This window comes from the organism of the source record quoted next, unplaced genomic scaffold (genome assembly GCF_019419815.1).
Source record: "Pyrus x bretschneideri cultivar Hongxiangsu unplaced genomic scaffold, Pyrus_bretschneideri_v1 Contig15, whole genome shotgun sequence".
Taxonomy (NCBI): Eukaryota; Viridiplantae; Streptophyta; class Magnoliopsida; order Rosales; family Rosaceae; genus Pyrus; species Pyrus x bretschneideri.
In genome coordinates, this window is record NW_025999446.1 from 8,190,366 (window position 1) to 8,262,454 (window position 72,089).

General features: G+C 36.6%; 1 protein-coding gene and 2 long non-coding RNA genes across 3 annotated transcripts; 2 read left to right on the top strand and 1 right to left on the bottom strand.

Annotated features, from left to right (window-relative positions):
* Positions 1-20,534: 20,534 nt before the first annotated feature.
* On the bottom strand, positions 20,535-22,852 carry LOC125475594 (amino acid permease 3-like). Its single transcript, XM_048580567.1, has 6 exons — positions 22,729-22,852; positions 22,398-22,625; positions 22,176-22,269; positions 21,726-21,940; positions 21,276-21,415; positions 20,535-21,188 (listed from the first exon to the last, which is right to left on the bottom strand). Exons 1-6 carry the CDS (start codon positions 22,850-22,852, stop codon positions 20,535-20,537), a joined length of 1,455 nt encoding a protein of 484 aa, XP_048436524.1.
* A 23,877-nt stretch (positions 22,853-46,729) lies between these two features.
* On the top strand, positions 46,730-47,695 carry LOC125475615. The gene is made up of 4 exons (XR_007256940.1): positions 46,730-46,814; positions 47,189-47,252; positions 47,369-47,518; positions 47,597-47,695. It is a non-coding gene; the product is annotated as an uncharacterized LOC125475615 (long non-coding RNA).
* A 9,932-nt stretch (positions 47,696-57,627) lies between these two features.
* Positions 57,628-58,595, top strand: LOC125475616. Its single transcript, XR_007256941.1, has 3 exons — positions 57,628-57,717; positions 57,957-58,005; positions 58,500-58,595. It is a non-coding gene; the product is annotated as an uncharacterized LOC125475616 (long non-coding RNA).
* The last annotated feature ends 13,494 nt before the right edge of the window (positions 58,596-72,089 follow it).

A 72,089-nucleotide genomic window follows, 5' to 3' on the forward strand; every position in this document is an offset into this window, starting at 1 on the left:
GGTACAAAGGGCCTCCTTTGGTCTTCAATTTCGTCCATCTACTTGGCTTCAAGTATATCCAATCCATTTAACGCCCCAAACTACTCCAAAATGCACCAAAATGCACCATTTTGCATACTTTGCCCTTAGAACCTGAAAACACACAAAAGAAGCATAAAGGACTAAAATAACTAAAGAAACATAACGTAAATGCACGAGAACAAGCCATTTAAGTCGCATGAATATGCTCCTATCACAAAGAGGACTTAATTCCACATTAGAACACTTAAATATATGGTTCTAGAAGACCTTATCTGATCCTAAATACATGCCGCACCCTTTATCCCTTCTAGAAGTCCAATTTCTGCCACAAAACACACTGGTTCTAGAATCCCTACAAAGGTGGCGCCTCTCCTTCTTCTAGAAGAAGGAGAGGCGCCACCATCCATTCACTCATTCAATCATTCAATCATTCATACATTCAGTGTTGAAGGTCGACACTTAATTGGCATGCATGAATTTGATGCTAGAGTATAAGGGAGTTTCACGTAATAGTTATTTGTTTATATTCACAAGTAGTGGAGGTTGCTAGCCACAATCGTGTTAAGTGAATCCTTGGCAGGAGTCTCATACGTTTCATAGTGATGAATGCCTTGTCAATGTTTATGATTTTCTTAAAACTTAATGACTTTTGATATGTATCTCTATCATGCGCTTCATATACAGAACTTGAGAAAGATAATTTGGTTGTGATGTGTATTCATTCAATTCAATGAAATAAGGAAAATCTAATGGTTAGTTGTGCAATGCAATTAATTTGGGGTGTTGTCATTCATAGTCTAAAGGAATAATAACTGGAAATTGGTTTATATGCATATGTCATGTGTGGAGAAGGACCTTCTAACTAGCCTTTCACCCTTTAATTCACCTTAATTTGAAGTCTTTTACGTTATTTTGCAATCTGTTAAGTTGAGGTTTAAATTCGTCCAAATAAATCCCCCTTTACATTGAGCTGTCTCCTTTATTTAGAACTAGTTTAAATATGTCTCCATTGTTTATTTTAAGTCTAAGTTAGTTAAATTTCATCTAAGTATCCCCATAGAGTCAATTTTGTGTCTATTTGATAGTATTGAGTTGTTTAGAGTTAGTTTAGCTTGTTTTGAGTCTGTTTGGTCTAGTTTAGTGTTTTTAGAGTTTAATTTGTGTTTTTAAGTTTAGTTAAGTCTAAATTAGCATCCCTAGTTAATCCCCGGCCTAGAACAATCCCTACTTACATATATACTACAATTGTCACAAATAGGGTTTAATTTGTGTGTGAAGTTAATTTTCACATCAAATAGAAACTAAGTAAATGCAAGGAAATAGGCTAACAAAGTTGCATAAATATGCTCCTATCAATCACCCTAGCAAACAAAACTAGTTACTAACAACCATAAAACAAAATATTATTAAGAATATGGATAGAAAACACCTTGAAAATAAACTTGAATCGTTAAAAGCTCTCCAAAGCCAAAGTATTGCGTTCTCCCCCCAATGGCTAAAAAGTCTTATTTATACTACTAGAAAATAAAACCCTAGCTTGAAAAGGTCTTAGAATAAAACTAGGAAACATAATTAAATGATAAAACAGAAAATAAAAGGTTTCCTATTTGAACTGGAATTCGAAGTTCTTAGAAAATTAGTCTTTTGACCGGCCAAATCAACTCATATTTGGTCCCAAAAGGTCTCTTTTGAAAGCTGAAGACGTCCCCTACAAATTCTTATAAGGAATATTCCTCAAAATATGCCATCTTGACCTCCAAAATATCCAAAATGACCAGAAACGTCAATCTGGGAAAGCTGCGCGCTGGGCCTTCATTTCATCGCCATGGTCAAAAGGCTTGGTAGAAAAATATAGATTTTTGATACAATCATCTTGAAAGGAACACAAAAACCTTCCAATTGGAATCACTCCAAAATTCATCTATTTGAATACTTTTTGCTCCAGAGGAAGTCGAATGTCCTACATTGAAAATACATAACAAAGTATCAAAATTCTACCAAAATAACCAATAAATTAATACTAAGATTAGGGTAAAATATATGGTATAATATCGCCTCATCAAGAAGGTTTGTGCAGGACAATTTGTGTGTTGAATTAGAGGAGCCTTGAATGATGCACTCCCTTCTCTATTAATAGTAGCAAACCCCCTCATAGCCGAGCTAGAATCATACTCGGATTACAACTCCTCAACTTAATCTAATTAGGTCTCGGCCAATCCTAATTTCAATAGGACTCTGAACCAAGCTCTTTAATAAACCACATTCACCCCTTAATTCTCAACATCCTCAGCCTTAGCCTTAAGACTCCTTGTTGCACTAGGTTTCGAGTACCTTACCTTATCTAAACCATCGCAATATGATTCCCTGACTAGACGGCCCATGATGATTGGATGACCCATAACAGGATTCTAAATGGTTACTGGGCCGAAAGTTACTTTAAACTCGGCCCAAATTATCATTTTGGGCCCATACACACCGTAGACGGAGTAGCTGATTGGGTGAGTTCATGGACACTGTAGGTCATTGTGCCCAGATACTACTTTAGAAAGATCCCACGACCGTTGAAATGAATGTGAAAATATCTGTTTGCTTGCTTTTACAACTACAAGGCCATGGAGTTGAACACTTTGTAGCTTCAAGGGCTGCTAATGTTCATTTAGACGATGCAGTTGACTAAACAACTTCCGTTAATTGAATCATCACAGCATCATTTTTCAACTTTGTTCTTTATACTTGCAGAACTGTCACTATGTTAGAAAGTTACAGAGGCAGACATCTATTAACATTTCTGTGATGCAACTCCTGGTATAAAGAGACAACTTGGTTCTCTAATCCGAACTAGAACTGCACACCCTAGAAAAGTGAAGTGAACATAGACTTAACGAGAATATGGTTAGTATTTTATCTTACTCGTTTAGAAATAGACCATCGAGCCGATAACATTCATCAGGATATAGACAAACAAAAGAATTGCAGGAAATGCAAGAACTATGGAAGAAGAAATGTAGAGAGAGAATCAAGAGAATATAGACTTTGGTATTTTCCTAGAGATGGAAAAGATGATTACAATATGGTTCAATACAAGCTATGTAGTAGCTGAGAAAAGCTTAACAACGTAACTAACTATTACACCTGATGTGGCATTCCTAACTAACATTGGTGATGTGTCAAATGATGTGGCACTAGCCATATATATTCAACATCTCCCCTCAATCTCAGCTGGGATTCTACAACTTGAGATTGTAACAATATTTGACAAAAGAGGGAATGTCAAGCCCTTTAGTTAAAACATCTGCAATCTGTTCTTCAGTTGGAATGTATAAAACCTCCAAATCACCTTGCTGCACTCTCTCCCTAACAAAATGATAATTTGTGTCTATATGTTTTATCCTGGAGTGAAACACCGGACTTGCACTTAATGCAATAGCAGACATATTGTCACAATGTATTATTGGTCGAGTGGATAAAAACACACCCAAATCCTTCAATATGTTTCTTACCCAAGCTATATCAACTGCAGTATGTGCTAAGGCTTTATATTCTGCCTTAGTGGGACTTCTTGACACTAAATTTTGTTTCTTAGACTGCCATGAAATGGGGTTATTTCCTAAATAAACCACATAACCAATGATTGATCTTCGAGTATTAAATTTGCAACCCAATCAGAATCTGAAAATGCATTAAGTTGTGTAACTGTGTTTACAAAAAAAGCAATACCAGTGTTTATAGTTCATTTAAGATATCTGATAATCCTTTTGACAACTCCAAAATGTATATCAGTTGGTAAAGTCATGAATTGACACATTGTATTGACTGCAAAGGCAATATCTGGCCTAGTAAAGGTCAAATACTGCAACGAGCCAACAATGCCTCGGTAAGTAGTTGGATCTGTCAAAAACTGTCCTTTTGTATGGGGCATTTGATGATGAGGTTTACAAGGATTGTTTGCAAGTTTACATGAGTCCATTCCTGCTTTGTGAACCAAATCTTTGATGTATTTGGACTGATTGACAAAGATATCTCAATTCTCCTTATATTAGACTTGTAAACCCGAAAAATAGGTAAGATGCCCCATGTCTTTTCATTCAAATACCTTAGAGAGTTCTTGAACCACCTTTTGTATCTTCACAGAGTTGGAACCAATTAACATTATATCATCAACATATAATAACAGTATGATGATATCTGATTCATCTCTCTTCACAAAGAGACTTGTATTTAAAACTGATGTATAAAACCCCAAAACTGCTAAATAGCTTGTGAATTTTGAATTCCAAGCCCTTGAAGTCTATTTCAGTCCATATAGTGACTTTATCTTCATGTAAACCTCTTCCTATAAATCTCCATGTAAAATGCATTCTTAATGTCAAATCGTCTAAGATTCCAGCGATTAATGGTAGCTAAGGCTAGAATTATCCTCATAGTGGTATGCCTTAAACAGGAGTAAAAGTATCCAAAAAATCAATCCCACTTTCTTGAGAGAAACCCTGAGTTACAAGCCTTGCTTTATATCTTGAAGCACTACCATTTGGATTTTTCTTCACTTTGTACACCCATTTGCTTCCTACAATTACTCTATTTTCAAAGGTGGAACCAATACCCAAGTTCCTTGAGCTCAAAGTGAATCATAGTACTCCTTTTGCATTGTTATTTGCCACTGTGGTATGGATGCTGCTTTTTAAAATGTAGCAGGTTCTGATGCATCAATTATCTCATATATGAATGAATACCCTCTAATGAAAGTTTTTTCTTCAGTGATTTGAAGTGAATGTAGCTAACTTTTAGCAACCTAACTAACTATTACAGTTGATGTGGCATTCCTAACTATCATTGGTGATGTGTTAAATGATGTGGTAGTAGCCACCACATTTGACAAACCAAACAACCACCAAAAGATTGAGAATTATTAGCCCTATGAAAACAATTAGGTGTTGTATGACCTATTCTAGAGCAAATTTGGCACTGACGAGAAATAACACTCTTGTATTTGGTATTCCCATTCCAAGTATTTCCTTGTTTATTTCCATTTCCAGAAAAATAATTCTAAGATCCTCCATTTTGAACACCTTTTCCATTGTTTTCAAAGTTGAATATGATTTGTAGTTATTGTTTCCTCTATTATATCCACCAGAGAACCTTCTATTATTGTTAAAACTGTACCTTCTGTTGTTTCCACCATTGTAATTATTTCCTCTTGAGATCTCTATGTGTTGGAACTCTCCAATTGTTCATAGCCTTGGTCACCTCCCTGCGATCCTTGTGAGTTTGAATTATTCCCCTGAACATACATAGCTAACATTGAATTCGACAAAGTTGTGATCCTGTACTAAATACTCCTTTCAGCACCTAGAAGTTGAACTCTAAAATCCTTCATTGAAATTGGGGTTTCTATGGCTAAGATCACTGTTTTAATCATCTAAATTTTTATAGGTAACCCAGATAAAGCTCCAATCACCAAATCATTTTTAGTTATTTTCTCTCTTACATCAACCAATTGATCTTCGATACCCTTTAGCTTGAGCAAGTACTTATCAATAGAGTCAACATATTTCTGTGCAATATAAAACTCAGCCTTGAGTTGATTGACTCTGACAACTGAGACAGATGCATATCTTTCTTGTAAACACTTCTAAGCTTCTTGAAAAGTCTGACAGCCAATGACATAATCCATAACATCATCACAAAATGTAGCTATAAGAAAGCTTAATAAAGACACCCACCCAATCTTTATATGTCGTGGTTACTTCTTTAGTCACTCCAATCTCAGTATTGATGACATACTTTTCAGTAACGATATTTTAATCACAACAGCTTTAATAAAAATGGCTTCTCTAAATTGTTCCTGAAAGCATGTTCAACAACTCCATTTCCTTGTACTCAAACTCATTGGTGATTTGCTAGAGATGAATGATCTCATTGGCATAAAAGATGAGTTCTTGATCCTTGGTGAAGTTATAAGAAAAAAGGTTTGAGTTGACACGTTCAAGATCCTGGATCTTCAGCTGGTTAACATAAATAACATTAGTGCATCTTCCAGCAGCACCTTAGACGCAGCAAGCTTGAACTTTAAATCTTCAACTTCCTGGATAACTTTTTCCAACTGCACAGAAGTGGGGGCATAAAATTAGACCCATTAAACTGACAAGCTCAAACTTCAATATTTCAATCTTTTTTTGCTACTGAGCGAGCTTTGACCGCCATCACCTCCTTAGCCTCTTTCTCAGTAGAATTGCATCCTGGATAATAGGCATAGCCTCAACAGCCAAAATCAAAGTCTTCTGCATGGTGACAAAGAAGGAAACTCTTCTTCTATTTGGCAGGATACTTCGCGAATGAACCAAAATGCCTACTTTCCCAACACTCTCAACAAACTTGGTGCAAACATAAGGTCCTCGAGTAGGTCAGCCTTAAGAAGCTCTTTGGATTTTTTACAACTTCCCTCAGAAGCAGTTTCCTCCCTTCCAGCAGATGGAACATGCGTAACAACATAATGAAAAACAGGCCTAGACGCCTCTTTAACAAATGAATCCACATTTCCCCTTATCATACAGGTAACCTCTTGGAAGCCGAACCAGGCTTAACTTCATATGGACATTCCAACATAAACTAGACGATAGGGCCAGCATAAAACTTCTACGCTAGGCGATCTTCTCATTTTATGTTTTAGCCTTCTTTGGGATAGTAGGCTGCGCATGCGCAAAATCAATAGCCTCATTGTTTCCTTTGGGAGAAGATAGAACGATGGCAAGCTTTTAAGCAGTGGAAGCCGGCTTTTGAGTAAGCGATGAATACTTCTTGTTTTTGTCGTCATTGGCAGTCGGCATAATAGAAGGGCAAACCCTTGATCGATGGTGGGTATATCAAACAAGCAAGCACTTGATCCTTTTAACTGAGCATCTTACCTTTCTCCAGGCAAAGATAACTGAACGGCCAGCACCACTGACGATTGTCAACATGAATGCCTAGGGTGACATACACTTTCTTTATGTCTGACAAAGTTTTTTGGGCTTGAGCCAGATTTCAAATCTGCACAAAGAAAGGAAGATATTCAATAACTTGAAGTCTAGAATAGCTTAATGAAAATACAAAGCAGGCGAAGAACGAACTAGTTAACTTACCATCAATAAAGGCAATTCGGATGCACAACTTAGGCAAATAGTTGGATTCCCACTCTCTAAAAGTCTCTAAGGTGTCCTTAGCCCAATCATGATCTCATTTTCTCAAAAGATGGAAAAGCTTATGGCGGGTTCTCAGCTGTTTTACCCTATCAATATGGCAATAGAAAAGAAGTGCCAGAACTCGTTGATGGTTAAAAGCCCTTCTAGTGTGTAAAGGCCCCCTTTGCAATAAGCAATTCAATCCCATCAAGTGAATAGTAACCATCTTTAATGAACAGTAATTTCCTATTGTGTAATAACCCGTCCTTAATTCTACGGTTTTTATCATTTTAAAGGTGTAAGTTGACCAAAATACCCCTAGAGGTGAAATGGTTTTTTTACCTTGGTTGACTTTTGTGTCGTGAATTGTTTAATCTATTCTAGTAGCATATTCTTGTAGTACTTATCGTTATGAACACGTAAGCACAAGCAAAATTGAATTTGGAGCTATAACGAGGATTTTACGAAACTCATAACGTCGATGACATTTCGGTAATTTCACATTTGGGAGATATTTTTATTTTTTTCCTTATTGGCCTTAAATTGTAAGCCACTGAGGCCCACAACTTTTCTCTCTCCCATCTCCCTCATCTCTCCCACTCTCTCTTCTCACCCTCACTTCTCTCTTTTCTCCCGCTCTCTCTCTTTCTACCTTTGTCCCGATGTACACAAGGTGCACAAATTTCAAACCACCATCATCCAAACCAAGGACACCACGAGTTTCATTTCGTCCTCACGAGCCCAGAACACCCAACCTCACCTTGAACTTTCTTCCGGATCGTCAAGATTGATTTTTACGCCATTTCCCGGCCAATCCACGACAAGTTAGCCGTCAAGAAAGGTACCATTTTCTTCATCTCATCAAAGGTATGATTTTTGTTTTTGAATCACCCAATTTCGTTAAGTATCGAAGAAGTTATACCCATTTGAACTTTCCGTCATCTCTTGCATGCCTCCTTTGCACCACGTCCACTTTTTCCGAATTCCAAAAATATTTAGAATCTGGAGACATTGTTTCTATGGGCGTCTTCATAATTTCACAATCTTGTTGAGCCCTCGTTTCTTCTCTAAGCATCTCCCTTTCTTGCCTAAATAGCTCTATTTCTCTTTCATTAGTGTGAAATAATCTCTGAGTAGCCCCAACTTTTGTCTAATCTTTAGCTTTATCAGCCTTAAATTTAGGTACTTCCTGTGCCAAAGTCAATTCACCTTGGGGAACAAGTTCCTCCATACATTTTGCAAAATCATTCCTAGAAGAACTACCTTTTTTCTTTGAAGCCTTCTTACCTTGAGGCCCGAGTGAATGACAGGTTGGCACCAACACTTCTTCAGGGCTCACTCCCTGCACTTGTTCTATGTCGCCTTCATTAGCATGTGAGTCGTGATCTGGCATAAAGTGCACATGGGTGCTGTTCATGACAACTTCTGGATCGACAAGCGCAATTTTGTATTTGGGGCAATCTTTGATAATATTCTAACATTCCCACTTATTGAATGAGTTTTTGTTTGTTTTTGGCATTGTACCAAGCTTGTGCTTGAAGTTTCTGCAAAATGCGGGAGAAGAAAAAATTATAATAGAAGTATTTCATGTCAATATGGGTATAATACAAACAAATAAATAATATATTGTCTACCTGATCCACTAAATTTTCGCCACCTAAGAGTATTAATCCTAGCTTGAGCCATGGCATCTCTCCAACAAGTAAGTGATTGGTTGAGTATTCTCCAATGACTTGTGAGAGATTGTTTCGTTCCTTTGCCACCAAGCTTCTCGCAAAACATGGAATGAACACTCTAACACAATTCTTGTAATCGGATCATGAGTAGTTTGAACCTAGCAAGAACACAATGTAACATCTTCAATCATCGACTAATTCGCAACTGCATCATTAGCCCTTTTTTTTTGGCAAACAAAAGTATATGAAAATTTTGAGAGAAAGATTGGTGGAAAGTATTTAAAGATATTGAAATGTGGTGTAAGGTGGATGATAATGGTAAAGTATTTATAGAAAAATAAAATAGCAATTTTTAAATTTTTAATTTTTTTTTAACTTTTAATATTTTTAAAAGTTTTTTTATTAACTTGATTAATCTAGACCATTGGATTAAAATAAATTGAAATCCAACAATCCATGTGATATCCCACATCGCCCAGGGGAGTGATCCTTGTATGTATATTCCCATCTCTACCTAGCACGAGGCCTTTTGGGAGCTCACTGGCTTTGGGTTCTGTAAGAACTCCGAAGTTAAGCAAGTAGCGCGCAAGAGCATTCCCAGGATGGGTGACCTATCGGGAAGTTCTCGTGTGAGTTCCCAAAAACAAAACCGTGAGGCCGTGGTCGGGGCCTAAAGCGAACAATATCGTGCTACGGTGGTGGAGCGGGCCCGAGAAGTGGTCCTGCCCGGGCTGGGATGTGACAATTTGGTATCAAAGCCTAACCCTGGTCGTGGTGTGCCGACGAGGACGTCAAGCCCCTAAGGGGGGTGGATTGTGATATCCCACATCGCCTAGGGGAGTGATCCTTATATGTATATTCCCATCTCTACCTAGCACGAGGCCTTTTGGGAGCTCACTGGCTTCGGGTTCCGTAGGAACTCCGAAGTTAAGCGAGTAGCGCGCGAGAGCATTCTGAAGATGGGTGACCCATCGGGAAGTTCTCGTGTGAGTTCCTAAAAAAAAACCATGAGGGCGTGGTCGGGGCCCAAAGCGGAAAATATCGTGCTACGGTGGTGGAGCGGGAGCGGGAAATGGTCCCACCGGGGCCAGGATATGACAGTCCAAATTTTGACACGTGGCCCAACGATAACATTCTGATTTTTCTCTCTTTTTTTAATTTATATAGCCGAAAAATATGGACCGTTGATCTGGAAATCAACATTCCAAAATGTGCCACGTCATCTAGCCGTTGGGGGAGGGTTCAAAATTTTTTTAATCATTGGAAATCCAACGGCCCAGAAAAAAAATAGATGTTGGAAATCCAATGGCCTGGAAGAAGCTAATGTGCATTTAAACCAACCTAGATAATAGATTAATCTAAATTGAATTAAACTCACAAGCACACAAATCAATTGTAGTAATATATGCAAATACGAGGTCGATCCCATAAGGATTGCCTTAACATCAATTTAACCGATTAATCACGCTAGACTTTATTAAACAAAGAAATGATAGATTGAATTGAATAATGAGTAATTAATTAAGACTAAAATTAAGAAAGAAAAGGAGAAGATAATTAATTAAAATAAACACACGACACAAGAAAACCTAAGCTTATGAATCCACCAACAACAATCCTATTTACTTTTCCTAGAGCCAACTACTATCCAATTACCATGCCAATGTTAAAGGTTGTTCTTTCTAAGGTATGAATCAATCCGTGGTCATGCATCAACTCTTGTATCTCTACATGATAATTCTATCCCACTGGTTAGGCATACAATTAAACACATAAAAACCCATTACGAGTAGAAGAATCATGTCAACCAAGAAGGACTAGCATGATATTGGTCATCCTCACTAGTTTGTCTACTCTTCTTAATCTTAGTTCCAATAAACCTAATTGATTGGTCATCCATATAGATTTATCTATCTATCTAGATGTAAAATTCCTAAAGGTGATTAGTCATTAGAAATCCAAATCTAGAATAAAATACCCACAAAGATTAAGATGTTATGGCTTCACCATTAACAAAGTACTTAGCAAATATTCATGTCATGGCTTCACCATAAACCTTACAAAAAACTTAGTTATACATAGAAATAAAAATAAAAGAAAGATAGAACACGGAGTCCATGGAAAAGCACGTCGATCCCAAGCTCTTCTTCATAAATTGCGGAGATGGTGAATGGTGTAGTAGTGTGGTTGATATCAGGGAATGCAGAGGTGATGTCGAGATCTTAGGGCACCTCATATATACTAGAAAAACCCTAAAAGCTCTAGGAGAAACTCTCCTAAATAAAACAAACTCCTAAACAATTAATCACACAAACTAGGAAAAGATCTTTCTTGGCTTGGGAAACATGTCATTTGTCTTGCATGCCACATTTGGGGTCGATTTATCTTCTGGAAAATTCTATAAAATACAAGAAACGTAGCTTTATCTCTTATTTATCCAAGCATATATTGCACGCTACTGGTAAAATCGAGAAAGCCTTCAAATCTTCATTCTTCCACAGCTGCGCAATTCTGATGGAAAACAACTTATGGGGGATTGATTTGTAAAACTAGAATGAATGATTTCATGGAAAATTATGAAATTTGGACAGAACAACGTTCAACCTCTTAGCGTCCTTCTCCAATTAACCTTGCATCAAAACTCTTCCGGAAAGTCAAATTATCACCAAAAACATTCTAAGTGTGCAGATTGGCTGAAATTAAGGAAAAGAAAGCAATAAGGCTCTTTTATTATCAATTTCTTAACAAAACTTAGGGATAATTAACATGAAAATATGATAAATAATGCACCTATCATAAACCATAACAAAGTTAATTGAGTTGGTCGCCATATAGGTTGCCAGTCTCTAAAACGCTGTCAATGAATCGCCCTTACGCGCGAATGATGTACACGCGCTTGACACAAAAAATTTTAAGACGTGGCTGACGTCACATCCATTTAGGCTCTCAGGCCTTGGATTTTTGCCTGATTTTTTGCTTGGGCTCCCCTTAGCCCCAATTGCCCGAGGTGGGCTGGAGTGATTGGGAGGGGAAAGGGGTTTGGAATTAAATTAGAGCCTATCCATAAGGCTATTACCCACAGTTGAAGTGCTTTAAGTCCAGATTGAAGAATTTACTTAGATTCAAGAATCTCACCATCACACGAACCTTATCGAAGAACATTAAGTATAAGCACATTTCATGGATCAGATCACCTTCTAAAAGAACAGAGGTTCGAGTTGACACGTTCAAGATCCTGGATCTTCAGCAGGTTAATGCAAATATCCTTCCGTGCAGCTTTCAGTAGCCTCTTAGATGCAGCTAGCTTGAACTTCAAATCTTCAACTTCCTAGATAACTTCTTCCAACTGAACATAAATAAGGGCATAAACATTAGACCCTATCAAACTGGCAAGCTCAGACTTCAACTTTTCAATATTTTTTGTACAGCAAGCTATGACCAGCATCACCGCTTTAACCTCTTTCGTAGCATAAACTACAGCTAGGTTAAGAGGCATAGCCATAACAACCAAGATCAAAGTCTTATGCATGGTGGCAAGGAGAGAGACGCATGACGCTTCACAAATGAACCCAAAATGACTACTTTCCCAACACTCTCAACAAACTTGGCATAAGCATAGGGTCCTTGAGCAGGTCAGCCTCAAGCAGCGTACAAATTTTAGGTAACTCTTTAGGAGTAGACCTTTTGGATTCTTTACAACTTCCCTCAGAAACAGTTTCTTCCTTCTCAGTAGGTGGAACCGATATCACAACATAAGGAGAGGCAGGCCTATGTGTTTTCTTAACAAACGAATCCATCTTTCCACTCATCATACAGGTGACCTTTTGGAAGCCAATCTAGGCTTAGCTCCAAACAAACGTTCCAACACAAACCCAGACGCTGGGGCTAGCACAACTTCTACATTGAGCGATCTTCTCATCTCACGTTTTAGCCTTCTTGGGAGTAGTGATGCGAGAATTATACGCACACAAATTAACCCTCTTGTTGTCAAATTGTAGTAAGGATGCAAGTAGGGATCGTTCTAGACCGGGGATTAGGAGGGCTTGCTAAAACCTCTAAATTGACTCAAAAACATAAAAACAAAGTTAAAAACGTTCACAAAGACTCAAAGGACTCAAAACAGGTTCAAAAGACTCAAAACTGCCTAAAAACACTAACTAGGCAGTTTCTGACCTTAAACACAAATTTGGACGAATTTAAGATTATAGGTTGATTCAAGACACTTTAAAACACAAATTAAGACACTTTAACACTAAACTAGACTCAAAGAATGCAAAACTAAACACTTAAAACACTAAAACAAACCAAAAGACTCAAACAGCACCAAAACACTCAAAACTGCCTTAAAAACACTTTCTGGGCAGTTTTGAGCACTTTGAGTACTTTGGACGAATTTAGGTAATAACTTGAATCAAAACACTTAGAAACACAAACTAAGACACTTTCTAACTATATTGGACACTAAAGTAAAGGGGGATTGAGTTTTTGATGAAATTAACTAAAATGCACAGATTGTAATTAAAAACAGATTGTAAAGATGAATGTGATGGAATTGAATGGATGGGATGGCTAGCTAAGGGGTTCATCTCCACACATGTTACACTTGCATAATAAAACGATTTCCAATTGCTTTTCAATAAACCATGATGCTCAACACCCCGGGTTAATTAGGTCCGCTTAAATTAACCTTCAAATCTTCCTAACGTTATTGAATTGGATGATTGCATACGACAACCCAAAACATTCCCCACAAGTCCCCTACATGATTGCATAATAGAGATACAAGCAAGAATCATTACGCTCTATGAAGATTATAAGTGCTGACGAGGCATTCGTTACTATGATTGCATGAAACTTATGCCAAGAATTCGTTTAACGCGATTGTTTATAAGCAACCTCCACTACTTGTGAATATAAGTTCGTAACTATTAGGTGAAACTCACTTATATTCTAGCGTCATATTCATGCATGAAAATTAAGTGTGCACTCTCAATAAACATACATAAATAAGTTATCAATCAAATAGTTAAACAAATTGAATCCACAACTTATGAAACGCAATTAGAAGTAATCAAATCAAAATGCAAGCATAAACATATATTTCGAATCCCCCCCTAGCTAAGGGGGGGTTTAGTTCCTCATGATACAAAACAAAGAGAATCAAAGAAACACCTAAACATTCCAACAACTCAAACTTGAATTGTATGAACGTTTAGGTCCTCTTCTCTTCCATTCCTCATTCGTACAAAACAAAGAGTATTGAAATTAAACAAAGAGAATCAAAGAAACACCTAAACATTCCAACAACTCAAACTTGAATTGTATGAACGTTTAGGCCCTCTTATCTTCCTCTTCGTTGTAGCACAAGGTCTAAGGATAGTTTGATGGTGTGAATGGTTTGGGGGAGTGGTGAAAATGGAAGGAGGAGGCCACAGCACAAGGGAATGGTTGGTGTTTGTGACTGAAATCTGTATGGAAGAATGAATGAATTGAATGCAATGCAATGCATGGTTTTATAGGGAGAGAAGGGATGGGAGAACATGTGAATGGCAGCTAGGAATGATTAAAGAAGGGAATGCATGTGTAATGACAACTAGATTGGTTGGTGGAAATCTGAAAATGGATGGGAGAGGGAACATGACAGCTAGGTAAAGTGAATGTGGCTGCATGTTTGAATGATTAAATGATGCATGTGGGTTGGAAATGCATGTGCAATGATTCTTTGGTGCTGAAAATGCATGTGTAAGCATGTGTTGGCTGAATTAAAGAATGTGAGGGAATGATGAAAGGGGAAACATGACAGCTAGGTTAAATTATGAAGAGTGAATGCATGTGGCTGATTTATGTGAATGATTATGGGTGATTATGATAAGTGATAAGTGGTGATGATAAGTGTATGATATGTGATTATGATAAGTGATAAGTGGTGATGATAAGTAATGATTTATGATAAGTGATAAGTGGTGATGATAAGTAATGATATGTGATTATGATAAGTGATAAGTGGTGATGATAAGTAATGATATGTGGGAGTGTGGCTGAAATGAAGGAGTGGAATGTTGGAATGTTATGCACGGCTAAGGATATAGGAAAGGTTTAAATGTCCTAAAACTAAAGGGAACAAGGTTCCAACACTTTGGTCTTCAATTAGGTCTTCAATTTCGTCCAACACTTTGGCTCCAAGCATAGGCTATCCATCCTTAGCCCAAAAGTGCTCCAAAAGTCTCCAAAATGCATCTTTTTGCTCCTTTAGCCCTTTGGACCTACAAACACACGAAAATAGCTTAAAGTACTAAAATAACTAAAGAAACATAACGTAAATGCACGAGAACAAGCCATTTAAGTCGCATGAATATGCTCCTATCAAGTAGCAAGCTTCGTATACACAGACTTAGTAACCTTTTTGTTTCCTTTGGGAGAAGATAGGTCGATGATATGTTTTTCAGTAGTGGCCGAACTCCTACGGGCAACGAAAAAAGTCATTGGCTTCTTCTTAACTGGTGACTTTCGGCCAAGTGGCTTAGACCTCGTTTTTCCACCCTCACTGGCAGCCGACTCAATAGAGGCGATCAGACAGGCAAGCACATGATCCTTCTTGATCTCTTCTTTCAGAAGTAGCCCACCTTTCTCCTAGCGAAGAAGACTAAGTAGCCGGTGACACTGACAATACTCAGCATGAATGCCTAGGGCGATATGCACTTTCTTTATGTCTGACATAGTCTTTGGACTTGAGCCAGATTTCGAATCTGTACAAAGAAAGGAAGACATTCAATAACTTGAAGTCAAGAGCAACTCAACAAAAATACAAAGGCAGGTCAAGAACGAAGCAGCTAATCAACCATAAAAAAAGAAGTCGGGATAGCATTTGGAAAGCATTGAGCAGAAGGGCACTTTATGGTTCAAATCACCTCCTTAAAGAAGCACGACATGGGAAAGGTGAACCCCAGCACAAAGTAGTAAAAGTTGAACTCAATGGCTCTCTTTTCTACTCTACCAGCCTCACTACATGGTTTATGGATGTCCCTTCCTTCACTTGCTTCACACAGACTCGAGGTTGGACCGCATGTTTTTATGTCTCAAAGAACTCTCAAAATGGCTCATTGAATCAAATCTTAACACAAGTGGCCTTAGAGTAGCGAACGGTACTAAAAAACCCTATTGGCGGTACAAGGACGGATGATATTTGTACGGTTAGACAGAGGTATATTGATGAACTCATGCATGAAAAAGCACAAGAACAATATTCAGAAGACGATTCAAATAAGAGAAGAAACAAAAAACATGGACAACAAGGAGCAAGAGGCACCAGACCACAATCCAGCACCCTACTGTCGAGGCGAGGGGTTTAGCTTGTAGCTCTTCGCGCCTTAGCCCAAATTAGTAGAAGCCCTGCCGGACCTCCATTCTCCTTCTCTCTTTCGGCCTAAGTTAATAAAATACCTGCAATCTCTTTTTCCATTTCCAATGGTTAAGCCCCCGATCTATTATTCCTCTCTCCTCCTAGCGAGACAAGCCCTACAACCCACTTCCTCTAATATGGTCGAGCCTAATGCTAGGCCCAGCCCACTCCAGTCAACCGAGAGGCAGAGCCTCAGTCTCTCTCTTTCACTATTTTTTAGTCAAGTCAACAAACCCAACTTGCCTCAACCAGGTCTAACACCGCGCCAAGCCTAGCACATCAACCTGCAGTCCTCGGGCTGATTTAGCCTAGCAATTGTCCCAATCCAGCCACACACCGAGCCCAACTTGCCTTGTCTTCATCTTCAGTGCCAGTCGAGCCATTTTCTTTAAGCATCGTGGCTTATAGCCACGCCACCCATCTCCTCAGCTCCGTGCCAAGACACGCTAGCAGCCCGTGTCTCTAGATTTCTTATCTTTGGTGTAAAATGGAGAAGAAGATGACAACAATCAACTATTTAAGATGGCAAGTAAAGAAGAAAACTAAGGGAGGGCTACAATTTCCTTTTGTTTTCTCTCTTTCTTCTGAGGAGAACAATTGTTCTTTGAATTAATTTAATCCTCCACTTAAGGTACACTTAAATAAGTTCTAGATGCAATTGGTTTCCCTTTCCTTAAAGACTTTAAATTCAAGTCAAAGATCAAAATCTGAAGCCAATCAGGAAACAACTTTTGGCTCATCCACTCAACTTGGGATTTCCACACCTTTTGCCGTTTTCTGCGAGCAACCCAATAGGTGTTGGGGCATTTGTGGAGAAAAAAATAATTCGAAAAACATTGAAGCTAACTTATGGGTTTTTTTTCACAAAGAAGACAAGATTGCCTTTACTAATTTGACGAAGTCCACAAGATTTTCCATGTGTAGTCCAACATCCTTGAAGGCCTGAGCAGCCGATTACAACATCATCAAGCTCCCTTGCCCATGGTAAGGAGAAAAGTCAAAGGCATTAAAGATAGGATTAATTACTGAGTTCTATCTTTAATACTCTCCTAATTGAAGATCAACTCAAACAGGTAAGGAATCACAATCATATCCAATTAATGATATTTCCAACATAATCCCCTGATGTCAATGCAAAACCCTACACATGTGGTCGACTCATCCTAGGGCCCGCCTACATCTCCTTATGGGCGCGTGTGGTTTGATTAAAGGTGTTTATTTGTTTTGTAGGTACAATTTCGTAGACCTGGCATTCATGTCGTGTTTCTCGCGTTCGTGTCATTTTCGTGTCATAACCGATAGCTTAACGGGTCATGTCGCGTACGACCCATTAAAATAAACAGGTAATATGACCTGACCCGAAATCGACCCATTAATATTATCAAGTAATATGACCCGACCCGTTACCCGTTAAGAAAAAATATATTTAAATCAATAAATAATGAAAGTGAAAAACATAATTTGACCCAAAAAAATGTAAATTATAATATTAAATTAGTATATACATACCACATTGTTGCATAAATATCACTTCAAAACATAAAATAAAATAAAATAAACATTTGTCTTTCAAGTTTACATTCCCCAAAATTAGAGCCTAATGAAAAACCATTAGTGCATACTACAAAATACAAATATTCAAAGATATGCAAAACGAAGAGAGTTGCGTTTCAAGGTTGAGGAACATTGCACGTTTTTTTACAATAAAACCCTTCAATTTTCATCAATCACCAAGGGAAATGGTATTGGAACTTTAGCTTGATATATTATCTTCAAGAGTTATATTGATGATGTTTTCCCTAAAGGTTTTCCATAATCCATAAACTAAAGATCTAAATTTAACCATTGATTGTCGTTTATATTTACGCTCCATTCTTCTCACCAAATTTTTTTTTTTTTTTTTTGGATTTTCTTGTTTGAAAACACGATCTCTTAGAGGATGCAGGAAGATGAACAGTTCAAATTGTTGATATTATGTTCAAAGTTTTACCATTAGTGAAAATATAGTTTGAAGTTTATAAAGTCTCTAGAAACTATATAACATCAACTCATGTTTTAGTTAACCGTAAATATCGAAATATCATATTAACAATCCGAACCATTCATTTTTCTACCTCCGCTAAAAGATCACTTTCCAAAAAAGAAAATCTAAAAAATGAAATTCGGTGAGTAGAATAAAATGTAAATGATAATGGATAGTTAAATTTAAATCTAAGGTTTAGATTTAGGAGTTGACTCCTTCACGAAAGTTGTAAAGCTTGTCATTACGAGTGATTGTATACGTTTTTTTTTATTTTTTTGTTTTTTTTTACTCCTTCACAAAAGTTGTAAAGCTTGTCATTACGAGTGATTGTATATTTTTTTTTGTTTTTTTTTTTTTTTGTTTTTTTACATTTTCACACTTCTACAATAATTATTATTAATTTTGCACTCAAATAAAAAAATAAAAAAAAAACTATTCATGATATGTGGAGGGTTTTAAAAATATAAACGACCATGTAACTATCGCCTAAGCGTAGAGGATGCAATCACGAGCGTTTATATATGCTTTCCCATTTTTCGGACTTATACATTAATGATTATGAATTTTATTTATTTTTGTCACATCCTGGCCCAGGACCCTACCACATCCCGGGCTCGACTCCACCGTAGCACAATATTGTCCACTTTGGGCCCCTACCACACCCTCACGGTTTTGTTTCTGGGAACTCACACAAGAACTTCCTAATGGGTCACCCATCATGGGATTGCTCTCGCGCAAACTCGCTTAACTTCAGAGTTTTGATGGAACCCGAAACCAAGGCCTCATGCTAGGTAGAAATGGGAACATACATATAAGGCTTATAGGATCCACTCCCCTGGGCAATGTGGGAAGTTACAATCCACCCCCCTTAGGCGCCTGACATCCTCGTCGGCACACTTCCGGCCAGGGATTGGCTCTAATACCAAATTGTCACATCCCGGCTTGGGCCCCCACCACATCCAGAGCTTGACTTCACCATAGCACAATATTGTCCGTTTTGGGCCCCTACCACACCCTTACAGTTTTGTTTTTGGGAACTCACACGAGAACTTCCCAATGGGTCACCCATCATGGGATTGCTCTCACGTGAACTCGCTTAACTTTGGAGTTCCGATGGAACCCAAAGCTAGTGAACTCCCAAAAGGCCTCATGCTAGGTAGAGATGGGAATATACATATAAGGCTTATAGGATTTACTCCCCTAGGCGATGTGGAATGTTACAATTTTGAACTCCCTTACAAAAACTATTCATGAGGGTTTGTATGGTTTTAAAAATTCAAGTGACAATATATCCATCCTCAAAGTGTAGAGGATGCAATTACGAGTATTTGCATATTTTTTTCACATTTTTCGCACTTGTAAATTAATTATAATAACTTTTTAATGTGTTTGGTATTTTTATATTACTTGATATTTTTATTTTTAATGTGTTTTATAATTTCTTATTCTCACCCTTTGCCTTTTCCTATAGTATACTATAAAAATAAATAAATAAATAACACTTAAATTTAAAAAGTTTATATACAATAATAATTAATAAACAATATATACATATCCACTCTATCTATTGTATTCTATAGTAAGTTTTTATAGTAGTTTAAAAAATTAAAATCATCAAAATAACATTTTTCTTATCGTGTTGAAACAGATTACTCACATGTCACTTCGTGTAAACCTGTTAAAGATCTTTTATTAACGGATTCTTATCGTGTGACCTGATAATGACCCAATTAGTTATCATGTTGACCCGAAACCTGTTATTTTCGTGTCGTGTTAACGGATGATGTAAGAAATTGCCAGGTCTACAATTTCGTCAAGATTGAAGATAGCTGAACTGTGCCACCACACGTATCAAAACAGTTTACAGGCGAGTGATCTAGAACTCAACTGTACAATCACGTAACACAAAAACAACTTCATTTGAATGCAAAAAACTTCTGGTAGAATGCAAAAACTTTGCAGCTATGATGAATGGCTGTTCCGCAAATGATACATTTTTCTTTAAAACTGAAAGATGCAACGTACCTTTGCTTCTTAACAACACACATTACAAAATAGAAGCATAAGAAATCACACCGTTACGCATTAGCTGCTTATGTTTTAAGGACATGTACAAGAAGGCAACATGATTGATGACACTGAATTCAGCTGGACCTAGAAATGTTGCACCAAGAAATTAGGGTTCTACAAGCTGTCTTTTGAATTGGAAAATACTTGACGGTGACAGTACGAGTAAATTAAAATTTGCTGATCCTAAATTAACTACTGGTTTTGAAGGGCTTGTAGACCTTGAGATCATGAACCACACCAGTAACTGAACCACCTGCAGCACATAGGGCGATTACAAGGACACAAAAACTGAGGATTTCGAGGCAAATCCATCTCATGCTCCACTTTTGTATCTTCTTTTGAGCAATGTACATCTCCACGGGGAAATAAACTGTGAGTGGCCAATACCCCAAAGCCCCGAGAAATCCAACCACATTGTTGAAGAATGGGAGGATCATGGAGATCACAGTGGTTAGAATCACAAATAATGTTCTCCAAACCAAACTGAAGAGGTTAAGGTTGTAGGAACCTAAATGCGGGATTGTTATTTTGATGTCTTTTGTGATGAACTGGCTGGCTGGAAAAATTTTTGCTGCTGTTTTTTCGACCAATGCGAAAATGGGTTGGGCGAAAACTTGGTATGCACCAACAAGGTGGATCACAATGGCGGCGTTGGCTATGTCGATGAGCCAAAATGGGCTGGATAAGCCTTTGTCAGTAAGGAGGTTTCCCGGAGCTAAGTCTCCAAAAGCAGCGTAGCCCATGCAGCCGCATAGAATGTAGAAAATGGATGTCACTGCCAAACTAAGTTGAGTGGCCTTCTTCATTGTTTTGGTTTCAGATGGTGGGGATTTAACTGTGTCCTGTTACATTTATATGGTTGATTAAGTACATAAAATTGTTGCGAAAAGTATAAACATTGTTAATTTTAACTTGAAGAAGATATAAACCTGAATTTCAATGAGGATGATTGAGTAAGAGAAGGCAAAAGCTATGTCACCAAGTGCTTGGAAGGTCCTCCACATCTTTTGGGCTGGAGTCACAACCCCAATGCTCATTCCGAACATGCTTCCCTTGATTTTTCCATTTTCTGGTATATCCACACAAAAAAAGATAGAACTAAATTAGTTTACCAGAACCATTTTAATCTTGAAAACCAAATTCAAATTTTAATGCATCATTTGACATTTGATTCTTGTTCTTTTAATCATTTGGTGATCCAGAATTTATGGTAACCTACCTTTGAATTTGAGATCAGGCGTGCAGAATAAATAAATGTGACTTTAATTAATGTATTAATCTCCATTATTGATATCAATTATAATAGCGAGTGACCATGCATTCTTGGTCATCGGAGAAAACATTTCTCCATTCAACATAGCAGTAATAGATATGTGTACCAGCAACTTTTGCAATTCCAAGGGCTAGTCCAATTCCTGAGTAAGTGAAGGACATGAATGCAGCAACAATGGAGAGCCAAGACAACTTATCAAAGTTCGGAATTTGAGACAATATAATTTCTGAGATTCCAAAAGCCAGCATATAGGGATTGCTGCTGGTAAGGCATGGATCTTTTCCACCACTATTGTGGATGCAAGTAGACCTTTTTATTGCCCTGTTAATCAACACAAAAAATATAATGTAATCAAATATTTGCACGTGGTCCAATATCTTAGTGGATAAGGTGTTGAATTTTTACATATGCAACCGAGGTTCAAAACTCTCTCTCCTAAATTAATGTGACAATTTCAAATCCTTCCTCTCTCCCTAATAATAATAATAAAATTAAAAAAAAAAATGTGATCAAACATCACCAATTTCTTAATTGAGTTTAAACACTCAAGACTTACACCATGCTTATAGCTGCTGTTACAGTATAGCCAATAGTAGTTCCAAAAAGGTTCAATTGCTGAATAAATCCACACATTTTGACCTGAACTTTACCTGAGAAATTCAAATTAACACAAAAAAAAAAAAAAAAAATTGGGTTATATACCTTTGGAAAAAAAAAAAACAAAAAATATCCTTATTTCTTATGTCAAAAAAAATTAAAAGTATTAGGCAAAATTCACCAAGGTGGGATCGAACAGCATCCGAGTAAGTGCGGCTTCTCTTTCCAGTGACGGGATCACGATAGCAGGAAACAAGAAGAGTTGAAGCGTAGTACGTGATGAAGGAGAACATGACCATCACAACAGGACCAGCAATCCATCCAAGCTGAGCTATGGCCCAAGTCAAGGACAGAACTCCAGACCCAATCACAGCAGTAATTATGTGTGAACTTGCCGTCCAGAGAGTTCCTTGTACCACAAACAACACAAAAAAAAATGAATAACAAATGAACGTGCAAGTCAAAGTGCATGCATTTTACTTAGCATTTTCAAGAAGAGAAGTATAACTTACCGGTTCTTTTGGGGCCGCCATCTTCATCGACGATTTTGGAGCCTCCTTGCACGTCGAGTGAGACATCAAAAGCTGGGCTGTGGTGAAGCTGCAGCTGGTTCCTTGTGGCAATGTTTTCACCCATAAAATTAAAATGCAATTATGCTGCAACTCTCACTCAGTTCCAAACAATTCTTTAGTGTTCTTCTGTTCTAACAAATAATCCCAAAGTTTGTTCAATACAATCTATGAAAAATGAGGGGAGAGAAACAGATGGATCTTCTTCTTTAATGCATCTAAATGGTATTAGTATTACTGACATAAACACAAATTGTTTAATATTTTATTAAGTTGATAAATACTAACCAATGCACTATTTATTCGCCTAAAAAAGATATGCTGTTTATTGACTACATTATCCCTTACATGCAAAAAAATTTGGCATGTCTATTGTACTGCCACGTCTATTTATCTAGACTTATATCTATTTATCTAGTTTAACTTCATGAATATACACACAGATATACATATGGTGTTTCTGAATTACATCATATTATCCATTGATGTCGGGATAGTGCTTACCTCCTAAATCGCCTTATCCTTGTAAATAGGTCAAATGGTTGACTGAGTGTGTGTTCCACTACTAATTAACACAAGCTATTATATATAAAAGCTTAATAAATTATCGCCATTAAAATAATATATTGACAATCAAGCGCATTTGATACCTGTTTTTTTTACTGGCCCAAAGGACTTACAAAATAATATTCGTGTTTAGGTTAGATTAATTGCAATTGCAGATGCATATTTACATACGCAATACTAGTACGCTACTAGTAATCGAACAGTAGTCTGTACAATCATACAACACTAAATAACTTCATCAGATTGCAGAACGCGTTCAGTAGAATGTCAAAACTATGTAGCAATGATCAACGGAAGTTCAGTAATCCAACACCAATGCTTTAAAACCGAAAGATGCAAAAGAGAATGCTCTTTGGAAAGTATTGTATCTCTATTCATCTGTCAAGGAGGAATTTATAAGATGATACAATCATAACAATAAGGAAATAATTAATTTACATGAAATTACATTAAACTAAGAATTCCGAGATCACAAGAATATATACAAAAGTTAACACTCTCCTACAAGTTGGTGCATATATGTTGCACATGCTCAACTTGTCTAAGAAACTTAAAAACTTATGACTTGAAATAGCCTTTTTGAGAATATTTTCCAACTGATCTTCTGTCTTATTGCAGCTCTCAATTATTTTCCCTTTCAATTTTTCCTTGATGAATAATCAATCAACTTCAATAGGATTTGTTTTGTGTGTATTGACTTGAAATGCATGTCTTGACTTACTACACTCAAGCCATAAGTAAGGTCTGGTCTCTTTATCATTTCTCGTTTGTTAATAAATTTCCATGAGAATGTGTAGCGGGCATCGTAATTCAAAATATGACTCCCAAATAGTTAACGAATTTATATTTCAGAAATTTGCTTGCTTCCAGTTCCAGCTATAAATGTCATCCAAACAAATCAGAGACAGAACGCTGTAAACTGCTAAACAGAGAAAAGCCTATCCAAACGGCTATGCAACTAATAGATCATTTAAAATATTAATTCAACACATACATTTCTAATTGAAACAAAGACCTCTCGCGCGTGACTTTGCTCAAGTCAAACACACAAACAACACATTGATTAAGATGAGGGAGCGCCAAAAGCGGATGAAACAGTTAAAACCCAACTAGGGTGGCTATTCATATTATTTTTGCTTTCCAAGTGTATGTTTTATCTTCAGTGCGAATATTTAAGGGAAAAAAGATGAACAAATAAAAAAGAGAGTAAATAAACAATTTTTAACCAACAGTAGAGAACTGTTAGACCAATTATTGAATTAACAATATATAATTGTGTAGCAAATTAAAGCTCCAAAAAATAACCCATGAAGATTAAAAGGTTTTGAAAAAATTATAGCAATCCTTCCTCAATTTTAACCCAAATGGAGCAATGGTCATTCAACTAAATCCTTGATCATTGGTTTCTTAACTCATAAAAAACGTGCAGTTATGATCATTTTTGTCCACTTCATCAGAACTCAAACAAAATGAGTTATGTTGGAATGACCATTACTACAATTTAGTTAAAGTTGAGGAACAATGCTCCAATTGGGTTAAAATTGAGGGACCATTTCTCCAATTTGGTTAAAGTTGAGGGACCTTTGCTACAATTTTTTCTAATTAGGTTTTTCATATTAACCCCTTTATTCAGCCTCACGTGTATGGTACGTGACTCATTTTGACAGAAGTTCTAACGGAATTGACAAAAAGGATCATAGCTGCATGTTTTGATTAGTTAAGGGATCAATAGTCATAGATTTTTAGTTGCGGAACCATTACTCCAATTGGATTAAAGTTGAGAAACCATTACTACAATTACCTCAAAATTTCGTTTTGAGAGAGAAAGCAGAGAACAAGTGATACTTCGGTCAATTTCGTTTTGTTTAAAAAAAAAAAAAAAAAAAAGAGTTTTGTATATTTGCTATAGTATTGGATACGGACTCAAAAGTATAGAGGAATGGGGAGGCACAAAATTGTGCAAACTTGTTTACAAAGCTCTTGTGTTTCTAGTTTTTACCATTGAGAGTGCTATCAGACCTCCAGTTTTTATTCTAGTGAAGTCATTTCAGGCTATGTAATAAATGAATTCAACGTAAGATGATTGTTGATAATCTTGTACTTCTTCTTCTTTTTAAAAAGTAGACCAAATGTTGACTTTGTTATGGTAGTCCACCGTTTTGAGGGACTAGGAAGACTCACAAATGGTATGTAAGTTGAACTTTTTATAGCTAATTTAATTAATTGTGCACCCACCATCGTTGTATGAGTTGTGAGTCTTGTGACTCACTGTGGGCAACAAATTAAAATTCTTTTTCGATTTTTGTGTCTAGAACAAATGGATCTGGAAATCCAGACCGTTTAAAGAAAGAGATTCGGGCCGTTCAATGGTTTGGTTTTGTGTGAGGCGGGTCATTGGAATGGGTTAACACTAAGCGCAACAAAATATAGTTCGTTGCGCAAAGAAAAAAAATGTCGCCAAGCATGACGAAACCTTCATCGCGCAAAGCCCGTTGCACAAAGATCGTGAAAGAAGGGCTTGCGCGACGACACCATAAGTTACGTTGTGCAAAAGCGCTTTGCGCACCAACAATAATTGTGTTGCACGAAATGTGTTATGTGACATAGCTTACTCTCATTGTCGCACAAAGATAGGTGTGTGATATAGGTTATTGTTGTCGCGCAAAGCCCTTTTGCGCAACATAGCTTGTGCCGTCGTCATACAAAGTTATTGTTATTTTTAATTTTTTTTTTTACAATATATTTTTTTATTTAATTTTATAAATATTTTAATTAATTTATAAACAATAATTAATAAACCAAGAAAAGTATTTAATTATTAAATATGTGAAAATGTACATACAAGCTGTCCGAATAGAAAAAAAAACTACAACAAATAGTTGTCCAGGCTTAATGCATCAGGCTACTGGGTATCAGCTGGGTGAAGCGGCTGGGAGGTTGAAAGTGGAGCAAGATAAGGTGTTGGCATCAAGATTTTAAGGCCAGACAGCTGGAAGGCCTGTAAGATCATGCTCATCTTCTTGTCCTGGGTTGCAATCTGGGTTTCTTGAGCTGTAATCTGGGCTTTTTGGGCCATAATCTTATTTTTCAGGGTTGCCACTTCCTCCGTCAAGGCAATGACCTGTCTCACGGTCGGTCTGAAAAAGGAGGCACCCGTCTCCCGAACTAGCACCTTCCCCATCCCCGAACAACCTTGCCATGACGATGACCAAGCGTCTGATCCAGGGTCTCAGTCAGGATTTGAAGACCTGTGTCCTAGGGTACAGTGACGTCCTCGATCGGGGTCTCCAGGGGAAGCTGCGATGCTGCTTGTTGGAGAAGAGCTTGTAATAATAAGAAAAACATTTAATATTAATAAAAAATGTAATTAATATTTGAACGATTCATAAATATAAGAATAATAACAATTACATACGCATACATGGAGCTGCTTAACGATCTCTTCATCAGGTTGAACATAAACTTCCTTGAACATGTCGAGCTCTAGGAGCTTAGAACCCTCTTGAAGAAAAAAAAAATGTTATTAATCATAATAAAAAGTAAATTGAATAAAATTGAGAATCAGCATACTTTTACCTGACATCGCGCCTCAACCCTATTAGAGAAAGGCATCGAACCAAAATGGTGGAGAAGTGTCTTTGACTCTCGAGCTTTCTTGCTAGCAACATATTTCTTCTATTAAACACATAATATACATGTGAATGCAACCAGAAATCCCAATAATGATTCCGTCCATTGTGCGGGGAGGAGAAAAGAGAGACTAAGAGAGGTTACGAGAAAAATAGACGGTGGGAGAGAGGGCTATGGGAAGAATAAATGGCGAGAAAGGAGTTACAAGAAAGATAAAAGGGTTCTAGAATATTAGGGCTTTTGTTTTGACCTAATAGTGGAATTGGGAAAATATTGGAAAAGAAAAGGGTTTTTTTGTCCAGAAGAGAAGAGAGAGATTGAAATTGAGAGTGAAACCATAACTTAGATTCAGGGGAAAGAGCGACAAGGAAGAGAGACTGAGTGAGAGAAAGGACGAGAAAGGGAAGGGATGCTAATGATAAAAAAAGACCCTGTTTTTCCAATTGGACCACCAAAATTTTAACAAATTGCTCGATTTCTATACACATTATGACATCGCTATGGGTGTTTGTGCGACAAGCCCTATATGTAGTCACACAATGGGCTTTTGCGCAAAGATCGATTATGTGTAGCTCTATTGGTTTTTGCACAACGATCCCTTCATGGCGTCGTGTGATTAGTTTTTTCACAACGACTCCATTGTGGCGGCGCACAATTTATATTTAAAAAAAATATTTATTATACATACAAATTAAATAAAATTTAAAGATACTTAATAAATATATATAACATTCAATTTAACAAGTTTACATTAATCCTCATCTGAACTACAATAATAATTATCGTTATCCTCACTACTATTATTTTCGGATTCCCATTTGTACTCATCTTCGTTTGCCTCTTCCGATGCATTGTATCATGGCAAATCACCCAGGTCAACTGTAATTGACTTTATTGGTATTTCAATATCGGGAACTCCAACATTAGTATCTTGGAGTCTTTTTCACCAATTTCTATCCAAGATGAAAGCTGTTGGTCAGCGACGTTGTTGTCATTTTCATCATGATCTAGTTCCAGAATATCATATAGCCCTCTTTGATCAATCTTCTAAATAACTTTCCAACCACTGCCGCCTTTAGGGTCATCTAAATAAAATATTTGTTTCGCCATAGTTGCCAATGTATGGGTCTTCATCGTACAAATGTCTAGTAGTGTTTACTGATAGTAAACCTTGATCTCGCTTAACACTTGTTCGGTTACGTGGGTTTGTATCAAACCAAAGACACTTAAACATGATCACTTGACATCTGTCCTTATAAATCAGTTATACTACACTATTAGTTTCCATAGAAATCAATGTCTTCACTGTCACCGGCACCTGGGACAAAGACACCACTATTTTGAGTAGACGACTTGTCATCACGCGCTGCCCCTAAGAACTTGATCTTGTTGAAGGATGCTCCCGCTTCATCAGCTATTCATGCTCTTCAAGGTATGACAATTGTTGAGTATGAACCAGTGTGCTACCTCCATGTCTTTTTCGGTAAACGATTCGCCTTTTACAGGATCACCGAAGGGTCGCGCGATTTGAGTAGAAATATACAGTTTCTCTTTTCTGACACCACCATCATTATTGCGTTGAGCATGATTGAAATCCATCTCAACATCTTCAAGATACATTGCACAAAAAATAAGTGACTCGTATGCAACCCATGCCTCCAAAAGTGATCCTTAGGGCTTTGGCCTGTTTTTGACATACTTTTTCAACTCACCAATAAATCTTCACAAATAAAAGGTATGATACAAATTATTCAAAGCATTCGTTGATCATGATTCTGTTATATATATGGAGGCCTAATTAACTACCTTTCTATTGGATACATCTATCGATAGTTGACTTGTTCGACAAGTAATGCCTGATATGGTAAGTGAATCATACTTGTAAAGAAAGTTGGAGGAAATAACTATTCGAACTTGCATAGGACGTCAACAATGTTGTCGTGCAACTGTTTAACATCCAACTTCCGCAAGCACCTTGTAGTCAATTGCGAAAAAAGTCTTGACAACAACACGATTGGTTTCACCACGTCAAGAGGCAATAAGTGTATGCCCATTTGTTCCAAATCGAGGCGAGCCTTGATCGTGCCCTTTGTTTTTCCTTTAATGTCTAGAATTGTCCTGACCACAGTAACAAACACATTTTTCTGAATATGCATAACATAAAAGTTGTGTCTTATTTTTAACTTTGGCCAGTACAGGAGCTCAAATAACATACTCTTGTGCATCCAGTTCAGATGTGTAGTTGGTCTAGTTGTACTGACCCCTTTTACCGAAATGACCAAAATCCAAACAGTTTAACTAATCCAAAATCTCATCTCCGAACCATTCTCTTGGTCTTGGGCGAGTCTCTATTATGCCGGTGTAGGCTTTATCATTCTGACACCACGTGTTGTCCCAAGGGAGCCATCTACGATGACCAAGATAACAAACTTTTCCCGCATGCCAAGATGATGTTACGTTCTCCTTTCATATTTGGACATGCCGAATAACCCCTCGTCATCCACCTGAAAACTATTGCATATACGAGAAAATAGTTTACAATCCACATCATTGTTGCTCGCATGGTGAACATCTGTTCAGTGTATTTATCGTATATATCAACATCGTTTTCCCATAAATCCTTTAGCTCATAAACCAACAGCTGCAAATAAACATCAATCGACTTTCCTTGATCTTTAGTAATTAATAGAGTCAACATCATGTACTCTTTTTTCATGCACTTTCAAGGTGACAAATTATAAGGAAACACGTCAACCGCCCAAGTGCTATGGGTTTGGTTTAGAACCCCGAATGGATCAAATCCATCAGTGGCAAGTCCTAATCTGACGTTGCACTGTGTTAGTTGCAAAATTAGGGTACATCCAATCGAATTCTTTCCATGCCTCTCCATCTGCATGATGCCTCATAACATCGTCATTTACCCGTCCTTCCTTATGCTTTCTCATGTCATTTCTGGTATGCATCAACATGTACAATCATTGCAACCTAGGCTTTAATGGAAGATAATGCATTACTTTTTGTGGAATCTTGGCCTTTCTATTCTGCGATGTCATTTTAAACATTGGCTCATTGCATACAGGGCATTTATCCGACTATTTGTTCTCTTTATAGAACAATATACAATTATTTCCACATGCGTGAATTTTTTCATACCCCAATCTAAGACCATTCAACACTTTTTGGGCACTTTTATGATCTTGAGGTAAACAATTGTCCTTTGGAAGCATCCTTTTGATAACTTCCAAAAAGTCATGAAAACACTTGTTTGACGTACGAAACTTGATCTTGCCATGCATCAACTCCACAATTTTCGTGAGCACCGAAAAGTTCTCGCAAGCCAGATATAATTCTTGCTTGACTTTTTTCAATAGTTTTTCATTAGTTTTTGAATGCCTTACTATCCATGGTTGGAGGGATGTCATCTCTCCCTTCCTAATTGGTGTTGGTCGAGGCCTATAGATAAATGTCATTTTGAATATCCATAACTTATTCGTTAGGATCCACATTAGATTCAATAGTCTCCACTTGTGTCACGTATGAAGATAGAGCATGGTCTAATCGTTCCCCATGATGATTCCAAGTAGTATAGGTCTCAATCATCCCATTTCTTACTAAATGAAATTGAACATTTTTGAATGTCTCCTTCATTCAGTTGTTACACCTTCTACATGGACACCAAATGGGAGTTGAACCCAGGTTGTCTACTTGCGAATTCAATGAAATCATCTATTCCATCCAAGTACTCAGCAACACATCTCTTCTAATTATGTATCCACTGTTTGTCCATTTTGTCTGCAATCACAATAAAAATACAAGAATTACAACAACAACTTCAACTATTGTCTTGTCACCTTATGCCTTCGATAAGGGCCCTATCCCATTCGGGAATGCACAATTATGTACTGTAATTTATGGTTCCATAAGGATTAATTTTCGGCAGCATCTCCTTATAGTTCTTCAAGTGAATGCCGTAGATATATAATATCTACCATGCACTAAAAGAACATCATGAAATGTTACCAAAAATACCACTATCGAAACCTAATATGTGAACCGCAAACTACGACACATAACTAAGCATTCCCAAACTGTCCAAAAAATAGGACAATTCAAGAATTAATTGGATCGCAATCATGCTTTCACATCATGCACGAAATCCAACTAATTCTCAAATGGAAAACTAAGCTTTTCTTGAAAACAAAAGGTGTACAAAGTTAAGTAGTATTAACTCTGTACAACATAAAACAATTTGAATTCTCAATTCAAATTACATATACAAATTCAAATCGCTTACCGGATAGGGATAGATCGACGAAGGGAGAGGAAAGGAGGAGAAGAGAGATGAAATATTTGTATGATGAATTTAAGAGCAAGGGAGGATTGGAGAAGGTTTTGAAGAGAGATGAGGGAGGGAGGCAGCTGTTGCAATTTGGTTTGCAATTTCTACCTCCCAGACTGCTTTTGTTATCTGGAAATACTCGTCGACTTTGTGTGACGAAGGTCATGTCGTGCAAAGTATAAAACAGCGTTGCGCATATTGTTTGGTACGAAACATTATCGCGTTTTTTTTTCCAGAAAATTGCACGACAGACGAACAGCATCGCACAAAAACCCTTTGCACAACAGAGAACTATAACATCGCATAAAAACCCTTTGGGCAATGCACTTGGTTCGTCGCGCAATTTTTCAATGCCAAACCAGGATTTTATCGCATTTTTTCCAAACATTGAGCAATGAATCTGTACCTTCGTCGCGCTAAAACAATTTGCGCGACCGAAAGCTTCATCCCTTAATGGCCCGTCGCGCAAAACATCATTGCGTGATGCTTTAACATCGCACGAAACGTTTTTGAGCTGCGTAATATGCTTTATTGCGCAAATTTTTTGTCACACAAGTGTGTTTTTGTACTAGTGTAATGAGGGTCACATGATATAAATTGAATCATCCATATTTTTGGGTTCGGTGGCTCGGCACATAAAGATGTGGAGAGGATCTCAATTCGTGGGCAACAAAAGTTCCTACCATGCGTGCTATTTTTATTTTTATTTTTTAAAATATAACATAAATTTCATTGAATAAGGAAAGGTCCAATACACATTACATCATACAGCCCAATAAAATTTGGGATAGCCAAAAATCTCATTTAACATAAAGACCAAAAACAAAAATGAGAACCCTAATCCTTATCTGACAAAGAAAGAGCGTAGTTACCGTCGTCGCCACTACCACCTCACCAACAACTACAAGGATAGTTGCCGTAAGAAAATCAACTATGTATTGGATTCAATGATGGCATTGCAACACAAAAATTTCCAACCTATAACTAAAAAACAACCCAACCAGATTTCGCCACCAAAATCGTCGCACCAAAAGATAACAACCAGATCCAAATTACCTTCACACACTCCTACAAAAACAAAAAAAAAAAAAGAAAAAAAATGAGAAAGAGATGGAGATGGAGCAAATGAGGCATCTAAAACACCCTCACTTTGGGCCAAGCCGCATCACTCTTGGCCCCGGTATTCCTGCATGCCCGTGAAGGGTAGTGGGAGGAGGATTGAGATTTGGCGGCTACATCAGGTTTTCCGCTCGTAGCTTTGAGCAAAGGTTGTGGAGGGAGTGGTGTGTGAGAGGGGAGCTTATGAAGGAGATGAACGATGATAAGTGTTAGAGGTTGAAGAAGGGCAATTGCAGGATAGAAATTAGATTTTCCGTATATAAAATACAGTGATAAACACAAAAAACTGATGGAAAATGCCAAAACAATGGCGAAGTACGTCAGGAACACAAGCCATCCACGAAGAGCATGGGCTGAAATGTGAGTTAAAAAAAAGGAAAAATTAAAATGCACAAAAGAAAGGGTTGCCAATCAACCCCAACGTGAGGGGTTGGCTGCGAGATGATCTTATTATTCTTCGCGATAGAGAAAGAGATGGAGCCGCGCTGTTGTGAAACGAGCCTTTCTCAAAATGCCACTCTTGCCATGCAGTGCTACTTGTACGTATAGTTGTATTTGAAGTGGATGCCAGGTTGTCCTTAATATTCTAGTTCCCTTGTAGTTGTATTTAAGGGCTTTATATGTTCCACAAGATAAAGTCTCGGCTACGTGAAGTAATGTTACTCACGTGTTTATACACACACAAGGGAAATTTTTACATTCGAGTCTCATTTGAATGCACCTTTTGATTTCACAATGTAGTAGGCAATATGCCGCTAAAAACTAAAAATTTGGACAACAATGCACTACTAATTACACAAATATTTACTACTTGCCTATTAACACTTCACTTATATATACAATATGATATGTGAATATTTAATCACAAAATATCTTAATGCAATTAGTAGAATAACCATAGATTACATACTGATTTGATTTTGTCAAATTTATAACGTAAAACTTTTTGCATTCTTCAACAAAATCAAGGTAGGTATATCAAGATTTCAAGTGGGTACAATTTTGATTACAAACTAAAATTAACATTAAATCCCGTTTATGTACTTGAGTAGTTCACTTGATTAGTTTTGTTGCTTCCTCTTTCTTTCTAAGGGTTAGAGAATTTGGGTTGTTTGGGCCGAAACCTTGGATTTAGGCTGACAAGGAACTAGCCGAGAAAGAAGACCGCAAATCTCGGCCCAATTGTGCAGTACTCGACCCAATAGTTAGGTGCTAGTAGTTCGGTCAAGTCCTAGGTGCATCAGGATTGCTTAAAAGTCAGGATTGGATTAGTGACTTGGTCGAGTCCTAAACAAGGTAGGATTGAAGATCATGATGGGCTCTTGTTTAAGGATCAAAACTCGTGTCTAGATGAAATATGAATTGATCACATAAGAGGATTAGATTCAGAATCCTAGTTGAAATCAAAGTGGAAGAAGCTTGGCAATGACAGAGTTTCGGTGAGAGGATGATTTCAAAGGATAATTCCAAATGTATTAAGATATTGCCAATGAATTGTAGTGCTATTACAACTCGACCATTTGAGTATTAGAGAATTTGTCTCTATAAATACAAAAGGATTTGCAACGTAAAGAAGACATTCAACCCAACATATAAATCAATGTTATAAATGAAATCTCTCACACGTTCTGAGAAAAATAACTTATTCACTAACTGTCGACATAAATTTCGACTGGATAGGCTGGTTTGGGTTGATAGCTGACGGACAACGATCAACTGGATATACAGAGTTTTCCAGAAGTAGTTAGCAAATGCAATTGATTGGATAGACGGGGTTGTAGTGTACAGTTAGTTTGCCTTAGGAGTTTCAGCTGTCTGGAAAGACAAGGATTCTCTCAAATCTGGAAAGACAAGGATTCTCTCAAATCTGATTGATTATTTATCTCAAGTCTCAAATGGCAAAGAATATTTGATTATTTCAAGTTAATTTCAGGTTAATTTTAGAGTTTGGCACATACATAGTCAAACCATTATTGAACTTCATAACAATTCGCTTAACCTTGTCTTCATATTATAGAACCCTTGACCGAAGTTGCTCAATTCAAAAGTCACAGCTCATTACACCACATTTAGATATAATTGCCTAATCGAGTTAGGTAAAAAATTACCATGCAAACAATAGCAATCAAGTCACCAAATGACGTAGTTAGCTTTTAGTTACTCTGGCATGCGAGCTACGTAAGCTGTGTAATTTTTAGGGTCAACAATTTGGTACCCTTAGTGAGACCTTTGTGCAAACCTGAGAAGTCAGCTAGAGAAACTCCTTCAAAAGAGTGAGAAGGACCAAAGAGCATGGGAGGTGAAGAATATTCTTGATGCACATGAGAGATGAGAAAATCCTTCTCCTAAATGCTAAAAGTGAAAGCTCATGTAGTCATGTTACTTCACAAGAGCAATGGGTAAAAGAAGACTGGCCGATTTAAATATATGGCTCAAGGAGACAAATCCTTTTATTCTAGGTACAAAGATTAGTTCCATCTAAAGTACGGTTAGAACACAAGGCTGAGGAACAAACACCCATCCGGCCTTGATCAAGGCTTTGCCTGAGAAGATTGTTAATTTGGCTCAAGAAGAAGATAGGTTGAGGAGCAAATTCCATTTAAAGTATGGTTAGATCAAAAAGTGGAGGAGCAAATTCTCACTTCGGCCTTGATCAAGCCTTTGCCTGAGAAGATTGTTAATTTGGCTCGGGAAGAAGATAGGCCACCTTTCTTTTCGTTCTTGGGTACAAATCAATTCCATTTAGGTATGGTTAGACCAAAAGGCTGAGGAGCGAATTCTCACTTTGGCCTTGATCAACCCTTTGCCTGAAAAGATTGTTATGGCTTGGGAAGAAGACAGGCCACCTATTATTTCGTCTTAGGCAAAAAATTTGGTTGGCCTAGAAGAAAAAAGTTAAAATTTCTGAGCTAAATATAAAGATCGATTGTTCAAAAGGTGATTTGTCAGAGGAATGTTCCAATAACGAAAAAGACCGAAACACGCCTTCAGATGAAGAAATCATGTCAATTGATATGGTTATTTGAGATACGGATTTAGACAAAGAAACCATGTCAATTGATATGGTTATCGGAGATACCGATATGGAGCAATCCCATCTGCCTGTTTTGTTGGAGTTAAACACCAAATTTAGCGAAGTGATTATACTCGGAGGGCACAAGAACTTGGACTACTTTGCAACCCATTAAAAATAAAAAAAATAAAAAAATAAAAAAATTTGAATCCTTTAATATTTCATGTCAAGGCCTGAAGCAAAATCAAATTTAAGACAATGATGTGAAAGGATCTCGGATTGGCATAAAGCATTGTTGGGCTCCTCATGTTATGGTTTAGTCATCTCTTTTAACATAATGGTTATATTAAAAAAAGAAAAAAAGACTCTTGGTCATAATCATTGAGAGCATCAGTCAATTTTATTTTCTTAACCATTTGGCTGCATAAGCATGTGCTTAAGAAAATAAGGGCGACAAGAAGCACCATGCTCACAGGCCAGGGAAAAAAATTTTGGTAGCTTTTCGGGCGAGAATTTTCGTACAGTAGTATGGGAGCTCTCTTGGTCGAAATTATGATTAGTACACCGAGCTCGACCATAGCACGTTTTCGCCTTGTACTTCTTGCCCGAGAAACTTGAGGAAACTGACAATCGATTAGGAAGAAAAGTAGGGTGGTGTATGTGAACAACGTGGAGTAAAAAGATAAGTTCAACTTGCCATATTCTTCTCAGCTGGATAATCTCGGTGGGAATAGAGAGATTTGGTTAAAGGTTGGGCTGATAGTGTATAGTTTGGCTGAGAGGAAACTAAACTTCTCAATACGAAATGGGTACATGGTTGTATCCATTTTGGTGACCAGCAAGAGGTAGGATTAATTTCCTCAACCATCCGACATACAAGCAGAAGCTTAAGAAAATTGGGGCCAAATGTTTGGGCATGAAATCCTGGATTTAGGCTGAAAAGGAATTAGCCTAAAATGAAGGCTGTAAGTCTCGACCCAATGTTTGAAATACTCGGCTCAATAGTGAGGTGCTAGTTGTAAGGTCGAGTCCTAGATGAATCAAAATTGCTTAAAAGTCAGGACTCGATATTGTGACTCGGTCGAGTCCTAAAAGTCAGGATTGGATTTTGGTTCGGCCGAGTCTTAAATAGAGGAGGACAATGATGATTAGGATGAGTTTTGCTAAGATTTGGACTAGATTGTGTAAGGATCAAAACTCGTGTTTGGATGAAATATGAATTGATCACATAAGAGGACTAGATTCAAAATCCTAGTTCAAGTCGAAAGGGGAGAAGCTTGGCAATGACAGAGTTTCTGTGGGAGGATGATTTAAAAGGATAATTCCAAAAGTATTCAAATATTACCGAGGAACTGTGGTGCTATTAGAACTCTACCACTTGAGCATTAGAGAATTCATCCTTTTGAATTTAAGGGAATTAGCAACATAGAAAGGACATTGAACTCAACACACAAATCAATACTCTACATGAAATATATCACGCTTTTTGAGAAACTAGCTTGTTCACTAACCGTTAGCACAATTCCTAACTAGATAGACGAGTTTGGGTTGGCAGCTGACGATCGACTGGATAGAAGTGATTGTCCAAAAGCGGCCGACAACAGCGACTAACTAGATAGATGGCGCCAGAGTTGTATGGTCAATTTGCCATAGGAGTCTCAACTGTCTAGTTAAACAGAAACTCTCTCAAGTCCGTTATTTTAATGTGTGATCCGAAAACGATCGACTCATTAATGGGTTTCTAACGGCTAAATCGATAACGACCCAACTTGTTAATAGGTCAACCTGGAACCTATTATTTTAGTGTCATTTCATATCAGATTAATAGGTCATATAGGAAATTGTCAGGCTTAGTTTTGTAGCAAATGAAGCAATCTTCAAAACCCGCTCCTTTGTACAAAAGTATAGTTCAATACACTAATTAGAATTTGAAGACAAAGGAGCAAAGGAAAGACAAGCAATGGCTGAAAGCCATTGTACAAAGCACGGCATCAAGCCACAGAAAGAACTACATTTTTTTTTTTTTTCCCAGAGGACCACTCTTTGATAATTCTTTATTTGGCTATTCTCTTGTAAAATTACCTTACCAATCCAATGAATATCTCGATGGCGAGATAATTTTAAATAAAACTAATAAAAATGGTTTTAAAACTTTGAATCTTAATAAAAAAAATCAGGTAATAAGTTTATTTAATGGTTAGGACAAAACCCAACATCAAACCAGTCCAATAAGATTAGCCCAAGGAATGAGTTTCCAGTTTTACCCCTAACAGCAAATCCTTTCCCGTTTGATCCTCTCTTCATTCTCAGTCTTTCCACGTAATCCATATTTCTCGATCTCCCTCCTCAATCTCTCTGCCTAATCGTGATCTCTCCTCTACACATAAACAATTCCTCCACTTTTGTAATCGGATTGATCTCTGTACCTCTCTCTTGATCTCTCCACATCTCTGTTTTCATTTTCCATTCCATTCGAATTCCACCATTTTTTCGAATCACCATATTAGGAGCCTTGGAGGATGAAGGAAGAGAGAAAAAAGCAAGGAAGAGAGACGGAGATAGCCAGAGAGGAAGAGACCAACGAGTTCTACGTGAGGTACTACGTCGGCCACAAGGGCAAGTTCAGTCACGAGTTCCTAGAGTTCGAGTTTCGACCCGACAGCGTGGCTCCGCTACGCCAACAATTCCAACTACAAGAACGACACCATCATGCGCAAGGAGGTCTACGATATGGAAGCAAACTTGGTTGATCTTGAAGTTAAAGGTGAGCTTAGTTATCAAGAGGGGAAGCACATCTTTTTATTATTATAAAATACAAATATGAAATTGTAAAGAGGCTGCCAGTAGAGGAAGATAGCTTTCTACTTATCATAAACCACATCTTTTTAACCAAAACCCACATGGAGATGGTCCATACTTGAAACTAATTATCATTTAGTCTTTTGAGGAAAACAAGTTGAAAAGTATGGGTTTATTTTGGTGAGTGCTATGACAACTTATAAACAAGGTTTTGCTGATGCTATTATAATTAGTAATTAATTATATATTGAGTCTACCCAAGCCATCTTGGAAGTATGTGGAAATTTATATTCGAATTGCTAGCTAGGTGTCTGATCATGTCTTTGTCAGTTTTGGAAATAGTATAGTATTCATATTCAGTTTTAGAAGTTAGCGTTAAGTTTAAGAAATAGTGATAGTACCAGTGTTCATTTTTATAAATAATGTAACACCAATGTTCAGTTTCAGAAATAGTGTGGTGCTCATGTTCAGTTTCCAAAATAGTCAGCATTCTATTTAAAAAATAATGATATTACCAATGTTTAGTTTCATAAATAGTGTAGTATCCGTGTTCAGTTTCATAAATAGTGTAATATCGTGTTCAGCTTCATAAATAGTGTAGTATTCGTGTTCAGTTTCGTAAATAATATTGTGACAGCCCGTTCCGGAAATTTTAAAATGTACGCGTGAAAAGACGATTTTGCCCCTAGTGTGATTTTTACGTTGTATGGTTGTTTTGAACTTGGTGTGGCTGGTTGTGGACCACACACACTTCCCCACACATTTCCTTCACCCTTTCCACTATCCCTGCACCTGTCCCGTGCCATTTCCCTTCCCATTTTTCCTCCATTTGTACGGACACACTCCAAAACCCATCAAATCTTCACAGATCGAAGGAACAAAGTACATATCCATGCTCGTGAGGTTCGTAGGAGTTCAACCATACCCATTTCAGGTAAGGTTACCTTCGTTTTCACGTCGAACTCGAGATACCCGATTTTTGGCACTGTTCATGCACACGTAATTTCTTATGTTTTTGGGAATTTCAAGCTTGTAGGAAGCTTGGTGAGGTCCCTAGGAGGCTCGGGGTGGTTCGTTTGAAGGTTTTGGACGTCGGGATCACGAGTTTCGAGGTTGGCCGGAGTTGGGGGTATTTTCCCGGCTAGATTTCGTGGGTTTTAGCACTTGAAAGTGGTATGAACTTGTTCCTCTCGTTGTAAGCTTCAATTTGATACCAATTTTGTGAAATTTGGTTGAAAAACGAAGAAGATAGGACGATTTAAAGATTTCCCGATTTCCCGATTTTCCGGCGCCGGCGAAGGCGCCGGAGCCTCGCCGGAGAAGACGACGAAATATTCCGTCAGTTTGGACAGAATATTCCTAACGCCGTTGACGGAAACCGTTAAAGATAACGGAATATTCCTGACGGCGTTAACTGATGTCGTCAGCGTGCCAGGCACGTGCCTGCGCGTGGCCGGCGCATGGGGGCGCGTGCGACGGTGAAATTTTTTTCTAAAAATATAGGGATGTTCCTGAGGTTGAATAGATCACGTTGGTGTATTCATACACCCCATTTGAGCATTGTATGAGAAGTTATTTCTTAAAGTTGGTTGTGTGCTTTAAAAATTAACGTTTTTGTAGTTGTTTCGCATATAGGTGAGACCTATCCCGAGGACGAGCATGGTCACTCGAGGCAAGGGGGTTACGACCCTTCTACATACCAGTGAATGGGCTTTTGGTTTTCCGTATATACCTATATACTTATACTTTTCCCAGAAATTGATTTGAAACGTTTATTCGTTTATATGCCATGCATTATATTGCCGTTTGTTTCTACATTGTTAGTTGCATATATATAAATCTATGTTGGTGCTGCAGACGCACAGGTAAGTGCCAAGTGAGTATGACTTATGTTATGCTTAGTAGTGTTTCGAGATGCTTAGAGAGCTCATAACCTGCACCCCCGGTGTTAGTGCTCCCGCCCATAGTCGGGCACAGTTCTTCACGTGATGTTCACCTCCCGCACCACATGCTCATCTTGGATCCAAGTTAGGTGCACAGTCCTGTCGTACAGACCACTTTAGGTGGTTCCGACTCGTAGGTGACCCGCGATTATTCGCCCAGCCTTCACGTGATCGTAGCACTTGAGCGTATTTATATATTACACTCAGGCCTGTCGTACATACCACTTTAGGTGGTTCTGACTCGTGTGCAGGTCTAGCTAGTGAGATAGAGATTTGAGCTCTAAATTCAGCCGTACAGGTCACGTTAGGTGACTCCGGCTGACAGATTATATGACATTACCTGAGCACTTGCATTTTACTTTGAGGTTCTGGCATAGCATATTCCTGAGCATGACTTATATATATATATATATATATATATTTATATATTCTATTTTCTGGGAAGTATACAGGTTTTACGGCGAGGGGTTAGAACTTATTTATTAAATTGGTTCTTGAAAAGCTTTGTTTTTGCCCACTCACGCTTTTGTTTTGTGCCCCTCCAGGTTCTAGTTGGCTAGCACGTTTGGTGGCTTCCCTGAGGATTCTCCCGGCATATCTGACAGACCACCACCAGTGTAGGACCACCTTCGGGTGTGCTTTTGTTGTGTCGTTTCCTTCTGGACTGCATTAGGCTTTCATGCTCTGAACTTAGGGTTCACACTTACGCTTGCACTTGATTTGTTATTACCTTGTGTAAACTAGTTTTTATTTATTCGTACTATTATTTATTTAGCTTCCGCACTGTGCACATGGTTACGTCACTTTCACGTGATGGCCAGCATGCCTTGATCTCGATCGGGGTGTGTCAATATAGTACCCGTGTTCAGTTTCATAAATAATGTAGTACCCACACTGTTTCTTGAATTATAGGAAAATAACTCACTCTTTCTGAAACTGAACCAAAATAATGCAAATTATTTTTGGAATGGAACAAAATAAACACTATTTTTGAAACTACAGTAAAATAACTAACACTATTTCTAGAAGTAAACCAAAATAACTCATACTATTTTTGGAACTACAACAAAATAACCACACTATTTCTGAAACTATAGTAAAATAATCACACTATTTATAAAACTGAACCAAAATAGTTCACACTATTTTTGGAACTATACCAAAATAATCACACTATTTCTGAAACTGACCCAAAATAATCCAAATTATTGCTGAAACTACAGCAAATAACTCATACTGATTATGAAACTAAACGAAAATAACTCACACTATTTCTAGAACTACAACAAAACAACTCACATTATTTCTAAAATTAGACCAAAATAACCCACACTATTTCTAAAATGTAACAAAATAACATTATTTCTAAAACCACAACAAAATAACCAGCACTATTTTTGAAAGTGAACCAAAATAACTTGAGGAAAACTAATGAAAAGGGCTTCAATACTTTGAATTTTAACCAAAAATCATGTAAGAACTTTATTTAATGGCTAGTACAAAATCCAATATCAAGCCAGCCTAATAAGACTAGTCCAAAAAATATAATATATCAAGCTTCCGATTTTACCCTTGACGTTAAGTCTTGTCCGTTGGTCCGTTTCTCTTCAGGTGGAGAGAGAGAAGGTTAATAGATTCAGATCTTTTTGTTAATTTCATCACGTTGGGGGCTTTTCGTCCGTCTTCTCAAATCTCCAGAAAGCTGCCGAAGATATCTCTCGTAATGTAAGTGTTTCCAACGTTTGATAAATGTATTTGAATATGTAACTTTATTTGGTATATTTTGGAAATTAGAGTTTATAAGTTTGGGAAATGTTGATTAGTGGATGTCATTTTTGGTGGTGTTTGATAATTGCAGAGTTAATTAACTGTTTTAGATTGCTTATCTCAAAGTACGTTTAGAGTTTGGTGCCGTAATCTGATTACATGTATATGTTTTTGTTTGCTTGTGGTAGTTTAATTATAAACTATGCAGAGATTTATGTTTTTAGTCCAAATGGAAGAGTGTAGGTTTGCTGCATTTTGTGGTTTAGTTTGTGAAGTGGCGGTTTTTGGATGTAGGCAGCTATGGTTGCTCAGACGGTAGTGAAAAGCCTTGTTGACATGCAGGCTGCTGAGGACTAAGGACGAGGAACGGAATACTGAAAAGGAAAAGCCAAGACAACACTGAAAAGGAAAAGCCAAGACGGCACTAAGAGCCAAGGTGAGCATGAAAAGCCAAGAAATGCTGCTCTTGATAAATTAGAGAAAGCTAGAAATCATGTTGCAAGTATATATATTTTCATTTCTCAGCATTTGTGATTAATGATTATTCACTTGATTTATTTGCACATATGAAGATTTTTATCTTTCAATATACTTTTGGTTGTCCTGAACTTGCAGGTTGTTGCTGAGTGAAGGTAAAAAAATTTGAGTTCAGTCATACTATTTTGTTGTAAGAAAAGTTGTTCGGTGCGGCTTTGTAGCTTCTCCAAAATTGAATCATAATTATTTATGTCACTTTACACTCTGCAATCATTTCCTATAGTAGGATGGTGAGGGAGAAGGGATGGGGACCCAACCGATTACAAAATATGCTCACTTTGCACTATGTTCAGTTTAAGAAGTAGTCAGCGTTCAATTTAAGAAATAGTGATAGTACCCGTGTTTAGTTCTAGAAACAGTCGATGTTCAGTTTACGAAATAATGATAGTACCAGTATTTAGGTTAAGAAATAGTCAGTGCTCAATTTAAGAAATAGTGATATTGTCATGTTTAGTTTTAGAAATAGTTAGTGGTCAATTTACGAAATAGTGATAGTACCCGTGTTTAGTTCTAGAAACAGTCGATGTTCAGTTTACGAAATAATGATATTACCAGTATTTAGGTTAAGAAATAGTCAGTGCTCACTTTAAGAAATAGTGATATTGTCGTGTTTAGTTTTAGAAATAGTTAGTGGTTAATTTACGAAATAGTGATAGTACTAGTGTTCAATTTCAGAAATAGTCAATGTTCAATTCTAGAAATAGTCTGTGTTCAATTTCAGAAATAGTGATAGTACTAGTGTTCAATTTATGAAATAGTGATAGTACCAGTGTTCAGTTTAAGAAATAGTCAGTGCTCACTTTAAGAAATAGTAATAGTATCGTGTTTAGTTCTAGAAATAGTTAGTGGTTAGTTTACGAAATAGTGATAATACCAGTATTCAATTTAAAAAATATTTAGTGCTCACTTTAAGAAATAGTGATAGTATCGTGTTTAGTTCTAGAAATAGTTAGTGGTCAGTTTATAAAATAGTGATAGTACCAGCATTCAGTTTAAGAAATAATCAATGTTTAGTTTACGAAATAATGATACTACCAGTGTTTAGTTTATGAAATAGTGATAGTACTAGTGTTCAGTTTAAGAAATAGTTAGTACCCACTTTAAGAAATAGTGATTATCAGTGTTCATTTTCATTAAAATTTAGGCTGTTTTTTTTTTTTTGTTTTTTTTAGAAAATAAAAAACTATATTAAAAATAAAAACCCCTGAGGCAATCCGTATGAGTACAATCAAAGAGAGAGGCTGCACGAGCAGCAAGCGGAATAGAAATTAGAGGACTAAACGATGGACCTACTTCATGTGCTGATGACATCTGCAAACAAGTTCTACCGTTAACATTTAATCGATGCCTTTTTCCACACATATTTTGGATCGATGCCTTTACCTTAAATAAAACAACATCCGAACCAGACTTTTTCTTGTCGGGCCTCATCAATGAATGCTGACTGGAATTGAACAAGCCATTTCTCATCCCTTTCCCTTTTTCGGTCCATATACATATATTTTTCAAAGTTGCTAGAGGCTTTGGTTGTATCCAAAACGAAATGCAGCTATTAATGATATGATAGAAACTAGCACACAAATTAAATTCTATAATTTAAACGATTGTAATATGAGCAAGTAGGGATCGTTCTAGGCCAGGGATTAGGAGAGACGCTAATCAACACAAATTAAACTTAAAAACTGAAAACTAAGCTAGACTAACACAAAATAAGAACTGAGGGGGATTTTTGGACGAATTTAATTAAAACAAAAGTAAATGACAACAAGTAAATTAAGTTGTGAATGAAATATGGATGAGAGGATAGCTAAATGATTCTTCTCCATACATGAAACATATGCATACAAATCGATTTCCAGTTATTCTTCTTATAAACCATGAATGACAATAGCCCAAATTAACTGTGAATAACACTAATTAATTCTCAGATTTCCTAAGTTCATTGAATTGAATTCAGCGACGCAATCAAATTATTCTTCTCAAGTTCCCTAACTATGAAAAGCATGATAGAGATACATCTCAAAAATCATTAAGTTTTGTGAAAATCATAAGCATTGACAAAACATTCGTAACTATGAAAAATATGATACTCTTGCCAAGAATTTACTTAACTCAATCATGACTAGTGACTTCTACTACTTACAAATATAAGTTCATAACGATTCGGTGAAATTCCCTTATATTCTAGCATCAAATCCCTACATGCAAACTAAGTATGCACCCTTTATAAACATACAAGAATAAGTTCTTTATAAAGCAGATAAGTAAATCTCATTCATATTTTATAAAACAATAACTGGATGTAATCAATTTATATAAAACATATGATCATGGCTTTGAATTCAACTCTAGCTAAAAGGAAATTTAGTTATGCATGTTCAACATAATTGAAAAGCAATCTAAAATAAACATTGAAACTTAAAACAAAGATAGAAATAACTCTGAAAATTCCAGCAACTTCAATGGATGAATGGTAAGTATGGCACACTCTAAATCTTTACAGGAATTTCATATGTATAGGGGAAAATGGCTGAATCCAAGGAGCAAAGTGTTTTGGCATTTTTGAGTTATTTTAGGACTCTAAAAATTAGGTAGAGAGTATTGGAATGTGATTAGGATTCCTCTTTACAGCTGGATATAAGATAAGATATTATAAAGTTTGGATAAGATAGGATAAGAATAAGATAAGGTAAGATTGGATAAGATAATGCTCCTACCACTAGGATTCCTTTTTCTTGTGTAATTCCTTGTCTTCCAAGCCTCAACTTTAATTTCTCCATATTTTAGCACATGTTTAGCACATGTTAAACACCAAAAACGTCCAGCCCATATGCTCTCCACACGTGCTATCCAATCCAAGTCTAAAATTACTCCAAAATGCTTTATTTGATCACTTATTGTCATCTTTACCAATTCAACCTACAATAATACGAAAATAACATAAATTATCAAAATAAATAAAAATTAATAAAATAAATACAAAGAAATAAGATAACAAATTCGCTAAATACACTCCTACCAATTAAAAAATTAGCAAATGAAAACGCAAATCACCATCGTATCTAAAAAAAGAAGACCCCGCATTCCACATAATGGTCTCTCACAAATGCCGACCACCCATGATGCAAGAACAAACCAACATTCTATTGAATCAATTCAACACTCCACGCACTGTCGCTAAGGTCGAACAACGAAACTAACCCAGATGTTCTGCCTTCCATGTGTCTTATGAATCTTTCTGGGATTTTCAGTCTTTCGGAGCTCAAATCAACAGAATAAACCCATATGCAGTTCATAAAGAAGTCCATATCTAATCATAAATATAAATATAAAACATAACCCAGTCCATCAACTAATCCGTAAATGAACACTACAAAAAAAATGGGCTATGGATACAAAATTGAGGACACAGATAAGGAGTTTGTGTCCCTTTGAACACTAAAAAGGTGGAACAGTGCACATTTTATAAAGGGCACCAAGTATTGTGCCCAAATGTTAAAAAAGTTGACACAAACACATTATTGGGCACGAAAATCAAGACTTTTGTGCCCAAATGTCCATCCAACTTTCACGTGTCCCTTCAATATCAGAAATGAAAATTTTATATTAATTTACAAAGACACGATAGCAGTTTTCGTGCCCTCTAATTTAATATATTTAAATAAAAAATATGTTTTTTTGGTGTCCTTTACATATTTACTTTTTCCTATTCCATAATAATAAGATTGTTTATTAATTTCAAACTGACACACTAATATTTTTGTGCTTTTGTTTTAAATAAAATAAGAATACCACCCTCAAATGTACATTTTGAATTATTTGCACTATATACTTTTTAGATTTCAAACGGCGCGTATAAAAATAATTGTGCCTTTTGTGCAAAATAACAATAAAAAAATATGAAAAACTTGAAGATGAAAAAAGGTTATTAGTCTTCTCTCTCATCCCTTCATCCTGTCTCTTCCTTCCCCTTCACTCTCCTTTCCGTATCCTTCCTGTCCATATATTTCAGGCAACAGCGCCGCCTTCCACTTGTCACCACAGACCGTCAAATTATACCTTCATAATCCTCTTCCCATCATCTTTCCGATCCTCAAGTTAGCTTCTACAAATTCATAGCCAAATTTCTTCAATTTCAGATCTAAGAAACATATGATTTTGTTCGGGTTTTTTGTGTTTTGCAGGTATGAGAGCGGCGTACGGGACGGCGAAGAGAGAAGTAGCAGTGGCGAAGATGGCCTTCTTTCATCACCATCTGAAGAGGGAGACTTGAGGAGTTGTGGAGAAGGTTCTCCTATTATCCAAGGATCCAACTGTATGTTCACCCAGACCCTTATCTAAACTGTAGGATAAATGCATTTTTGAAAAAATATTAACTGCTGAAGTTAAACTTGCTTGATTGGTTAAGCATCTTTTGATTTTAATTGTATGTTGCATGATGTAAGAAGCTGGATATGTTTCTTTCCCCCTGCCCCACATGGAAGAATGATAGCCACTTCGTTTACCTTACTGTTGTGTAGGTTTCTTAGAAATAGATACATTTGCTCCGGAAACTAGTACTGCTGAAAAACTAAATTCAAACTTTTTCAGATGAAAGGCTTTGCAGCCCACAAAGCACCACATTTATTCAGTTAAATATTTCAGCTACCTCACCCGCTCTTAATCTGCAGTAATATTTTCATGTTGCAGGGACTGAAGAAGACAACTGGATAGAGGAACCTTCAGAGCATAATCAAGAGGATGGACTGGCTAGGTTTTTATTCTCTCTGTTCTGTGTGTTGTCATATGTGATTTGGTGCCGTATATGTACTAGCTTTCTATGTTTGCTATGCGTTTGTGATGTATGTGTTGCACTTGACAATGTTTCAGGGCTGTTGAATTGTTTACATTGGAATTAGTAAAACTTAAAACCAAAATGAAGTGCGCAACTCATAGGAAATCCTCTGAAATTTTGATCTCTGTTGCCGCGGAGGTACATATGCAGCTGCAAACCATTGAGTCTCAGATTCAAACAGACATGTAGGTACTTTCAACTGAGACGTTTGAGGTTTCCCTATTAATTTCAACAATCTCTAAGTTGTTTTGGATGATTTTCAGAGGAAAGCATACAAACCTCAGTAAATCAAAGAAAAAAAGGCTGGAAACAAGGTTTGAAGGTACTGAAAGTTGTATTTCTGATACTTTCAATTGATTATTATTATGTTTGGAATTAATTAATTTGAATCTAATAAGTAACTAATATTAAAATTATTTTTCCATCTCCAAATATTTATTTCCTTTCACTTTTCTGTTTAAGGGTGGTTGACAATTTTCTGACCAAGATGAACTGTACACACTCCCGTTGCACACAGATATGTTTATGACATGTGAAAAGAGTTATATTTAGATATCTTGATAATCACTTATTTCATTGATCATAATCACCCTTTCTTTAGTGGTTTCAATTATGTGATTATTTCCTCAAATTAAATTTGCTGGTTTTTCTGCAAAACTCGCCTGCATTGGGTGATTTTGCAAGTTTTACCAGGAAATTTGTTCCTTTTAACCCCTTAGTCGTGAGGTTGTTTGTTTGGCTATAAGACTATATGATATACCAATACCATAATAGGAAATAGGGCTCACTTGTTTTAATTTTACATGTTTTAAATTGCTTATGTTGAGAATATGAAGTCTGGCATCAAACATTATAGGCCTTTCATCGTAATATGTAAAATCCTAGGCCTCCCTATCCATTGGTAACTGGTTTTGGTTGGAAGCTCCAACTTAACATGGTATCAAAACGGCAATTCATCTTGTCCCATGTCCAATTTGGCCACATGTGCTCAACTTCACCTAATATGTTAAACCACTTGTTTGACCCAATTAGTTTGCACATGAGGGTTTGTGTTGAGAATAAAGAATCTCACATCGGACATTATAATTGTTGTATCACAATAATTTAATTTACTTTTATCCATTTATTGGCTATTGGTATTAGATTGGATGGTCTAGCTTTCAACATTTAATATATTGGAAATCCATGAGTTATACTGAGTTGAAATTTTTTCACACTCCATATTTTCTTCTTGGAGGGAGGGCTTTATGGATATCACAATGTATATAATCAATTTAGCCTGCATGTGTATAATCAATTTAGCCTGTGTGTGCCCGGAATTGGAATTTTTTCTCATTGAAGCTATGCCTGAAACCCCACCTTTTTTTTATGCAGAGCAACAAGAACAACTGAAGGTGATTTATGACAAGTTCAAGGAACAAGTCAATCAGCATCTTCAGGAATGCAGGAGCACACTTGAAGGGCTGGAAGTATACCAGACAGAGAGGACTCCATATTTCCCTCTTGCTTTGCTGTACTGGTCGTGTTACTTGATGGAACTGCGGCAGTGCTCTTCAGCTGCTGTGTTCTGAAGGAAAATTTGTGAAAAACATGTTCATTTAAGCAACATCAATAGCATGCAATTAACAATTAAAGGCGGAATCATGCTTGTATGCACTTAAAACAAAACATTTACCCATGAAATTCAAAGCCTAGTAGATAGGTGAATCAAGACTCAACTCAAAAATAAAGTGAGTTGAGAAATCAATACCTTTGTAGATTCCTCTTTGCATAAGCAAAGGCTAATCACCCAAAGAGAGGGCCTTCATTCCTTGCATCTTGAATCCATGGATTTGGATGGATGAAAAGGTTTCTCCAAGTTCCCAAAATTGAGAACCTCTAAGTCTCCACACCAAGGTATATTGAAAGAAGAAATGAGTGACCTAGAGGAAGTAAGATTGCTAGATTTTCCCCTCTAGATTGGCCGAATTCTTTGAGAGCAAAGGGAGGTTTGTGTTCTCATCTTTACTCCCTAGAAAACCCTAAGGATGAAATGGCTATAAAGATGTCTTTATACCACCTCACAATGGAGTGGCAAACTTGCAATTAAGCCAAGTTCACTACCCTCCTCTAAATGGCCGGCCTATGGGGATTAATTGGGCTATTTGGGCCTTTGTGAATCATTATTCATTAAGTTGTCATACAACTTAAGTCAATGGGCTTGACGTTCGAAGCCCATTGGGCCTTAAGGTCCAAAACTATCCCGAGGTCTTCAACGAATTTATTCGTTTGATTAATAATCATATTAATTAATCCTTGCCATAAATAATTAAACCATTTAATTATTCTTACTCATCTCTGTTGAATCTTCAAACTCTACCTTACACGGTGTACGATCCATTAGGTTCCTTTTAGCGAGGCAGTGGGCGATTCAAACTCTTTCAAATCGATTGTGAATTGAAACTTACTTTCAATTCTCCCGTTAGTGATAATACACTTTTAGGGCTTCCACAAACCATGAGTGACACCTAGCAGCATATCATGGTTACCCAAGCTAATCAGAAGAGGTTGAGAACCTATTCAGTTTAGGATTACAAATGCAATACGGTCTTTCTCTAATACAATACTCTTGACCACATTGTTTGGTTTGATAGTTTATTCATGTCTACTATCCAATGTGAATCTTGTGCTTATATGATTACCTTGAATGTGATCTGGAACGCATTCCAACATCTCATTCATACTCTGGCCAGAGATTCCAAATCATATCATAGAGTATTCTCCCTCAAACAGTTTGAAGGTTAGAGATCCCTTGTTGCGCATTCACTTGCCTCCATGGCTAAGTGGCTTAACCCCAACGATGCCGTGGACACCCTGATAGAGTGACGTTGACATAATCAAAGATTAAGGACCTAACCACAAGACAACTGTGATGCCTCAGGTCAAAAGACTAATTTGCATTATCCCAACCATGAGTTCTCATGTGACATGAATATGAGAACTCTTCGTTGATCGTGTTCAGTGAACTCATTCTCTATTGAGCACCTACGTACTTGTCTTGATGTCACACACACCAATGACTCGAGACTAGTCACTCTCCCTGAGAGAAGACATAGCACGTACTGATCTTAACGGACTGTCAATGCCCAATTGACAATCCTATGATCAGGAACGTTTAGGATGTGTCAACGAAAGAATGGTCTCATGAATCTAACTTCTTTAGATCGCATTCTTCCAATCACATATTCCTTGGACTTATCGTTTAAGCATATAACATTTATATGAGACGGCTCAAACAATAATGTTTGCCCTTTAAACTACATTAGTTTGAAATGTCCGTAAAGTATCATCATATGATTGGTTTTAGGGCACATTTCCAACAATCTCCCACTTGCACTAGAGCCAATCAGCTTAGTCATCATATGATTGTACCTCTTCTGTAATTCATTTCATAAATGGCTGAGTAGTAGGCCTAAACAATGGATATCTATATGTTATCCATAGAAGCAACCTTGAGAATAACGACTTCACCATTATACATGATTCTCAATCATGTGGTTCAGTCTCTCATTTAGTTCGGACCTTGATGAGACCTTGATTCCCTGGCTTGAGCTATCGCCCCATTAGTGTCATACACTTTCTGGTTGGAACCGAATGAAGAGTTCATGAATGAACTTTCCCATCCAAACAACAATGTTGTAAGCTTCTATATGGCAATATATTTTGCATACATGATGGAACACATTAAAGTCATTTACTTTTAACGTTTCCACCCAAATATCTCTTTAGTCATAATAAAGAGATATCTCTTTATCACTTCATTCATAATGAAGAGATATTCTATGATGGATTGGATTCATAATCTAATACATTTACGCTTCCATTACGTTACTCTAATTCTTCCTCATTCTTGAGGAATCCATCCTTAGTATTTCTTAAATACCCAAGGATTCACTTGACAGTTGCCATGGTTCTGATCCTGGGCTTGCACTGATATCATCTTGTACCGTTCTAGGTACAACTTATATCAATGTTTTCATACAATATGAAATACATAAATCACCTTTCTGCGTATGCATAAAGGATTCTATTTACGCATTATTTCTTTGGGAGTCAAAGGGTACATTCCCTTTGATAAGAACAACTTCCTAGTCTCACTAGAATTGTCATTCTAATTGAAGTTTATCATCATATGAGAAACTTCCTAGCATCTCATTGTCTATTTTAGGGATTGATATAATCCAATTATATCTTGAAATCTATCATTATAGATTTCCATCCCATGTATATAGATTATGTCTCCCATATACATTCTATCATTATAGAATGTTTAAAGTCATAACTTTAACGATGAAGAATTCCTTTCATTTTCAAAATTAATATATATCATGTATATATATTCAATTTAGGAATATAATCAACTCCCACTAATCTTTTGTAAACCTAGTAAACAAAAGATTCATTTACATCTTTATGAGAAATCAAACAATTGATCTTTTCTCATAAGACGTTTATGGCTCCCACTAGCTTGCTAAGATCCATGATGGATGGATCTCTACAACTAACATGTCTTAGAAGTATATATCATATATATATGGGTAATTGATAATGTCCCACGAACTAAATCTTATTTTATGTTCATTCTTCTCCTAATGGAGAAATTCATTATCTTATGATGCTACTTTCCTTGATGTTTTTCAAGGAAATTAATCTAAAGTGTTACTTTTTCCTTGGATCAAATCTAAGGAGGTAAATACTTTAGACGTCTTACTCATCTACTTACATTTCTTGAATTCTTTGAAACCTTTTGCAAAGTATTCGGACTTGTGTTTATTCAAAATAAACTATAGTCCAACCGAGAGTGATCTTCGGTGAATGTCATACAACATGAGTAGTATTATGTTGTGGACAAGTGCCACTAACATCTAAGTGAATTAACCTCAACAACTTTGTGATTCTTTCTTCTTTCCAAAAGAATAAAGATTCGAACATTTCGCCTCTATACAATTTTAACAAGAAGGTATTGGATCCGGATCTAACGATCCAAAGCATCCATCTATGACCAACTCGTAACTTATGTTTTAGAGGTATCACAACTCAGTTGGGATTAGTCACTACCTTGCAACCTTTTGGGTTTTAAGCATCATCGTATTCTAAACAGTTAAACTACCACATCATCTCTACTATAGAGACAACCAATTACAATAATCTAATTATTGATTAATAAAGAACAATGTTTTTGTCAAACAAAACATTTATCCATCTCTACTATAGTGACGGATTTAAGTTCCTTAAAATTGGAATGTAAAGACAATCTTTAGTATTTTCCAATTTCTTTGGTAGTTCATATGAGGAAGTAAGTACAATCCGCTTTCGCAGAGATCTATATTCGATTCACGTTTGGAATGTGAAGTACTTTCTCTTCTCTCATATATCTTCTACTTCTTATTAGCACACTTTTACAACAATTGTAAAACATAGTTACTAATACAAAATCATGCATTCAAGTAGAAGAACCAACTGTTATGAACTTTTCAAGAACGTTTTACAACACCTTCAAAAGGTGTGTTCTTGACACTTGCAAGACATTTCTTGCAAATACCCCTTCCAATGTCCATCCTTTCATAAAGAAAGTTTGTTCCCTTGGAGTTATTTTGCCTTCTTCATTTGACTTCCCTTTTGACTACAATAGTCATGGTCCCTAAACTCCCACTATCTCTCTTGAAACTCATTTCAAATGTGTTATACACATCAAACGATTTGGAGAGCGTACGGTTATTGTTCACTATATAGTTTACAATAAACTTAGTGAACCATTAGGATAGGGACACAAAGGTGAAGTCCTTGCCTAGTTTCCGTCTCGTTAAGTGGTTTAACACTTCAACACTCAATGATTCAAAATCATCATAAGTCCATATAAATGGACTATTTTTGTCAACCAACCATTATGTTCTAAATATAATAACAAACTCTCAAGAGTTGTTCAAGGCAACTCTCATTTCTTCATACAACAATTTGTAAGTGAAGAATCATGGCACATAAAGTGTCCATGCCCTTGTGCTTACTTCTCAAGTTCCTTGTTCGTGTAACAAAGAGACAAGCACTAAAGTTTGTGTTGATTAAGGTTTGTTCAAAGCAACTCTTATTTCTTCATACAACAATTTGTATTTGAAGAATTATGACATTAAAAGTGTTCTCCTTCTCATGTTAGACTTATCTAACATATTCTTCCAATGATACATTATCAATAGGAAGATTGTGAGGATGAGACTACTTAGTTACATCTACAAGCCATTAAAGACAATCTATGGGATTGTAGAACTAAGTCCGGAAATTAAAGCGTTTGGTTTTTCTTTGTCAAGTTTTGGATAGCGTTTGCAAATATATTGGTAAACAAATACATAACGAATATAAATTGATTGATTTTAAGCCATTTGATTTGGGTCTTTAAATCAAATAGCACCACCCACTATTTTTGGCAAATTCCATATCCCTCATCGGAATTCGAGAGTTTTGGAGGAAACTCTTAGTAGGGTATGGGAGGCTCACCATTACCAAGCCCACCTCACGATTATACGATGTTGGTTAGCAAAAATAATGATGAGAGAATAACGCTTTACTCATTTACAACGTTTGTAATTACCCATCTAGTTTGGCCTCTAGAGAATGAATGCCTCAGAATTATATCATGTTGGCACCATTGCACTTAGTTAAGTTATTCCCACCATGCTTAGTTTATGTAGAGGTTCAAGCACAACCTCAGAATTATATCATGTTGGCCATACTCGTTGTCTACACTCACCTCATCATATGCGTATAGACTCCTCCTGAATGTAAGCATGCACTTTGTACTCCCCCATTATAGGGTGAAGCCGGTGTACAAGTCACAAACGATTGGAGCCTACCACGGTGGAAGGCCACGAAGAGATATTCAAAGCATCTCTCGCTTATCAACTTAATATTGATTTGTTGAGGGTTTTAGGTCTCATCACATATAAACATACATTTTAATCCAATTAAAACATTTTGGTCCTATTACAACTATTGGTCCATTTGATTGATTTAGTTGTATATAATACTCCCACTAAGCTTTTAAAACGGTTTTTAAAGCAAGAGTATATAATACTACTAACATAAGGTTTGCATTCATTGATGGACTATATAGTTGCCTTAGGGCCTTAGGATGACTATGAACCTTTGATTCGATTCAACACGAGCCTAGTGTTGAATCTCGGTCTAGGGATGGAGATTGATTTTAGTTACGCGTTTAATCACATTAAGGCGTGTTGTCTTATTGGGCGTTGGACCCAACTACTCCAATTTCATGCATATCGAATAAAACAAGAAAGGAGTACTTCAAAGTAAATAAGAGCTTATGCTCTTTTACAACAATTGATCAAATCAAATTACAACCAAAATTTAATCTACACATTCCCATGGTTCAAACAAATTTGAAACGGCCTTTCACATAGCTCAATTATCGTAGGCTAAGGTTCATAATCACCCTTTCTTTAATTAATTAACGCTTTAACTAATTAAACTTGAATGCAACATTTTCATTTGGTTTTTGTATCCATAGAATTGATTTAAATGGAACTAAATATAATGAAAATCCAATTCTCATTAAAGAGACAAAACAATTTTTGTTCTCATTCTATTTGGGCCATTTTGCAAAAAACACAAACTTTTGGGTCAAAATACAAATACACAAAAGTATCAAAACTTTATTTAATTGCACAAAAGCACCCCACTAGAGGGGTGGCCGGCCATAGGATAGTAACATAGAGATTTTTGATAAAAAAAAATTTTGTAAGTGGATTTTGGTGGGTGAGATTAAAGATGGTGGGGATGGTTTGAAAAGAAAATATACCTTTGATATAATTAAAAACATTTAATTATTTCTTACCAACAAACATCATCCATCAACTAATATTCAAAATTATATCTTTGACATAATCATCACCCATTAACTAATAATCAAAATTATATCTTTGACATAATCATCACCCATCAACTAATAATCAAAACTTTATGTAAAACATAAAACTTTTGAATCAAAACTTCAAAACTTTTTGTTCTTGATAAGAACTTCAAGAAATATGAAGAACATACATGAAAACTCATAATAGCTCCATGGATGTTTTCTTTCATCAAAAACTCAAATTTTCACAACTCAAAAGAGGGTTAATATCCTAGGGTACTTAGGGGTTCCAAAAAGCACTTTAAAACCATTTTAACAAGCCTAACATGAACCCAAAAAATCACCCTTTGGATTTGGCCGAATTTCCCAAAACACTTGGCACCAACTTTTAGTTCCATTATTCATGCTCATATGAACTACATCTACAACATTTGAGATGGCAAATTTTCTAACAAAATTTACATTCAAAGAAGCAAGAATAAAGCTTGTAACAATTACAACATTCAAATCACAAACTATGAACTACAAAACCCAAAAGGATTCACCAACTACTAGACTTAGGCTCTTGATACCACTTGAAGGAAAATTTGTGAAAAACATGTTCATTTAAGCAACATCAATAGCATGCAATTAACAATTAAAGGCGGAATCATGCTTGTATGCACTTAAAACAAAACATTTACCCATGAAATTCAAAGCCTAGTAGATAGGTGAATCAAGACTCAACTCAAAAATAAAGTGAGTTGAGAAATCAATACCTTTGTAGATTCCTCTTTGCATAAGCAAAGGCTAATCACCCAAAGAGAGGGCCTTCATTCCTTGCATCTTGAATCCATGGATTTGGATGGATGAAAAGGTTTCTCCAAGTTCCCAAAATTGAGAACCTCTAAGTCTCCACACCAAGGTATATTGAAAGAAGAAATGAGTGACCTAGAGGAAGTAAGATTGCTAGATTTTCCCCTCTAGATTGGCCGAATTCTTTGAGAGCAAAGGGAGGTTTGTGTTCTCATCTTTACTCCCTAGAAAACCCTAAGGATGAAATGGCTATAAAGATGTCTTTATACCACCTCACAATGGAGTGGCAAACTTGCAATTAAGCCAAGTTCACTACCCTCCTCTAAATGGCCGGCCTATGGGGATTAATTGGGCTATTTGGGCCTTTGTGAATCATTATTCATTAAGTTGTCATACAACTTAAGTCAATGGGCTTGACGTTCGAAGCCCATTGGGCCTTAAGGTCCAAAACTATCCCGAGGTCTTCAACGAATTTATTCGTTTGATTAATAATCATATTAATTAATCCTTGCCATAAATAATTAAACCATTTAATTATTCTTACTCATCTCTGTTGAATCTTCAAACTCTACCTTACACGGTGTACGATCCATTAGGTTCCTTTTAGCGAGGCAGTGGGCGATTCAAACTCTTTCAAATCGATTGTGAATTGAAACTTACTTTCAATTCTCCCGTTAGTGATAATACACTTTTAGGGCTTCCACAAACCATGAGTGACACCTAGCAGCATATCATGGTTACCCAAGCTAATCAGAAGAGGTTGAGAACCTATTCAGTTTAGGATTACAAATGCAATACGGTCTTTCTCTAATACAATACTCTTGACCACATTGTTTGGTTTGATAGTTTATTCATGTCTACTATCCAATGTGAATCTTGTGCTTATATGATTACCTTGAATGTGATCTGGAACGCATTCCAACATCTCATTCATACTCTGGCCAGAGATTCCAAATCATATCATAGAGTATTCTCCCTCAAACAGTTTGAAGGTTAGAGATCCCTTGTTGCGCATTCACTTGCCTCCATGGCTAAGTGGCTTAACCCCAACGATGCCGTGGACACCCTGATAGAGTGACGTTGACATAATCAAAGATTAAGGACCTAACCACAAGACAACTGTGATGCCTCAGGTCAAAAGACTAATTTGCATTATCCCAACCATGAGTTCTCATGTGACATGAATATGAGAACTCTTCGTTGATCGTGTTCAGTGAACTCATTCTCTATTGAGCACCTACGTACTTGTCTTGATGTCACACACACCAATGACTCGAGACTAGTCACTCTCCCTGAGAGAAGACATAGCACGTACTGATCTTAACGGACTGTCAATGCCCAATTGACAATCCTATGATCAGGAACGTTTAGGATGTGTCAACGAAAGAATGGTCTCATGAATCTAACTTCTTTAGATCGCATTCTTCCAATCACATATTCCTTGGACTTATCGTTTAAGCATATAACATTTATATGAGACGGCTCAAACAATAATGTTTGCCCTTTAAACTACATTAGTTTGAAATGTCCGTAAAGTATCATCATATGATTGGTTTTAGGGCACATTTCCAACATGTTCTTCAATCATGATATGTTGCTTTTAATTTTTGGTGCAAAGCTTAAAGGAGATTGTGAAAAACTGCGCTCAGGTCCTCCCCAACGAAGCCGTCAATGGACTCCTCGCCCAAGGTCCTCCGCCTATTACTCTCTCCTCACTTTGTCTCTCTAAAATTTCAGATTTATTTCTCTAATTTTTTAACTTGAAGTTTTTGGTTGTTTCGATTTTAGGCCAAATGAAAAAAAAAAAAAAAAAATTGGGCTGAGGCATAGTTGTATTAATGAATCCCTAATTCTAATAAATTCCAATTTCTCAACCCTAATATGATTTTGGTTCTGGGTACTTTCTCTCACTCTACAAATTTGAGCAGCAAAGCACAAATCTTTGTGTTCTTCACTTCAGCCAGTTTCGTATTACAGGTACATCCACTTTCTATCCATTCTTTTTTTAGGTAAAGTGATTAGAGTTGTTTCGGTTATAATTGTGTTAAAAGTTTTAGTTAGGATTGAAATTATTGATTGCCCAGCTTTTGCTATGTGGAATTGGAGGTGGGCTTTGTGTTAAAAGTCAAGAATTTGTGTGCAATAATAGGGATTGAGTTACAAAGTTGTGTGCGGTGTGCATCAATTGGTGAATGAATTTGATTGGTTCTGTTTTTTGGGATTGAAATTTGAAACAAAATATTCATGCTTTTGTGGCTTACGTAGGTGAATGAATTTGATTGGTTTTGTGTGCCTACGCTGTTAAAGAAAAGCCGAAACCAAACCAAACGAAAAAGAAAATTAACAAGAGTGATCGAGCAATGATGAATAAACTTAACAGCGTCGGTGACCCTGAGCAATGTGAACTCGAATCATACGTACTGACCTTTTCTTTTTATGTTGAATTTTATTTTATTTTATTTATGATTTAGGGTCAGATTTGAATGGGGGAGTTGCTGCGATTATAGGAGAGCTTGATCATGGTGATGCAGGTACAAGAAAAATGGATGCTTGGGGTACTTGGCGGGGCCATTCAAAACAACCCAGTTCAGAAGCAGGCAATCATTTTTTTTCCCTCTCTATACGCGATGGCCACATCGAAACCCATCAACCACCAAAGCCACCCTGACCAGGTTGCCGACTCGAACATGAGAAAAAGAACTGTGCGGGTTCACTTAAAACCTTAATATTTGATGTTCTTATTCCTGAGAGAACCGATATTCACTTAAAACCTTTATAATTTTAGTTTTATTTTAGTTGGGGATAGAACATGTAAAATTCTAGTTGTTTTTATATACAATGGTTGTGAATATCTCTGTAAATTGTAATATTATAGATGCTTGTGGTTGTGGGATGTTTTAATTATATGAAAAAATAATTTTTTGTTTAGCCTCAATCTCAATTTGTAGGTGATTTCGGTTTTTAATATTTTTTTTAAATAGGTGACATATTGGGCACAATAATAATAAATGTGCTACCAGGGGTGGCTGCAGCCATCTGACAATTTTGTCAGAACTGGGCACAAAAAGACCTTTATTTGTGCTTACGTGTTTCAGCACAACATACATTATTGTGCCCTTTTAGCAATGGTGACGCCCATAGAGGGCACAGACTCTAAGATAGTAGCTGCACTGTTGCTATTGGTCTATGGACACATATGTTGGTGCTCTTTGGCCTCAAAGGGCACAGATAATTTATTGTGTGCAGTGACCATTTTTGTTGTAGTGGAACAAACTAAAAAACCATAAAATTTTCAAAAACTTTTAGGAAACTACCATCTAACAAATAGAATGACACGGGATTTAATTAAATAAATAATAAAGTCTGTAGCAAAGAGACAAAGATCTGATCGAACCTGGAACAAGCAGGTGAGATCGACTGTGAGATTCAGGGGATTGTTTCTCTCGCCAAATCACGGCAAATCGAGTGAGGTGGGAGACCGCGATGGCGAGTAAGGTGTTTAGAGCTCGGTGGGATTTAATTAAGTAACTGAAATGTTTGGTCCTTGTTGTTCGCTTGAAATGTTGTGCAGTTTTTTTAACGGGATCGGCTGACCCAAGGGGGTTTCTGTTAAGGGCTGGAAAGAAAAATATTCCGTTTTGGGCTTTTAATTCAGCCTATGTAGTTTTAATGTTTGTAGGACCTCATATAAATTAGTTATGTCTTTATGATTAAATATATAGTACTTTTGGTTAAATAATAATATAGGACGGTTTTTGGTTAAATTAAACTTCACTCAAACCCTTTTTATTAAAGCTCTCATAATTTTATCTTAAAAAGAGACAAAAAAAAATATAAATTAAACTATTATTTATACGCAAGATTCTAAAAAGCGTAAGGCTATAGTCAGGCGGTAGCTAAAAACCTAGCGCTTAGGGGCCTAGGTTGGGGGTGCCTAGGTGGATTTTTAGTTTTAATTAATTTATTATATAACAATAAAAGCATATAAATAAGTGACTATGATTGAATGAAATTCAATTTGGGAATGGTATGTTCTCGGTTAAGTCAACTACCTGGATTCAAAATGAAATTTAGCAGAATTCAGTTAGACAAAAGCTTTTAAACAAGATGTGGAAACTCACCATTCCTCCTCAAGAAAAAATGTTTAGTTGGTAATTAATCAAGGGCAGACTTCAAACTAGAAAACAATTCCCCATAGCCTTCGTGCCCGAAAGGGGTGGATAACCGTGACTTGCCACCCGTTGTCCTTTTTTTTGTGAAAAACAAAAAAAAAAGAAATAATTTTTTTTTTATCAAGGATGTTGATATCCAATGTCCTTTTTGTGGAGTGGACGAAGAATAGCAAAACCATCTTTTTCTGAACTGCAAGTACAGAAAAGATATATGGGCCTAGAAAAGACTTAGCTGCTGAAAGATTCAACAACATCTCCTGCTGCCAACCAATCACAGTTGGACACATGTCCAAGTTGTGATTAAAAAATTCACAACTTGGACATGTGTCCAACCATGATTGGTTGGCAACAGGAGGTGCTGCTAAATCTTCAGCAGCCAAGTCTCGTTCTATGGGTCTAGCTCCAAAAAACCATTTAATGACAGTTCTATTTCTTATGATAACATTTTAGATTGGTTGGATACTTTGAAAAATATAGACTGCTTGTGCTTTGAATAAACCTCTGTTAAATTGTTGGCAAATCTAAAATGACAAGAATGATATTATTTTCAGAAATTTGTAGCCAAGTCCTGGTCGATCAATTGCCAGTGTTGCCGCTACGGGATTATCTTTTTTTAAGGTTAATGCTAAGGACAGTAAACACAAGTATGTGAAGACTTTTGAAAGAATTAAATGGACCCCTCTAACCTTTCCATTTGTTACAATTCATTTTGATGGATCTATGGTCCCAAACACAGTGGTTGCAGTATTTGTCGGAATGATCAAGTTCTACCTATTGTTGATGGAGCTCTAAATTTGGAAAAGAAAACCATCCCGGTGGTTGAAGCTATGACAGTGAGGAAGGCATTGAAATGTGCAAAACACAAAGGTTTTGCTTGTATCTTAGTGTAGGTAGATTCAAAACTGACCGTCAATGCTGTTCAAGGTTTGAGTGGAGTTCCCTGGGAACTAAGATTAATTTTTGAGGATGTCAAATGGATAGTTTCTTCGTTTGAAGTTATGCAATGGTCTCACATTTTCAGAGAAGCAAACTTTGTAGCAAATGCTTTAGATAGTCGTAGTCTCAGTGTGCAAAACTTACATATTCGGTAGTACTGTATTCCAAACAAGGCATGCAATGTCTTGCTATTTGATTCTATTGGAACTAGCTATACAAGAGGTTTTCTATACGAATGAATTTCTTTTTTCAGCAATTTTTTATTGAATGAATATATAAAATGAAATATGTATTATCTTCAAAACAATGTCCATAATTATTTTACAAGAATATTATCTTCAAACGCATTAACCTAAATAAAAAATAGTACCACCTAGGACCGCCTAGAGGCGTCATCGATTTTGTTAACCCTCATGACCTTTGCCTAGCACCTAGGTGGGCAAAGATTTATATATTGATATTGGTAGATATATTGGTAGTTCATAATTATGGATCTATCGGTAAAAAAATCGTTATCGGTGGACCTATCGGTGAAAAATATATAAATAGTGAACAATCACCTTTAACGTTAGATAATATTAAGATTTATTAACAATGCAAATATTAGACATTTGAATTTTTTTAAATAGAGTATTCACACACGTACATTGAAAAGAATGTATGCAAGTAGTCTGTATTTTCAACACTTACAAATGCTTTGTGGTGATATGTTTTTAAACCATGAATGACAATACCCCAAATTAATTGTGAGAAGCACACATTAACTTTTAGATTTTCCTAGTTTCATTGAATTGGATGGAATACTCATGGGCAACCAAATTATTCTTATCAAGTTCCCTACATGAACAACATAATAGAGATACAATCAAAGATCATTAAGCTTTGTGAAAATCATAAGCATTAACAAGGCATTCATAACTATGAACTACATGATACTTTTGCCTAGAATTTACTTAACACAATCATGACTAGTGACTTTTACTACTTGTGAATATAAGTTCATAACGATTAGGTGAAATTTCCTTATATTCTAGCATCAAATTCATGCATGAAAACTAAGTATGCATCCTTAATCAACACACAAGAACAAGTTCTCAATAAATTAGTTAAGTAAATTGCATTCACAATTCAAGAAACAAAAACTGGAGGAAATCAATTCATATAAAACTTATGTCCATGGCTTTGAATTCACCTCTAACTAAGAAAAACTTAGTTACACATGTTCATAACAATTGAAAAGCAAATTAAAATAAACATGGAAACAAAATGAGGGAAGAAAGAACTCTAGAAATCTCCAATGGATGTAGATTGCTTGGGACACAAGTTCTCCTTCTTCAATTAAGGCTTCTAGAAACTATGTATTTTGTGGCATAAATTGGGATTTCTAGAAAGAATGAAGGGGAAGGGTGTGGCACCCTTTTAGGAACGGATAGGGTCTTCTAGAAATTAGGTATTTAGGTCCCCTTGCAGCTAAAAATAAGGTAGAATAAGATTAGGCTAGGATAAGATAAGGTTGTTTGGATAATGTTCCATATTTCTTACTCTTTCCTTATCTTCTTTGTCTCAAACTTGTTTCTCCAAATTTTTTGCATGTTCTTAGCCTCTTTTGACTTCAAATTCGTCCATCTACCTTGCTCCATATGCAAGCTATCCATAATAAGCCAAAAACTGCTCCAAATAGCTCCAAAATGCACTTTCTTGCTTCTTTTGCCATTTAAACCTACAAATACACGAAAATAGCTTAAAACGCTATAATAAATGGAAACTAACTATGTAAATGCAAGAAAACAAACTAACTAAGTCGCATAAATATGCTCCTATCAAACTCCCCCACACTTAGCTTTTGCTAGTCCTCGAGCAAAACAAAACAAACAAAACAAGCAAAACAAATAAAACACAACCTAAACCTTCCAACAATTGCCTCAGGGATTTCCAATGCAACATGACATATTAAAGATCACCACTCACATAGATTTTAGTCATCCTTACCCTCGAGCACATACTTAATCATAGTCACCATTTATGAGCTCTGATAGGAGCATATTTAGGCGACTTAGTTGGCTTGTTTTCATACATTTATGTTGTTAGTTCATAGTTATTTTAGTAGTTTAAGCTATTTTCGTGTGTTTTTAGGTTCATATGGCTAAGGAAGCAAAAAGGTGCATTTTGGAGCAAAATTGGGCTTGGAATGGATAGCATATGCTTGGAGCAAAAGGAATGGACGAAATTGAAGACTTAAAGATGTTGGGATTCCTAATCAAAGAAGGATTCCTAATCTATGAAGGATTCCTAATCAAAGAAGGTTTCCTACATGAAGTAGGAAAGTTAAGCCAAGGTTTCCCATTTTTGTTTGACCTTTCCTAATCCTTCCTACTTAATTTCCAGCTATCAAAAGGGGTTCCTAATCAATTTCGGACACTTAAATATATGTCCTAAAAGCTCTAATCCCAGTCCAAGATGGAGCCGCACCTTTCTTACCCTTTTCTTCCAAAATCTGCCACATATCTTCTTTCCTCTTTTCTTCTAGTCAATGCCGCAACTTTCCTTCCCTTTTCCTCTTAGAATTCTGATTTGTTACCCTTTTCTTGGAGGATTTGGAGTCTTAATACATTCCCAAATAAATTAATTAAGGCCTTAACCTTTCTCCCTCTATATATACATAATCTGCCACACATATTAGAGACTCTAGACATCCATACACATCCATTCGAATTATTCCTCATTCTCTCCATTCATTCAGCCATCATCCACCCCCTAGCACCATCCAACCTATCCATCCATCACCATAATTCATACCCAAACACCCTAGTGCCTCAACAAAGAAGGAGAAAGAAGAGAGGAGAAGCCTTGGACGTTTTGGCCACTCAAACTTGGATTGTTGGAGCGTTTCTAGGTGTATTCAATCTTTGTTTTCAATGTTTAATTTATATTCTCTTTGTTTTGTTGTAAACATGAGGAGCTAAACATGTTTTAGCTAGGGGAGACTTTGAAACCATGATTATATTTGCAATATGAATTGATTAATTCCAGTTGTGACTTCATAAATTGTGAATGCAATTTACTTAACCGTTTGATGGATAACTTATTCTTGTTTGTTGATTAAGGGTGCACACTTAATTTGCATGCATGAATTTGGTGCTAGAATATAAGGGGGTTTCACATAATCGTTACAAACTTATATTCACAAGTAGTTAAGGTTGTTTTCACAATCATGTTAAGTAAATTCCTAGCATGAGTATCATGATGTCATAGTTACAAGTGTTTTGTCAATACTTAAGATTTTCATAGAACGTAATGATCTTTGATTGTATCTCTATTATGATGTCATGTAGGGAACTTTTGAAGAATGTTTTGGGTTGTCGTATGATGTCATCCAATCCAATATCTTAAGGAAAATCTGAGGGTTAATTAGTGATGTTACGGTTAATCTGGGGTGTTGAGGTTCATGGTTTATCAATAAAAGCAACTGGAAATCAATTTGTGTTTGAATGTATCATGTGTGGAAAAGTATCCTCTAGCTATCTAATCGTCCATCGTTTTTCCCAAATTCGTCCAAATTGAGTCCTAGAGTCTAGTTTCAGTCTTTTTGATTGTTTTGTGTTGTTTTGAGTCTTTTAAGTTTGTTTTGAGTCATATAAGTTTAGTTAAGAGTCTTTTGACTTTGTTTAAGTGTTTTGAAGCATATTTTTGTATCTTTGAGTCAGTTTTCATTAGATTAGCAATCCCTCCTAATCCCAGCCTAGGACGATCCCTACTTATATCTATACTACCATTGTCAAAAAGAGGGTTTAATTTGTGTGCTATTATATATCACATCAAGCTCCCATTTAATGAATTAAAACATGATTTTGAATGTAGTAACATGCCTTAGAGAATTCCCTCAATTCCTCACCGGATACACTCTATTTTCACACAGATGTTTTGACTACACTCCCTACACTAGGTATATGTGAGAAGGTTGATGTAAACATGTAGACTAACACTCACATATGTTATAACAAAGAAAGCATTTTTCTGGAAATATTAATATGAACATGTAAATGATCTCATGAATGGAATGCTACTACTTAGAAGCGAGAACCAGGGATTCCATATGTTCATACCAATTTCAAACTCCACATATTGAAACACATAACAATAAAGATAGAAGTCAAAGGGTTGTAACGGGGCTCGGGTATTGGCTAACAAAGAAAGGTAAAGGATAAACAAAGGTTCTTAAAGCAATGGGAAGCAAAGTAATGAGATTGACACTTAGATTCACTTTTGATGCAAAAATCAACTTTTAAACACAAAAGGAAGATTCACACAAAACATAGGGTCAAATTCAAACTTTTGGACCCTTTCTTCAACAACCAATACTTGTGAGTTCATTCTCACTTATTTCTCAACTCTTTTTCTTTCTTTTCGCAACTTTTTCTTCTCTTATTTTTTTTTCTTTTTTTTTCTTTCTTTTTCCGTGCCCTTTTACCTTCCCCCACACTTGTTTTCTGCAATATGTTGGTCAAAAGGAATTCCTTCTAAGTTATGCTCCACTATTCTTTAAGAATAAGGGTATGGATAGTCCTAATCTAGGCTAGGTAAGGATAATGTGGCTAACAAAGAAAATAGGCTAAATAGGCTCAAAAGGGTTAAACTTACAATACATATGCAAAGGGATAAGGCTTTTTGGCTTTGGTTTAACTAAACAACATCGCACTCAATATCATGCTTTGAATGAAATGGGCATGAGTTCTAGTATTTGGAACTATAGTGATGAAACACATTCTAAGTAGCAACCAAGCAAAGAATAATGAGATCATGCAACGACTTTAGAAAAACAAAAACATCAAGATTAATAACTCTCCATATAAAGTTTAAGCTCAAGTCTCTCAGGGTTGTAGCGTTAGTTTAAATTCCTTCCTTCAAGCATGTTACAAAAACTAATTTTTTTCCTCTTGTGATTACATGTGAATTCGTAAACGACAACTACAACTAAGCACAAACCAAAGAGCATATCAAACTTCCATCCATGTTTGTAACTTTCTTTAACAGTCATGCAATTAAAAACCAAATCCTCATCATTGTGTTGGAAGGTACCCTAAAACATAAAAACAACTCTAAAAACAACTTTTTTTGGGTTTTTTAAACACTCTTTTTTGATTTTTTTTTCAAATTTTCGTATTTTCTGTTATTTGACACAAAAACACTTCAAAACACACTAAAAACACTTAAAAACAGTGAGTAACAACATTAGAAGTGATAGGTGATAAAATCCCACGAAAATAAAGCAAAAACAGCTTGTTTACCCCCCCACACTTAAACCAAACATTGTCCTCAATGTTTCAAAACATAGACTCACAAACAAATAAACAAATAACACAACTAACAAACATGACAATCATGACAAAGTAAAAGCAATAAAGAGTAGGGTTTAAGAACGCAAATTTGGTTGTGGAGCTAGAATTCCATCATCTCCTCGTTTGAACACATGGGTTGCCTCCGAAGAAGCGCTTGCTTTAACGTCTTCCAGCCGGATGATACCTCCTTCTAGGCTTCATTGGAGCCCACGGCATGGAGGGGTATGTCCTCCACGGCATGCTCCTTGAAATTCTCATAGTAGGGCTTCAAACAGTGTCCGTTCACTTTAAATTCATGTCCCGTCTTCAAACTTTGAATTTGGACTGCACCATAAGGAAATACATTAGTAATAACAAAAGGACCAATCCATTTAGAATGTAGCTTACCCGGAAACAACTGAAGGCCAGAATTGAAAAGTAACACTTTCTGCCCTATAGAGAACGTTTTACTTCGAATCATCTTGTCATGGGTAGCCTTTGTTTTCTCCTTGTAAATGCGAGTGTTCTCATAAGCTTCATTCCTTATCTCCTCAAGCTCATTCAATTGAAGCTTCATATGAATTCCAACGGCATCTATGTCCATATTGAACGTCTTGACAACCCAATGTACTTTGTGCTCCAATTCAACAGGAAGATGGCATGGTTTCCCATAGATGAGCCGAAATGGGGACATTCTAATTGGTGTTTTGTAGGCGGTATGATATGCCCACAATGCATCATTCAAACGCAAGCTCCAATCCTTCCGAGTTAGCCCAACAGTCTTCTCCAAAATCTATTTTATTTCTCGATTAGAAACCTTGGCTTGCCCACTTGGTTGAGGATGATAAGGTGTTGAAACTTTATGCATGACATTATACTTCTTGAGCAACACCTCAATGGTCCGATTACAAAAGTGAGAACCTCCATCACTTATTAGTACTGTTGGCATCCCAAATCTGGAAAAAATGTTAGTTTTGACAAAATCTGCAACCACTTTGGAATCATTAGTACATGTGGCTTTTGCTTCCACCCATTTCGACACATAATCAACCGCAAGTAAAATGTAATTAAAACCATGAGATGAAGGAAAAGGACCCATAAAATCAATACCCCAAACATAAAAAATTTCGATAGAAAAGATGGGATGTTGCAGCATTTGGTATTTTGCACCTACATTGCCTGTTCTTTGACAACGATCACAAGTCACACAAAATGTTCTAGCATCCTTAAATATAGTAGCCCAATAAAATCCACATTCTAAAACTTTATGTGCTATTCTTTGAGTGCCAAAATGACCCCCACATGCATAAGTGTGACAGAAAGTTAAAATTGAATTAAACTTCGATTCATGCACACACCTATGTAGAATCTGATCAGGGCAATATTTCCACAAATAAGGATCATCCCACACATAAAAACGTGTATCCTTTTTAAGTTTATCACGTTGGTGCTTGTTTTGGTTGCTTGGAACTTGTTTAGACACTAAATAGTTCACTAAATTGACATACCATGGCACACTTACCTCGATGGACAATAGCTGCTCATCTGGAAATGTCTCTGGGATAGGCACGGCATCCTCTTCATGCACCATACAACTCAAGTGGTCAACCACCACGTTTTCACTTCCTTTCTTGTCCTGGATTTCGATATCGAACTCTTAGAGAAGAAGCATCCAACGAATAAGCCTTGGTTTGGCCTCCTTCATCATAAGTAAGTACTTCAACGCTGCATGATCAGAGTAGATTATAACTTTAGTACCAAGTAAATAAGAATGAAACTTATCTAAAGCAAAAACAACAGTAAGAAGTTCTTTTTCCATTGTAAAGTAGCTCAATTGAGCATCATTTAAGGTCCGGGATGCATAATATATAACATGTGGCTTCTTGTTCTTCCTTTGGCCTAAAACAGCTCCTAATGCATAATCTGAGGCATCACACATAAGCTCAAAAGGAAGACTCCAATCTGGTAGAACTATGATGGGGCCGAAGTGAGCATCTCCTTGAGGTGGTTGAAGGCCTTCTCACATGCTTCATGGAACTTGAAAGGTACATCCTTTTGGAGAAGTCTGCATAGGGGTTGGGAAATCTTAGAAAAGTCCTTGATGAATCGCCTATAGAATCCTGCATGTTGATAGGAGCATATTTAGGCGACTTAGCTAGCTTATTCTTATGCATTTGTGCTATTATTTCTTAGTTAATGTCGTATTACAACTCATTTTCATGTGTTTGTAGGTCCAAAAGGTTAAAGTACCAAGAAAGTGCATTTTGGTGCATTTTGGAGCAGTTTTGGGCACTATGTGGATAACTTGTATATGGGCTAACATGGATGGACGAATTTGGAGTTCAAGAGGCTAGAAATATGATAAGAAGATGAAGAAATTAAACTCAAGACAAAGTGGATAAGGAATCAGCTCAAAAGAGGAAACATTATCCAAAACCTTATCTAACCTTATCCAACCTTATCCAACCTTATCCAACCTTATCCTATCTTATCCTAACCTAATCTTGTTCCACCTTAATCCTAGCTGCAAGTGGACCTAAAAACCTAATTTCTAGAAGCCTTATTTGACCCTAAAGGGGTGCCACACCCTTCCCCCTTTTATTTCTTCTAGAAAACCCAAAATCAACCACAAAACACTTAGTTTCTAGAAGGCCCAATTTTGGACGAATTTCCTAAACCTTTTTCCTTTTGGATTCTGATTTGTTAGGCCTTAATCCTTGTGGATTTGGGTATACAAATCCTTTTATGAAACTAATTGGGCCAAACCCCCTCCTAGGTGGATTTGATCACCTATAGCCGAATTCTAGGGCCCTAATCCATAAAATCTGTTAAGTCTAACCCTAATCTACTTAACCCTAGGACTATATAAACATAAATTTAGCCAAAAATTCGTACACCCCTTAATACCATTCAGAACCCTTGTGCCGCAACCTCCATTCTCCATTCTTCAACCTCTATACACCTCCATACACCTCCCTACACATCCATACACATCTGCCGCCCCTACCACCATAATCAACCATCCTCCATCCCTCTAAACAAGAAAACACCATTCAAAACCCCCAAAACCACCACCCACACCAAGTGCCGTAGCAAGGAAGAAGGAGGAGAGCCCTTAGACGTGCATGCCATTCGACTTGGAGTTGCTGGATGTTTTAGGTGTAATCTTTCTTATGATTTTGATGTTTAAATTCAATAATCTTTGTTTTGCGAGTATGAGGAACTAATCCCCTTTTTGGCTAGGGGGAATTTCGAAACCATGGTTATATTTGCATGATGATTTGATTACTTTCAGTTGTGATTTCATGAATGATGAATTCAATTTACTTATCTGTTTTAATTAAAACTTGTTTATGTATATGAATTGAGAGTGCACACTTAATTTGCATGCATAAATATGATGCTAGGGTATAAGGAAACTTCACCTAATCGTTGGGAACTTATATTCATGAGTAGTTAAGATTGTTGGTCACAATTATGTTAAGTAAATTCTTGGCACAAGTATCATGCACTTTCATAGTTACGAATGCCTCGTCAACACCTATGATTTCTATAGAACCTAATGATCTTTGATTGTCTTTCTATTATGCGCTTTCATATAGAAAACTTTTAAGGAATAATTTGATTGCAATGCGCTAATTCCATTCAATTCAATGACCTTAGGGAAATCTGAGAGTTAATTTAAGCGTACCGAATTAACTTGGGGTGTTGAGGTTCGAAATTCATTGAATAAGCAACTGAAGATTGTGTTGTATGCAAGTATGCCATGTGTGGAGAAAAACCTCCTAGCCATCTCACCATGCACTTAATTCTACCAATTTCGCCTAAATCTACCTAGTTTACATATTTGTTTTGTTTGTTTGATTTTCGTCCAAAACCAAATCCCCAATTGTCTTAGAGTGTCTAATGGGTTCAAATATGTTTTAGATTGTGTTTTTAAGAGTTTTGAGTCAAGTTAGAACCAATTTTCGACCAAGTTTGTGTTTAGGCTCAAAATTGCCCAGTTTGTGTTTTTAGGCTATTTTGAGTCTTGTGAACTTGTTTGAGTCTTTTTAAGTGAGTCAAGTGTTTTAAAGGTCAGTTTTATTTATTTGAGTCAGTTTAGAGTGTTTAGCAATCCCTCCTAATCCCCGGTGTAAGAACGATCCCTACTTATTCATATGCTACAATTGTCAAAAGAGGGTTAATTTGTGTGTTAAGTTAATTTTCGCATCACATGTCCAAAACAAGAACAAACCTCTTTGATTGAAGTAGGAGAGGGTAAATAGTGTACAAGATCTATTTTCGATTTATCAACCTCAATACCCTTGGCCGAAACAATGTGACCTAAAACTATGCCTTGTCTTACCATAAAGTGACATTTTTCCCAATTGAAAACAAGGTTAGTTTCAATGCATCGTTTCAAGATTAATGTGAGATTATCTAAACAATCATCAAATGAATCACCAAATAAGCTAAAATCATCCATGAAAACTTCAATAATCTTCTTTACAAAATCTGAAAAGATACTTACCATGCATCTTTGAAAGGTGGCTGGTGCATTACATAAACCAAATGGCATTCGACAGTAAGAAAAAGTATCAAATGGACAAGTAACCATTAAGAGCTATAACAATTTGATTATATCTCGAATAACCATCAAGAAAACAATAAAAGGAATGACCGGCTAACCTTTTAAGCATTTGATTAATGAACAGCAAAGGGAAGTGATCTTTCCTTGTGGTGACGTTGAGCTTCCTATAGTCAGTGCACACTCTCCAACCTATTTGGATATGAGTGGGCACAAGTTCATTCTTTGCATTCTTCACCACAGTGACTCCAGATTTCTTTGGGACAACTTGGACCGGTGAGACCCAACGACTATTCGATATAGGATAAATCACTCTACAATCAAGAAGCTTGATAATCTCATTTTTCATAACTTCGATCATTGCAGGGTTGAGCCGGCATTGAGCCTCTCGAGTTGGTTTAGTCCCCTCCTCTAGAAGTATGCGACGCATGCAAGTTGTAGGACTAATACCCTTAATGTCGGCAAAGGTCCATCCTATGGTTGTTTTCATGAAAGGTCTCCCAAGGAAGATCAGCAATGGGGTAGAATGGGCTGAATCTTTCCATGTCAAGCACATAAAAGTCCGCTAGAAAGATCAAATTGTTAACCTGCACAAAAACATCTTCCAAAACTCCTTTTTGATATGCATTAGAATGATCGGACAATTGAATAATCACACCATCGTTTTAAAGCTCTCCTAAGTTCATAGATGCATAAATTGAGTAAGTCATGACATTAATTGAAGCTCCTAAATCTAACATAGCATGTTCAAACTTAGTATTTCCAATAACACAAGGAATTGTAAAACTACCCGGATCTTTGCATTTAGGTGGTAGTTTCCTTTGTAACACCGTAAAAACATTCTCACTTACCTGGACCACTTCCTTGTTCGAAATCCTCTTCCTTGTTATGCAAAGCTCTTTCAAGAATTTGGCATACTTAGGAACTTACTTGATTGCATCAAGGAGCGGGATATTGACTTGAACTTTCCTAAAGGTTTCTAGAATGTCTTTCTTATTCTCTTCTTTCTTTGATTGCCTAAACCTGCTAGGAAATGGCACATTTAGTGGAATAGAACAAGAAAAATTT

Coding starts and splice junctions, on each gene's coding strand:
- LOC125475594 (XM_048580567.1), bottom strand. CDS start 22,852: ATGGGTGAAAACATTGCCACAAGGAACCAGCTGCAGCTTCACCACAGC. Junction 22,626..22,728: donor TGGCGGCCCCAAAAGAACCG/GTAAGTTATACT, acceptor TTGTGGTACAAG/GAACTCTCTGGACGGCAAGT. Junction 21,189..21,275: donor TCATCCTCATTGAAATTCAG/GTTTATATCTTC, acceptor TAAATGTAACAG/GACACAGTTAAATCCCCACC.